We start from the raw sequence: 72089 nt of genomic DNA on the forward strand, positions 1-72089 counted from the left end.
GCGCTCCGACGGCAGCGGCGCGGGACGGCGGGCAGCGGCTGCGCTACGAGAACGTCGGACCCAGCGCTGTTTCCTGCTTATTTAAACGCGCAAGTACGATAAGCCTCGACAAAAGAGAAGGCTCGGGGTGCGGCTGTTACAATCTTGCGTTCTCTCTGACCGGTCTCCAAAAATCTCTCCGCTCCAGCAGCAGAAGTTTTATGATTCAGGGGCACGGTACATATGGTTTAGCATACACACCCCAGTTTTCCATGCAACCTCCCCTGCTAGGATTACTAATACTTGTGGCATGAGCAGTTTGTGCAGCAGCTGTGCAAGGGTTATGCAAGCATTTATGCGCACGGTGGAATAAAGGCACAAAATAAAGGTTCTTTTGAGGCGTTACCCCGCACCTGCCTGGAGAAAAAAAGTAAAGCCATCTGAATTCATCTCGTTGCATTTCACAGGTCAGCATCAGCTATTGCTTTTGTTCGCTTTGAAAACACGGAATAGGTTTATATGCTTTTCATACACAGAGAATTCAAAAAATTAAAATCTGCCTTTAGTGAATACCAACAGCAGAGAGCTAAAACACTCCAGAACACAGAAATACAAGCTAAAAGAACCCCGATAATCTGATGACGCTCCGTGTAGCAAAGAGCACGCACTGCAAGGAAGCATTGCCAGCGGGCAGGATTTCCGAGGCACGGAGCTGCTGCAGTGCTATGCGCGCTCCTCACAACCCAGATCGAGTTGTTCTCAGCGTTCTCAGCTCCCACAGCCCTGAGCCGGGGCTTCTGGGTGCTCAGCGTGCGTTTTTTCCAGGGAAAGAAGTGCCCGAGTTTATGCCAAAAGTCTCAGCTAAATCGAGAGTATGCAGAACAATTTAGCAGCTCAAAATTAACGTCAGTTTTGTTCAGGCAGCTTTGGTAATACATGGATCTAAAAGTGGTCCTGTGTCAAAAAATATTCACCTGATACCTATGCCATAGAAATGTGTTTCTTATAGAAAGTATAACGACATTACTGCTCCCCACTGCATTTACACACACAGGTACCAACACATCAGATACAGCACGGGGCCACATTCAGGCTGAAAATAGCTGTGTGATGAACTAACGTTATGCTACAAACGTTTCAGTGCTGTGAACCCAACACTGTGCTCTCAGGGTAATAACAAAGAAGTACCCCATGGAGCTCTCGTTTTGTGGAGTGCTCCCACGTGCTGTGCTTGAAGGGCCCAGCTTTGCCCACTTCACACAGTGGAGGAATTCAGCATGAGAGCCCGATGTTACAAACCCAAAGACCACAGCTTAGTTACTGCAGCCATCTCCAGAAGCAACAACGCTCTCTCATACCCAAACCTCAGCTTTCAGCTCCACCTCCCCTCCCATCAGCAGCAGTGAGAACCAACATTGAGTTTCCACAATCAGTGCCGTCCATCCCAGCCCCGACCTGCTCAAATTCCTGGATTAGAACGAATACAATGGCTTACCCATAATGCGATTACGTGTGTTGGTGAGTTCATTCCCAGTAATAACGCCGAGGAGATGAATAGAAACTTTTGATAAGGATAATCCAATATAGTGTAATTAAATATGCAAGCTAATTATGCGGTCTTATACAAATAATGATGCTATTATTGTTGTTATATAAATGTTCTGCATGTGCGAAGCCCAGAGGAACAACCCCAAGTTCCCCAAACACGTGTTAGTTCAGTGGGAACACTTGGAAGGAGAATAAAAAAGTTTGCTGTAATTCAGGGCTTGCACTTTGAGACAAATGAGAGAAGATGCAAAATAGAATGGAAAAGAAACGTGGTTAAAGCTGAGGACATCAAAGCGGGAAGGCATGGAGCTCAAAAGCGAGCAAGGAAGAAAAATGCTTTGTGTCTGATGTCTGAAAACAGCCATGAAATGAGTTTGTGAGCAAAGCCTCCACTTCTTACTGCCCATGTGGTAAAACTGCATGCAACTGAATTCCCTAACAGGAGTGCACGGCGTTGGGATCAGCACAAACAAATTCATCACACACATACCTGAATTTTGCACTCTATTTCCTGTTTTCAAATCAGATTCCTTATCCTAAAGAAGTACTTCCAAATGTAGTGAGTTCTACCCCAACAGAAGCAGTGCCAGCAGCAGGGACAAAAGCCAGATAACAGCATACACGTGAAGCTCAGAGAGATCACAGAGTGACTCAGTGGGTAACATGGCTTGCATGGAGCTTCAAGAAACACGGGGAGGTTGTTTTTACAGAAATGAGCCCATGCATCCAGTGCCAGCAAACAGGGATTGCTTCACCATAAGCATTTACTTTTCCATCTCAAAAAGAGAAGGAACGACAGGAGCAGAGAAGAGGAAAAACTGGTTTCTTAATTGATCCAGGAAGGAGGAGGAGGAAGAGGACGATGACACGAAGGTGCCAACATTTCAGCACGCTGTCTGTGGAAGCAGGATGGCGATCACACAGCAGGAAAAAGGAGGGAAGAGAAGGATGTTGTCCACGAGAAAGACAATCCCCTTTGTACCTTCCTTGTCTGAAAGGGATTTGAAATTCAAGCTCAGATCTGAGGGCTGAACCACTGCAGTCTGAGCTGCATCATCCTTCATTGTGTGCAGCGGAATAAATGCTGCTTTGTGTCCCACAGCGAGCTGAAGTCAATTGCTGTGAGCCTCACGTTAAAGAAATGACTCTTTAACAGATCCCCTCTCATCTCACACTCACAGTGGTTTTGTTTTTAAGAATATATGCAAGCAGCACCCTCATTGCAACTATAATGCAGTTCTTTAATGCTCTACCTGGTGCAATAGGAGCACAGAAAACACTGCTAGAAGAGATTACCAACTACCTCTATGAAAGCAGGGGATACAATTTCAGCATTCCCCCCTTTTTAAAGGACATATCCTACATTAAATCAGGAAGTATCCAATCTCAGACAAAACCAGACCACTTAAGCCAACAAAACAAAAAGGAGATAGATTCAAACATTGCAACTTCAAGAAATATGTCAAACCAAGAGGCTTCAAGGTTTGCATTTCTTCCACTGCTATTTCTTCAATGACACAGACTGCTGTGTGTTACCTAAGGTGTTGAGCCACGAGCCAAGCCTTCCAAACAGTATTTTTCTTTTCTTTTTTTCCTTTTCTTCTTTTCCCTTCTTTTCCCTCTGACTGATGCCATTTTAAAATACAACACTGATCTGAGATTCATTGAGTTTGCAAATGTGAGCTAGGGGCAACTCAGGTGTAAGTAATTCAGGCAGCAGGGCCACCTGCTCTCCATTCCACCAGTCCACCCTTACAGACTTCCAGTCTCCCTGACCCTGAGGAACGTGAGTCCCCTGGTCCTGCTGTGTGACAAAAGGCCGACTCTGCCTACAAGGAACAAAAAAGAAAGTGAAATTGAGTTGTGTGTGGCTGATAGAGCAGAGAGGGAGATGCTCAGTCACCTCCCTGCCCTTCCATGACTGGTTTAGGGAAACGCCAGGCATCCCAGCCCAGCCCTGCCACCCTCTCCTTGCCCCCAGCTGTGCATTCCTGCAGCCTCCCTCATTCCAGCACCATCCCTTACGCACTCAGTAGGATCAAGGAGCTGATCCAGCAGAAAATTAACTCAGCAAAAACAAACAAGAAATGGTTTGAGAAAGATTAATGTTGAAAAACAGAACAGGCTTCCTGACCTGCGCACACCGGGAGGGCAGTGAGCCTGCAGCTGGAGGGCTGCGCTGGGTGTCAGCAGCTTGGATTTCAGTTGGTCAAGAAACCACACCCTAGGCAGGAGAGAAATTTAGGCAAATAGCTGCCTGGTTAAGAGCAGGTTGGTACTGCTCCTCAGGAACTATGGGGGAGTTTGATCTTAACTGTGAAACACAAGTGCTAAGAGCTGAAGCTCCCATCAGTGGGGGGTGAGGGGAAGGCACCCACTGGGCTGGCATCTGAGCCCCCCCATAGCACCCTGGGCTTAGCACTGCTCCATACTAAAGACCCTGGCTGCCCTGCTCCGCCTCTGCCCCCCCCCCCCCCCCCCCCCCACGCATTCCTAAACAACTGAGCTGGATTCAATGCTGGTTCCACCACTATTTCAATAGCTCTGTGAGTCATGTCAATGCCATGCCTCAGTTTCCCTGTTATTAAAAGGTGCGCACAGACGCACACAAACACGCTAAACCATTTCGGGTCTTTCCCATGCAGCTCTTAACCAGTCACCTGCCATCTGCATGTGGAATTTAAACATAAAGAGCTAAAAGAAGGGCAGAACTTCCTTTTTCCATAGCAGATGGAGGATCTGGTGCTAGCACTGCTAGTTATTTCTCGTCCAAAAACACCAGCGGAGCAATCTAACAAATTGCAGTGAACCTCTCTCACCCTCTTCTTTCTCCTTTGCCTGAGGAATGAATCTTGATGGCAGCACCAACTTCGTGTGTGCGTCTGGTTCCTGAGGTTACCTGGGGCTGGGCTCGGTGTCCCAGATAAACCTTCTGTCCTGCTTTCCTCTTGCTTTCCAAGCGAGACCTGAGGAAGCAGCAGACTACATGCTGCTCTCTATCGTTACTGAGTAGCGCTACCCAGACTGGCCGGGGCTGGGGCTGCATTACCGTAGATGTTACACAGACTGAGTTAGAAACCCAGTGAAATCAGTGCTTCAAAAAGCAGGCGATGCATTCCCAGAGCGTTGCGCAAAGGTGTGCAGGGGGCGGCGGAACGGGCAGGGGACAGAGCAGGGGAGCGGGGTGGCACGAGGTGCCCGAGCAGGTTGGAAGGCGAAAAGCACGGCCACGATGCCGGGTTGGTGGCTCTGCGACTCTAAGCCCATCGCCCCTGTTGCATGAATGCGTGCGAGCGCAGAAGTGCTGCTTTTGAACTACTTGGGTGCCGCGGGTTTTGCGCCGGCCGGGCACGGCTGCGCGCTGTTAGCGCGCACTGGCGGCGTATCCGCACCTCCAAACTCTGCCTCCGCTCAGACCGCCCGCCCTCCTTCCCTCCCTCCCGGGGCGTCTTCTCCTTCATCACGTCCACGTTAATGCGACCGCCGGGACCGGCCGCCCTCGCCCCGAGCCAGCAGCGCACGTCCTGCCGAGCAACCTGATCGTCAGCCGTTCCCCCTCCCGGCGGCAGCGCGGCTTTGCTCTCCCCAGCGGTTTGCAGCGGGCAGGCGAGAGAGGAGCGCGTTGGGTTCCGCTCCTGCTCCTCCCACCAGAGCCACCCTCCCGCTGCCTCTCCGCGGAGCACGCAGCGCACACGGCTCCGCCGCGCCGTGCGGGATCGGCCGCGGCGCTCGGGCTCCGCTCCCGGACGCAGCGCTCTCGCTCCGCTCCGCTCCCTCCTCCTCTCTCGGCGTCCCATGGGCCGGGGCCGCCGCGCAGCCCCCGCCGGGCCATGAGCGGGCCGCGGCTCCTCCGCGGGGGCCGGCGGCCGGCACCGTGAGCGCGGGGCCGCGCATGCCGGAGGGGCGCGTCCCCCGGCGGGGCAGCCCCGCGCCCCCCGCGCCGCCCCCCAGCCGCCGCCGCCGCCGCCGCCTCGCCGCGATGCCGGCGGGGCGCGGGCAGCCCGCCTCCTGGCTGCTGGTGCTGGGCGCCGCCGCCCCCGCCCTCTGGCTGCGCTGCGTCCTCGCCGACTTCACGCTGGACAACGAGGTGCACTCCAGCTTCATCCACCGGCGGCTGCGCGGCCCCGAGCGCCGCGAGATGCAGCGGGAGATCCTCTCCATCCTCGGCCTGCCGCACCGCCCGCGGCCGCACCTCCACGGCAAGCACAACTCGGCCCCCATGTTCATGCTGGACCTCTACAATGCCATGTCCGTGGAGGAGGGGGCGGCGGGGGCGGCGGCCGAGGAGGGCGAGGGCTTCTCCTACCCTTACAAGCCCATCTTCAGCACCCAGGGGCCGCCGCTGGCCAGCCTGCAGGACAGCAACTTCCTCACCGAGGCCGACATGGTCATGAGCTTCGTCAACTTGGGTGAGTGCCCGGGGTCGGGGCAGGGCCGGGCTGCGGGCAGGTGGCGGGACGGGCGGCGAGGAGGGGCGGGAGCGGTCCTCGGAAGGTGACGGCGTGGTGGCGAGGCCAGAGTGCGTGCCCAGGGCTCCGGCTGCCATCCCAGCGCACGGACGGCCACCCGCACGCCGACACGCCGAGCGCGTTACTGGCTTCTCCCCGGATGGTTCCGTGCCATCCTTCCGAAAGCGGCCCTGCAGGTAGGAGCTGAGCTGCTGGGCTTGGCAGCGTCCAACCTCACTGAGGAGGACACGAAGCCTGCGGGTCACGGTGCTGCAGGACACGGGGCTGCCAGGACGTGGGGCTCCCAGCGCGTTCCCAATGGCTCGGGGGCATCCCACAGTGAACCCGCGCTCACTCCTGCAGCTTTTTCTGTTGACCTCCATTAGTGTCGCCAAGTTGCCTCTCTCCCCAAGCGCATGTGGATGGTTTTATGCAAATGATACGAAGTTGGCATGCTTTGTATGCGGCTCGCTAGGCCTCTCTAATTGGATGCTATGGCCCAATCTGATTTCTATTTGCTTGCTGTAGATTGCACACCCGTTTGGACTGACTTGGCCGGATTTGAGTAAAACGCCATCAGGACGAGCATTCTATTTTCAATATATAATTACAGACCGTGGTTCACTCTGTCCGTTTTTAGACCTCACCACGCACAGCACTGAAACCACCACACGTACAGATTGTGTGTCTGCAAACTCCCAACACAACGCAAGTAGCATTTCCAAAACAAGATCGACTCAAAGTTGGTCCCAACCCAAGAAAAGAGCAGAGCAGTGCACCTCCAGCATGTAATGCGCTGGGGATCGCAGACGCTCCCATCATCCACAAACCTGTTAATGCCTCACTGGGTCTCTGGGCTCAGGGGCAGCACAAGTTAAACCCCCACCCCTCCAATCCCAGAGCCCATAGTATCAGTGTCTGCAAAGCTCAATGGCAAACAATAGTAATTACCCGACACGGTAGCCGTCCCAACACAATTCTTCCATCACATGGGATGCTGTGTGAGACCTCTGATTTGCACTAAGCTGCACCTCCTCATTAAATGCCGTAAGCTCGCAGCAGGACTCTGAGTTACGTTTGGCCTAGGGATGTGCTCTTTGGGAGGGCTGATGCTTTCCATTTACGATTATCGTGTTTGCCTAATCACTGCTAGATACTTAAGCTGATCAGCAATGATACTCTCAAAGCCAAATATTTGAGCAGCCAAAAGTATGAATGGTGGTCAAATATTTGGCTTTAGAGATAAGAGTGATCTCGCAAACATTGTTCTGTGTGGATCTTGGGTCCTACACGACGTAAACACACCCAGAGCACAGAAGACAAAGGATGTGGAAACAACCATAGTGAAATTCACACTTCTGTGAGTTTCAGTGGACTGAAAGCACAGAATTTCAGGGAGGCAGAGCACCTAAGAAGCATGTAAGTACCAATGGGGGACGTGCAGCTCTGCTGGTGCGCAGAGCTACGGCTGCACAGCGCTCCCATCCCGCACCACCGGCATCAGGAGAGGCCTTTCCTGCAGCCCGTGGAGGGGTGAAACAAAAGGAGTTAATATTCGGGTCCCAAATTATTTTGAACACAAACAGTTTGCGATTACAGTGGAACCCCTCCATAAACTGCAAGGTGAAAATGACGATCTGGGCTACATCTAAGTAGGAACTTCCTACAGAGCGGGTTATGCCTGTGTGAGCTGTGCACGCTCAGTACTCCATGTCTCGATGCGATGGCGACAGCGGATAGAGCCATTTCGGCCTGCTGTGTTTTGTACTTGGCTTAGAAATCTGAAAGCGTCCCCCATGCAATGTACTGTCAGACGTGAGAGCACAGGCAAAACCCAAAGGCTTTAAACGAGACAGGTGGGATCATTACCAGCAAGGCACCTCTCTGAGGTTTATCTGCGCTGTTTTGTTCCCTTGTCAACACTGCATGCCAGGACGAGTTTAAAAAGGACATAGATCCGTAATAGCTTTCTTCATCCCTGTGCACACCTTTCATCCCATTATAGTCATCGCTCTTTCATCTTTATAGGACAAAGACAGGCTTGTTTAGGGACGTTTGAATGAATTAGCTCAGCCACTCACATATATAGTAAAATGTGACACCTGCTTTGATATGTCCAGCGTACCATAACATCCAGGGAAAATTAGAAGCTGTTGTAGAACTGGTGCTTTTTGGGAGATTTTCTGCAGTCATCCCTTGGACACCAGAGCTGAATTGCTGGACGCAGGCTGTGCTAAACTGTGTCCTACTTTTGTAGGAGCTCCTCTGCGAGCATTGCGTTTCACAGGTAGGCTTTTATTACTGTGGTAGAGCCATCGCAATGAGGAAATGTCACCGCATAATAAACTTCCACCTCAGTAGTGGAGGAAGTAAAAGCGACTGAAGAAATAGTAATTTTGAATTTAAATAAACAAAACGTGTTATTCCAGGCTTCCAAGTGCTCATCTACAGATACGGGTAGGTTTGTTTGTTTGCTGTATTCATAGTCCCCATCCGTCTATCTGGGCATGCAGCTTCGGAGGAAAACGTGTAAGAAATAAAGATTTACACTGAAAGTTGCCTGGGTTGCATAGTGAAAAAGAAAAAAACCTCAGAGCAAGCACAAATACACACTGATTTCTATGGAGATGCTGTGTGTATTTATCCCAAAGAATTTACACTGGGCATTGGCAGGGAGGAACCCAGCACAGGTGCTCCATCTCAGGGTTATGTTACAGGGAGCTTTGTACTAAGCATGTAATATTCCTGTAAAATCTTGACAATTAATTAGATTTAGATTTATAACCAGTTAATTCACAGGCGACATTTTGTGTTAACTTACACCTGTGCTAAGATGGATGAGGAATGGATTTGTGTCAAGAATGAATTTACGTGTAAATTAAAAGAGAGTTTAGCCACAGTGTCTGACGAAGTTAGTCAGTTAATTGCTGTCTAATTTTATAAAATTTATTACTGCAATTTCATTAGCTGGAATTCCATTTCAGACCCACGTCCAAATGAAGTTTACAAGCGGATCCATTTTAAGCCCTGAAAAAACACAAAACATTTTTCGCATCGGTTTAATTTCCAGTTTATAAACAGCAACTGAAGAGTAAACATCCTCTGCCTCGCATGGACCCTTCTTCTAAAAATAATTGAGCTGTCCTTATGCGAGTGATCCTGGCTTGGTAAACAGACTTGCACAGAACATTTTCTTAAGGAGTCGGCACAAGTGCTGTGCAATTTGTTAATTTGTCTCGTGGTTGATTGTAAAATGAACAACATTGCTTAATCCTGGCAAAAAAATAAGGGGGGGGAGGCAGAATTAGTCATTCTTGGAAGGAGCACATCAAAGTGGCTTTTGTTAATGTAAGTGAAGGAGCTGAAGAGCCCCCAAGTTTCCTTTTATTTCATACCATCTGGCTATCCTTTTTGTTGACAAGTGTTTGGCATGGGGAACCATCTCTCTGCCCTTTAATAACAGGCTTTAACACTGTAGGGTATTAGAAAAAGATTCTATAACAGTTAAAAAATTTCCTTCGGGGAATACTTTATAAAGTGAGCACGGGCTGCAGGCATTTGCAGCTGTAACCTGGCTTGTGTTAAAATTTGGAAGGGGCTGCCTTGCATTCCAGCTCACTACAGGCCTTCGTTGGTGTACAGCCAAAGGTTAATATAGATGTCACACAGTTTTTCTTTGGAGAGCCTCAGATATAAGAGTACGCGTACAGCTGTGTTTTTAGTAACCCTTTCATAATCACTTCTTTTAAACCTCATTTTCCTGCTTATATAAATCAAAGATTTTCAAGGATATTTGACCTGGATTTGAACTTATTTGATCTTCACATATTTCCCACTTGAAACAAAGCAGATTAAATGTTAGCCCCGAATGCCTGCTCGCCATCACATGGCTGTGGCCACGCATGAGGCCGAGCCCTGGGCTTCCTCTCCCCTCCACCCGATGCTGATGCATCTCCTGCCCAAGCAGGTACACCCTGTGGGCAGCGTGGGTGCACACAGCACTGGGTGCCACAGGAGCAGCACGACAGGAGGCCTGCATCACTGGGACAGAGCAGTGCCTGTGCAGCACGCAGCCGGCGGGTCTCTGAGCGCCCAACCGGCTCCAGGGAGAAATTCATCCCTGTAGCAAGGAGAAAGGGGAAAAAGCTGCAGCTATCGATGCCCTTTGCTTGCGTTTCTGTGGACAGGGGAAGCCCCCAGCCCTGACTGTGTCTGAAAGGCAAAGCGCTGCAGCTCGGAAGTGCTCTGAAGGAGACGAGCTGGACGGCTGGAGCTTGTGTGCCGGGAAGAGCAGCTGTGCACAGGCAAAGCATGCAGCACTGCTCCTGAGAGCACCGCATCCCGCCGCCCTCCTGCACGGCGGCTGCAAGAGCCCCTGTGCAGCAGCAGGGCTTTCTGCTGTACATGAGCTTGAAGCGCTCCTTCGGGTTGGAGCGAGGGATGTGCGATGGAACGTCGTACAACAGGTTGGAAACATTAATTAAAAAAGAGATTATAACTATTAAAGCCCAGTCGGGGCTGTTGACAGGCTCCTTTTAAGCAGGACACTGCTATGCTTTAGTTTAATACATTCTGGCAGTGTCACCGGGGTTAAGGCTAATACTGGGATGTGTGGATCCTGTCATGTTATTGTCAGGAGGAATGCAGGGATTAGGTTTAAAAGTGGTGGTGGGTGAGCGGCGCAGCTGTGTACACTTATTATAAAAGATTTAAGTCCCACTGGTAAAATCAATATATTAAATTGCGAGAGCCTCTGTTTTTAATTAGTTTAAATCAAATATGCTGTTAGTGCCATTATGGCTTCAATCCTTGGACCAAGTGAGGAAATGCTAATATTTATATAGAAACTGTTAATTTGTGGTTAAAATGATAACACATTTAGTTTTACACATCTAAATCATCCTAACTTGATGAATACCAGCGAGAAGTTGCAATGATGGATGAAGTCATCTGAGCAAGAGTACAAGTAAGCAAATTTTGACAGCAGGCAGATAAAGGGACTACCAGTAGATGCAGAGCACTGAGAGGTCGGGATGTTTTGCATCCTCTCCATGGTACAGCCATCCTTTCTGAGGCCAGCGTCAAAGAAAAAATAAAATATCCTCTTGAGTCGACTACACGTATAGATATATAAAATAAGCTATCAGATACGTATCTGTTTCTCTCCTAAAGGAAAGGAATTTCTAGAAATGAGGGAGCTTTTAAAATTAGTTTTGGGCTTAAGATTCCCGTTCTATAAATGTTTGAAGTAAACGGGACTACTTGCTAGGCCCGATCATGTGGATAAAGCTTTGCACATGCACGTGTTTGGGAAATGGAAACCCAAGAGAAAATTCTTGGCTAGGACTTCACTGGGTGTAAATGGCCATAATTCTACTGGAGCTGGCCCTGCGGTCCCATTTGTACAACTGTACGTCCAAAGTAATCCCAATAAACTCCCGCTTGATTTACACTAGCACAATTGGGAACAGAATTGGGCCAGAGAAATGCCCCTGTGCTGAAATAATGAGCATGCAGTAGTTTCTGCTTCAAACAGTTCTCTCTCCTAATCTTGACATTGTTTTTGAGGGAGGTTTCCTTTACCACCAATAATCAGAACATGAACGAGCTCCTATTAGTCGCTGCTTATCATTATTAGCCGAATCCGTGTTGTTGAACTACAGCTGAGTTCCCATCTATTGCAACAAAAAGAATTTAACAAATAATGCTTGACAAAAATGTGAAACTGATATTTCTTAATGTAAGACATATTTCACATGGAGAAACTTCAGCGATGAAAGATTCCTGGTATCAAAATATCTGAATCACAGTACAAATAAACAGTGCGTTGTAAAGACTGCGGGGCTGAATTCCGTGCTGGAGGAATTCCATTGAAGGCAGCGGAGTTGTGCCAGGAGATAAACTGCCATCCAGATCCTCTTTGGTGTTTGTGTAAAACCAGAAGGGATTAAGATCTTGTTGGTCAACACTTTTGCTAAGAGAGAGGCGCAGCAAAAAGAACCAGTTCTAGTTCCAGTGTTGCACGTTCGTGTCAACTTCGTGATGAAGCCGGTGAAAATCCTTTAGTGATCCAGACTGAGTGGATTGAATTAATGGCAACTTTGAGACTACGAGTTTTAGTGTAATTGCTTTATTGTTTTGGAACCGAGATGCTTCCAATCCAGTTCCTGTGCAAACATGTTTAACGTGTGTTAATGTGTTTCAAAACCAGACCCTCTCCGCAAAATTCTGCTTCTCATTAATTGACATCAGTAGCATGGTACAGTATTTCAAAGCACTGGCCAAATATAAACTGTGTTTCTAATTTCCTTACTTTCCTGTGTTTGGAATGCCAATGTTAATTTGTTCCCATGCAAGAGTGAGAGCTGCCAACTACAGCTTTATATAAATGGCTTTACAGCGCGGGGCTGCCAGCATTAAATGATACTCAGGAATTTTCATGACACTGTGCATTTAATTCTTCTATGTATGTGTGAGAGGAAGAGAGATGTATGGGATGCTGAACAACTGCACAAACACTGACGATCGAGGCAAACGCATCATTTACCCTTCACTTAGCTGTTACTTCTTGCTCCTTCCCCTTGCAGCTACTTTTTAACAGTCCATCAGATATTACATAGCATTTTCCCCATGCCAGGAAAGAAAACCATTTAGCAGTGAGTTTTGTTGCAATCTTTACAGACAGCTCTCTGCTTCCCTCGCCCCCCCATGTTAGTTACTAAGAGATGAGCAGAGGGGCTTTTGTTTATGTTGATATTCTGATCATTCTGGACTCAGTAGTAAGACTGTGCTCTTACTCAGCATGAGAAAGCACCAAAAGAAAAAGGCTTCTGCAACTGTGGTAGAGGAGGATTCGCTGATTAAAACTGCCAACAGATATTTTTTGTTTTAAAGAATAGGTGTAGCTAGAGAAAATCGCTCGCTCTCTTGAGGACATTCAAGCATCTTCATCGTTCCTTCGGCACCGTGGGGTGTCTTCGTACATGAAACAAACATGAAGTTCCATTTAAAGAAATTAATTTTAAACTGGCGATGACGAAAACAAGGTCTGTTTATGTGTTTCTCCTTTTATTCCTGGAAGAGGTTCAAAATACAAATAGTTCATGTTTCAGCGGATTCCTGTTAATGAGTGCTATGGTTTATCTCTCAGTTTCCCGTTTTATTGGAACAGGTGCAGTGTCTGCCATCTGTGCCAGCGCTGTGCTGTACCAACAAACAAAGTGTTGTTTTGGTTCGCTGGATTTAAAAGCCTCCAGAGAGTAAAGAAATGAAAGAGAAAGAATTTAGAAAGTGCCCAGCGAAGGAAAGGCACTTCAAGTAATGTGCTTTGTCACTCAAGCCTTCCCGTAAATTACCTTAAACTATTTCTAAACTGTCTGAAAAATTGTATCCGTGGAGTATTAAGTTTCTGCCGCGTCTCGGGGTCGCATGCTGTTCTGCCCCTCTTTATCTCACTGCAGGGCTCTTCTCTGGGCAGGTTGAACTGAGTTTTACAGAAGTAAGAATTCTGCTTTTTCTTAAAGAAGTGAAAATTTGCAAAACTGGACCGTTTCTGATTCTGCCTCGTTTAAAAGATACTGCAAATAGTTGAAGCTTAAAGAAGATTATGCTGTAATTAGACAGACAAACTCATAATTATTTAAGGGCTAAAACAACAACAGCAGCCCTTTCAGACTCATTCTGACAGTGTTTATCCAGTGTATCTGGAAAGGCTTACAATTAAAGTGCCTGAAGGGTGGGGATGAGGTTTTTCAGCATGCAGTCAGTACTATCAGGCCCACCTGGCCTGGGAAACTATGCGGGCTTTGTAGTAGAGAAAATCCTTTAACTTAGATCTTCATGGCAAGCTTTTAAAAGCTACCTTCCTTTTAAAAAGAGGAAGAAAAAAAGAGGAGAGGGGGGAGAGAGGGCACTGCTTCCCTCTAAATAATAATTAAGACAAGCACACGCACTGCGCGGCTGTTGATGTGAGGGAATAACATCGTGCTGCTCAGGCCGACAATCTCACAGAGCACCGCGTTGTAGAGTTTTGCCTGCTGTGCCCAATCCCCTTCCCAAGGAGCAAGAAGTTCCCTCCGCCGGGCTGCAGCCTCTCAGCGCTGCTGCTCCCATCCCACCTCCACCAGCAGTGTTGGTCCTGTGCTGCTGGCATGGGGCTGCTGAGCGGTGACCTCAGAGCAGCTGAAGCCATCAGAGGGCTGGCACTGTGCCTTCACCCAGGTTTGGGGGCTGTAAATCAGCTCGAGCTGTGACTCTGTTACGGCCACTGGGCCAAAGCTGCCTCGGCCACCTCGCTTGGTTGGCACCGGCACAGCCGCCTCCATCCTCCCCTTTTTACCAATTGTTATCTCCACAGTAGAGGGGCAGTAAAACATTTAAAAAGAGACCGAAAGAACCCTGGGAGAGCTACTAAAAATGCTCATAAAATAATACAGCATCAGTAGTTGGGAGTCATAATTCAGACAGAGAGACAAGTCTGACTGAGAATAGCCAGGAGCAGGGCTGGTAGCGCTTCACTGCTCCTGTACCTGAAATGGCCACGGGCTGCAACGCGTCCTTCGGCACTCCTAAGGAAAGCCAGTCCAGGTTTATCATGCAAATGGAAGGCAAAGGCTGTAAGTCAGACATTCTGAATCCTCAAATGCTTTTGTATCAATACTCGAGCAGCAGTTTACTTACACCAGCCCAGTACCTGCAACACCATGAATGATGAGAACTAGCTATCCCTACCAGTACCTCCCCTACCAGCAAAGCAGTCTGCTCCTCCCCTGGCTGTCAGGGTTAAAACTCATTGCTTCTTTCCCCCAGAAATATTCGGAACATTTTAATCTGGCTATTTTTATTTGTTCATTACTCTACAGTAATTATAATCCCACTGGGACTTTTTAGATGTTAATAAAGAGCAGTGCACATCACTCCTGCTGAAGCTTGCGTGGCACTATAAACATCATGCTGAGTTTAAGTTCCCCATTCTGACCAGATCCTGAAAAAATCCAGCGATGGTGAAGAGAAAGGAAAGCTTTTTTTGTTTTTTTCTTCCTAACAAAAAGAAATAGGAGAAAAAAAAAAAAAAGGAAGTAACTTTAGCCTCACAATCTGCTAGCTACATAAAGCAGTAAATGTTCAGTTGAGACAGGGAAAAACCAGAACTGCTGGAGATTGGTTGTTTCCTTTTGGAGGAAACAATAAATGTGCCCACTTGTATTTTAACAGCATTACTACCAGGCCCCCTAATTACACAAATATACTTGTAAGAAACTGCAGAAGAGAAGGGCTAAAGAAACAAAATTCCTCACCCCAGCTCTTGCTCTTTGACTCAGAAAGAAGCTTTTGGTAACCAGAAGTCTTTAAATCTCAGTCCAAGTCAGAAGATGAAGATATTTCAGCACTCTGCGTTGAATCATTTGTCTTTGAGACAGGTGAAAAGGAGAAGAGAATTGGACACGTGGTGTAAAACTTCTCTCGCTGGTGTGAACGCCGCTTTGACCTGCGAGTGCAGCAGTTCCTGCAGCTCAGCGGCATGCGTTGTAATTAAATTACAAGAATATCAGAACTCCATATCCCCAGAAATCTCAGACCGTTCCGCTGCGTTAAAATCCAACAGAGGGAATACAGAAGTACATGAAGGAATGCAGAAACATGCTGAAGCAAATCCTGAACATTTCTTTAGAAAGCAGCAACCGTCATTCTGCTCGTTAGTCCTTACAACTGTAAGATGAAAGCTGTTTCACTGAGAATATTACAGTGGGGGAAGCAATTAAAGCAGCGTGTCCAATATTCGGAAAGCTTCTCCTTCCCATATTGGCAGTCCAGGAAGAAGACAGTGGCTGGTGGGCTGGAGGTTGAGCAGAATAAGCTGTGTTGCTCTTCTTGGGAGACACTCAGAAATGCCATAATCTCATCTCAGTGCTATTTTTAACAACTGTACGCACAGGACATGAACTGTGCTCCCTTCATTCATACCAAAGTGATGTGAAGACACGAGCGTGTATTACGACAGCTGATCTTTTATCCCAGAACTGCAATTGCAAAATTGCTTTTGAAGACAAAAAAAAAAAAAAAAAAAAGAAGAAAAGAAAAGAAAAGAAAAGAAAAGAAAAGAAAAGAAAAGAAAAGAAAAGAAAAGAAAAGAAAAGAAAAGAAAAGAAAAGAAAAGAAAAGAAAAGAAAAGAAAAGAAAAGAAAAGAAAAGAAAAGAAAAGAAAAGAAAAGAAAAGAAAAGAAAAGAAAAGAAAAGAAAAGAAAAGAAAAGAAAAGAAAAGAAAAGAAAAGAAAAGAAAAGAAAAGAAAAGAAAAAAGGAAGCCAACAGAAAACAAACAGAAAGTTGTTGTTAGGGGCTGACTCAGGAGCTGGGTGGCCCAGCCCTACCAAGAGGTTCAGTGTCAGGAATCCAGCACTGCAATACGGGAGCTGCTGATGGCACCGGGGCTGTTAGCTTGTGCAGACATTCCTCTTGTATAATACAGGTGGTGGGTGGGAATTCAACTGAAAATAAATCTCTTCGATGATTTTATGCCTGGAGCATTGGCCACCAACATTTGAAGTGTAAAGGGGACACATGCACACACATGCGTGCACTCTGTGCATGCATATACATATGTCTTCTGAGGACATTTCTGAAATAATAGTTTAAACTTGCCATCACTTGAGGACACCAGCATTCTACATCTACCAGCAGAACTACACAGGACTGTAATCAACTTACTGATCTTTGATATTCATGATTCTTAGAGCCTTACACTAAATTAGCAGAGGAATAAGCAGCTGCCTCAGTAAAAATAAATGTGCTGAAAAGCAAAACCTCCCTAGAAAGCAAAAACTTCATACGCGTAACTGAACCCCATCGCAGGCACAGCCATGCAGGGCGATGTGCTGGGCAGGATCCGTGCCCTGCTGGGCGATCACCCTGTCCCTACTTCCTATGTTTAAAAGCCAGGGAAGTGCTGCAGTGCTCCACCTGCCCCGAGCCATGCTGGCAGCACAAGGAAACGTGAAGATCTCAAAGGAAAATGTGAAGTAGGGACGAAGCCCCGCTTTCATAAGGAAGGGCGCTCTGGAGTATCTTCCTAGTCATTATTTTCCAAAATGTTTCCTTCCGCATCTCCAGAATATGTACTTCTGTCCAAGAATCCTGGTTTACCAAGCTGCATTCTATCCCTGGACCTGAAAAATGTGCGATGCGTGTAACAGTACAGGTGCAAGTGAAGAGCTGTGTTCCTGCAGGGTTTCCCCCTCTGGGGCTCACGGACCTCTCCCCTCACTAGTTGTTGCCCCTGCACTCCCCTGGCTGAGAAATGTGCAGGTGTTATTGCATAGGCCAGCTCAGGTCTGGCCCATTGCGGGCTTATGGCACTGCAGGGATTGCATACACTCCCAGTCAGAATTCTGCTGATTACTCCGGAAGGCTAAGATTCTTATCTGACAGTTGAATGTCTGATATCTGCTGGTTATTTTGTAATATCCCACAAGCTACTTTCTCAACAAAGCCAGAATCTGGGATTTCAGCTAAGAAATCCAGCGAGTCGTGTGTTTTCAAACCTGGAAAACTGGTTCTTGGATTATTTCCCCTTATCAGAGTGAACCACAAGAAAGCTGCATTCCCACTGCCTTCCTCCCCGGGAGCCTGTGCAGGTGGAGACCTAAACGTTGAAATCTTTGGGGGGATGCTGGTGTTGTTGTGGCATTGCATTACTAACGAAGGATGGATTAGATCTACGTTATTTAGTTGGGCAGTTGTTCAGTAGATGAAAGGAAGCCTAATGCAAATGAAATCAATAAGCACTCAGGGGCCAATTTGCAGTCACTTCTCCCTTATCACAGCCAGTGCAGAATTGGGCACATTCCTTTGACAAAAACTGAGGCATCTGAAGATTCCATCAGCTGAACTTTTTCTTTCAAGTGTTGCCAGTAGATGCACAACATATACATGTGCTTTCAGAAGACTTTTATTTTGAACTCAAGATGTGAATCTACGGTATTAAGGAAAGCAGAACAATCCTTTATTTAGCTGCACCTGCACCTTAATGCCTAATGAGTTTAGTCTGATGGAATCCAGACCTCAGGAAGGATTATAAATTCTCATTTGATTTCGTTTACTTCTAAAATACCTTAAACCAGCTGTACCAGTCTAGAATCCAGTCCCTCTTTCTGTATCAGTTTTGCAAATGTTGTTGAATCTTTTGCTGTGTTAAGGAACTTTATGTGATATAATAATACGCCAGTAGTAATAAGGAACAGAAGGTGACTTAAAAAAAATAATGTAGTGGAAAGATAATTAGCAGCATAGGGGCAGGAAAAGCACTTGTATATGAGTAAAGTTTTTATGAAGTTCTTTGTGCCATGGAAGCAAAATTTGGGAAAAAACTGAAACTGAGTTAGTGGGCAGTGTCCTCTTGGAGGACAGAGGCAGAGGAGCCTGTCCTGGCACACAGTGGGTATCAGCTGCACGTTCAGCCATTGCTGCCTGCTTTGTACAAACACACCCGAGATGCCTGGGCACTGACCTTCCCAAGATTACTGACTCAAGCTGTTTATGATGAACAGTATCTAATTTACCAAATACATTTGAAACCTTCTTAGTTTGCCCCAGTGCTGTTACTGGAATGCAATACTTGAGCATAACTTGATGCTGTTGCATCTCCACAAGATCAAATCACAGCATCAAAGACTTGCTGTATCTCCTTTTTTTCTTTGCACCTCCTTTGCACATGCCTGCTTGCAGATCGAGGTGCCTGTGCTGCATGCTCCCAGCTTCCTGCAGAGGGGCTCAATCCTTCCCTTGGATGAGGGCAGGGGCAGGCACCCGGGGAAGAGCAGGGCAGCTCACAGCACAGCCAGACGCAATGAGCTGCCTTTCCTTTGCCTTACCTGAAGCTACCTTAAAGCTGGCTTGAAATGTTGCAGCGAAACTTTCTTCCCTCCCACCTAAGCTGAAATGTGGTCCAAGCTGAAGAACTGCTTCCCAGTTGGAATCCTTTAAGAATTACCTTTTTGTTTCAAAATTTGCATTTTAACCCAAACATCCCATTTTCGGTACCCTCATAGTAGTAGTCACTCTCACACTGCCTCTTATCTCCCCTGGCTGAGTGCCCATGATTTCTGAACAGATCTGCTCAGCCACTTCTCTCCCTCTTTGGGCTGGGGGATTTGTTTCCATTTGTTCAATGCTGTGTACAAGCAGACAGAGACAACTGCTGGTTTTTGCATCAGTGACTTTTGAGAGGCCTCCAGGTTACAGGAAGCACCTTGAGCCCCATCTGTCTGCTGGCTGGATGGGGGGATTAGTATTTTTCTCAACGAACTACACTGTCACTAACTTCTCCCAGTCTGTGCTCCGCAGTCTCTCCCCATCGCCCTGTTCTCTTCTCTAGAGCAGGGCTGCCTTTGCCCGTGCTTTGCTGCTACCTCAGCCTCCTGACCCAGGTCTGTGCTTCCTCCCCTTGTCCCCAGAACACCCCTATCTCCTTGACCTTCTGATGCACTGGTGGGATGTGTGACTTGCAGTTTGCACCTAATGCTGGTGCGGCTTCCTGGTGAGGCTGGCCTGGTCAGATACATCACACTGATTTCACAGCACACGAAAGCAATCTTGCCACCCCCTGAATTACAAAGGAAAAGAAAGAAGTGTAGCATTAGTGGTCATTGTGTTGAAAGAAGGAAAAGAAAAATAAATTCCTGCATTTCTGCATAACCCCAGCTGCTTTCATTAGTGTGATATTAGTGAGTCTCTACCATTAGGTTGCATGGCTCCATGCTACACATTGTGGTGCAGACAAGGACAATACAGGAGTAAGACTGTGTTTGGTAGGCAGCAAACTTAGCAGCTGCCCACTCTGGGCAATATGTGATCCTTGCAGGGAGCTGCAGGAGCTCCCAGCTCAGAGCTGCTGTCCCATGCTGTGCCATACAGACAGCAGGCCTGAGCTGTTGGTGGGGCAGGCTGGCACAGTTAAATACCAGCCTCGGTTAACCATGCTTCCAGTGACTGTGTGAGAATTTGGGATGTTTTGAGACAGCCACAATGCTGGGCAGCTGGGAGCACATGGCAAGAGCCAGGTTTTGCAGCATCACTGCAGTTCCCAGCTTGCCTCCCTGGAAAAATGCCATTCCCAAGGTTCTGGGAAAGGGCTTGCTGCTGGATGCACCACTGTGCTGCATCCCCTTTCACAGCAAAGAATGGAAAGAAAGAAGGAGGTTTGAGATTCCTGGAAGGTGAAGGAAGAAGGAGTCTGTCTGCAGGAACAACTTCATTCCCCATTTTTTCCTTTCTCTTTGCATCATTCCTTTTCTCTGTTCCCTTACACACCTGCAGTCCTCCAGAATTACTGTACAGCAGCTGCTGACTGATGGCAGCACTGTCCTACTGTGTTTTGTCTGCTAAGGCTCTGAACAAGGTATTTCTGAAGAAACACAACTCTTATACTTCTCTGCTTATTTTACTTTGCTTTCCCCAGATACACATACAGACAGAGCAAACTCAGCATCAGGATTCACACCACAGTTGGTCTGTTTACTATTAGAAGAGTTGTGTTCTCAGTGCAGTCCCCTGTGTAAATTTTTCACAATACTTTTCATCTAGTCTGGCTTGTGATTTCAGCAGAGAAACCACAGCGTAAATGGGTTCTGATCAGGCTATGCTCAAAAAAGAAAATGAATTACCTGCACATAACCTGCCCAGATATCTCATGGATGCTCTTTAAGAAGAAATAGGTTAACCATCTAGCAATGCCTTAAAGTGCCTACACCAAAATTCCAGCAGTGCAGAAGTGACACACATGCTTCCCTGTCCATCCCCTCCTGGTTGTTATCTTCCCCCTTTGCTATCTACTGTCCCAACGAGCCTTAACTGAAAAGCCCCCTGCACAGTGCAGCAGCACCCACTCATCCCAGGACTCTTGGGAAGTTGGCAGCTTGGCATCACCCTCCCAAGCCCTGCTGAGCAGGCATGATGCTAAAGCTACCACCAGAACATCAGGAAGGGTCCAGGCTTATTCTCATCTCTGCTCTGAGCAGCCCTTGCTGAAGTTCAACTGAGTCAGGAAGAACTTGCTGCTGCTTCGGAGATAATTAAACCCATCCTCCCTCAACCCGCTGTTTGTACACGCACAATGATACCATTGTTCAGAGTCATGCAACACATATGCTGCCATTAAAGTGTTTAATCTTGTAGTACAGTATTCCATTATTTTTTTGGACATCTGTACATGATAGAAAGGGTACGTATTAAGGGATTTGTTGACAAAGAAATGGCTAATGCTGATACATGTGTGGACTGAAAGGATCTTTCCAAGTTGTGTTCGGCAGTAGGGAGTGCTGCTTCCCAGGCCCGAAGCCTGGCACAGATGTGATACGCACTGCTGCTATTACCACTTCTGAATTTATAACAAGGAGTCAGTGTTCAGAAGAATTTTGGAAGCTCCCTGCTGGGTTTGTGGCTAGGTGGTCTTGCTGGCAACACCACCTTCATGCTGAAAGCTGGAAAAATGAAGTGATGGTTAAAGGAAGAATATTAACTCCAGAGGGCTTTTTCCCTCACTCTCAGAGCAAAAATGCTGACCCCGGATTGCTCTGCAGCCGTGAGCCCTAAAGAATTTAGAATCCCCCTGTTCCTAACCTCTGGGGCTGGGGATCAGGATTTACGGAGCCTGGTTTTCATCTCACTTGAAATTAATGCATTCGCTCTGATTGACACCAGGGGATGGGACAGGACTTCGCTCTGCCGCACACTGAAGTTACTGTACGACAAATTATCACCTTCACCTTCCTTCACCCAGGTGTAAAATGGGCACACGGGTGTGAGTGACCAAAATGGCAATGCGCAAGCACAGAGCAGGTGGAGATGAGACTGGCAGGACAGGGCTTTGGCAGCCAGACCCCTGAGAAGTGCGAGTCCACGAGCATAAATGTGAGCTTACTACATAGTAAGTGTATCTCACAGACTTAACCAACGTTTATTTTCCCTTTCATTTCTCCAGAAACCCACTGTAGCTTTTTGATAAGTTGGAGGCTGCAGCTAACCAGTATAAAAAAGCCCCCCAAAACTTCTTACCACTCTTAAAAAATAATAATCCCATCAGTTATGAACAACCCAGGATACTTGGTCTACTCTGTCTGTAGGACTCCCAGATGTTATTCTTTCGCTGCTTCTTCTTCAGGCATTTATTTAACTGCTGCATTAGCTGCATTAATGGTAGCAAGCAAATCTTATAACCGAGAGAATGAAGCACATGAAAACCAATCACAGAATGTCACATTCCCAAACTCTTGCCATTAGAAATTTACTGCAACTGCTGCTGTAGCTCTTGCCATCAAGCACAACGAGAGGGAAGCATGGGCCTTTGCTGTCTGTGGCTTGGCATGGCGTGATTGCCATCTTCATTATGCTCCCTGTTCTCCTGAGCAAAACGTAGGGACTGACCTTGCGCTTCTTGCTCCAGGAGTCCCGCTGGGCCCAGTGGGGTCTTTCAGCTGCAGGGACTCTGGATCCTCCCTCTAATTGCTTTCCTCCTCGAACCTCACCAACATAAGGAGGAAAGGCCCATATTTCATAAGCGACGTGATTTTATCCACCAATTTAGAGACAAAGGAGTGCAATTTATAAAGGGAGCATTTAATCCCTGTTAATTAGGATCCCATCAAGAGCTCTCAAATTTGGCATCCTGACAATTTACAGAGCCGTTTCACAGCGGCTGTGAGGCCGGGCTGCGGGGGCTGCCCTGCTGCCCCATGCCAGCTGGGGATGAGGCCAGCTGAGAGCCTGGCTGGGGCTGCAGAACGTTCCTCATGCCACAGCCCCTTCCCACGGGGACAGCAGGCAAAGCACGGGCAGGAGCCGACCTTCTCTTTGAGGCCATAGCATCTGTAGGGCTGCGGATGTTTGTGGGTCCCAGGGCAGCTGGTTTGTAGGAACATCTGCACAGGTGATGCGAGGAAGTTTCTCAAGGTTTGGGTTAGGACCTCTACGTTACGGAGGGAATTTTTCTAAGGAAATTCAAATAGCGTTTTGCATGATAAATCAAAGCACTCTTTGCTTTTCTGTGAAAACACCAAGGCTAAAGCCCTCAGCCCGCAGCACAAGCCAACCCGCTGCGGTCACCTTGAGGGAAGCGCTGGCTTTCTGCAGCTCTGCAGCTGTCAGAGAAGGAGTTAAAGACTTTCCTATCTGCTGAGCTCACCTCCACAGCCCCTGCAGTCCACGGGGTCAGGCAGCCACAGGGACACTCAGAAAACCTGTTAGACCTCGCTGCTGAAGTGTGGCAGATTGGTTTTGGCATCCAGATCTGCAGCAGGATTCCCAGGCGAGGGCTGATGGCTCTCCTGCGTGGCTGAGGCTGAGGCGAGGGGGTGTTGTCTCTTGGAATCTACTTTCCTCTGACTTATCTTTCAGTCTCAGGAATTCAGGACCTTTAATCTACTTGAGATTAAAGTCCTTTACAAATCCCTTCTGGCCTTTTTGGGGAGTAAAGAAGTTACAGACACCCTGCTACACATTCCTTTTGGTGCTTTTTTTCCCATTGTAAATTAGAAACAAGTAGCATCCCAGCTTCTGTGATCACTACAATAAACGAGACAACTATTCTTGAAGTGCCTTGTATAAAATTCACACAGTATCAGGAGAAAGTGTTAATGGGGAATTTTACATTTTTACTTGTTTAAATATTCAAAATGTATTCCAAGTACATCCTCCATATGTGCCAGGGGGAAGGAGGCATAGAATTACCAAAGCTTTCACAGTTTGGCAGCCTGAGCACAAAATCTATTCGTCTGGTGTTTACTTTGCTTGTGAAAATGAGGTTGTTTTTATACCTTCAGAAAACAAGTATGTAAAAAAACCCAACTTCACTAAGTAGATTGGCAGAAGTAAGGCCTCCTGTGAAACCCACTGAAATTGGTGGAAATTAGTTCTATTGACTCCCCTATGGAGTTGAATTAGCTCTTCTAACTGTTCTGTAACAATTTTTAATACAATAATCCTTGGAAAATTATTGCCAGCATCCACTGGTTTGTATTTGATAAATGGAGTTAATGACTGACGTCGTGCTACCGTGCTTGGTATAGAGGCCAAAAACTTTTATCATTTCTTTGGTATGTGTGGACAGAAATAACAGCTAGCGCAGGCTGTCTCATCATAGCCATCGCTGTCATGTTTCATGCCTTGACCGCCACCAGTCCAGTTACAAAGCCTGTGGTCCAGGCAGTGTTTACAAAATTAGCTCAGACCAGCTTTTCACTCAGCATTTACAAAGAAGCTGAGAAAGCTGGAGCTGCCATTCCCAGTCTTAACATAATTTGCTGCGAAAATGACAAACATGGGATCAGCTCAAGTTGCCCAGCTGTCTGCTAATGTATCGTATGCTTTAGAAGTTTGGGTGCCCTGGGGTGTTGCACCAGGATCACAAGATTTTCTGTCCAACATTACTTTTTCTGGTAGTATTTTCTATTATGTTACCATAAGTTCTAGATGTCAGCCATTACAATTTTTCATCTCCATATCTTTAAGTTTTGCATCTGAAGAAAGTACATGTGAAAACAAGTCCCATTTTATCTTCATCCTTTCAATATTTTTTTACTTGATACTTGGCTACTTTACACCTGTACATGTATCCATCATGTTTTAAACATCCTCACTGCTGCACAACTATGCTACTCTGCCTCCTCTTGCTGCACTGCAATGCCAGAACAGAGTTGGTTAGGAGAAACAAAAGACTTCCAAGAGATCAGAGCCCTGTCTGTGTCAGTAGATGGCTGCAATCTGCACAGCACTCAGATCGCGGACAGATAGCCGAGGCCAGGCTTTCAGAGATGTTGAGCTTACTTGCATATTTGCAAGAGAGGTGTGGCAGATGTACTGATAACCAGGAACCTCAGGTATGTGCTCGTTTTGTTCACATCACCTTAATTGCCTTACACTTTTTGGTGTCTTATTTTTTCACAAATTTGTCATCTGTCTCCACACTACAGCTCTCAAGCTCCAACATCTCGGCCTTTTCCAAAGAACTGTGTCAAAGGGAGAGCCCACTGATCCCCATCTCACGCAGCTACAGCTAACTGCCACACTCACCATGCCACTCTTGACCCAAGAGGTATTTTGCACTGGCAGGTTTTGAGCTTTGTGTTAAATTAGGTCATAAATTTGTCCATAGTGGTTATGTGCCTCCAGAATAGGAGTCCACCTCTAGAAGTGAGGAGAAGTAGCATTTTGATGGGCATTAAATGTGAAACCTTTTGGATTATTTTGTTAGAGGATCAGATCCACTGTTTTCCCACAGCTAAGGCACACTGTTCCACAGCAGAATTATTTTTCAAGGCTGTTCTTCCTTTTCATATTTTATGATCTTTGACTGCACGTCCAGAGCCTTGGCTTCCTCCCCAAGCAGCTGCCCTGCCAAGGCATTTGAGCTGTGGCAGTTTCTGAGCTGGAGTTTCCAATGTTTGAAATCAGTAGCTGGGCTAAAACCATTCACCAAAAGCCTTTGGGTGGTAGTGATGTGTAAAAGCCCAGGACAAACATGAGTTCAAGTTCTTTGGGCAGGAGGGCCATTAGCTGTAACCACCAAGCAATCAAGTTGTGTGATGGCTTTTAAAGGAGCAGTTAACACACAAGGGCTGACCAACATGAACTCCATCAGGGACGACCAAAAGCTTCTCCTTATGGTGGGTTGTGTCAATAAAGATCACAGATTTTATAGACCTAACAGAGAAACTTCAGCCATATCCAAAGAGATGTAGCAATTGTCCTCATTGTTTCGCGGAACTTTTGAATACCATTCCCCTCTTTAAACGCCCCTCAACCCAATTCAGACTCCTCAGGTAATTAATTGGTTGCAGAGTTGTCAAAGGTCTGACAGACACCCATCAAATCCAGGAAATTCGGGCTTCTTGAGCACTCCCCTGTTACCTCATGCTGTTGTACTTAAGGTATTACTGGGGACTACAAAAAGTGCACCACCATATATACTGTACCATATGTTCACAAATAACAAAGCACAGCAGCATGAATTAAGGATAGGATTTCAGTCCTCGTAATGAAGAGTCTTGCTTTTATGAGTTCAAGTCAGACCCCTAACATTATTTTAACATAGATTTTGCTGTTTAATTATGTAATAAGATTTACTGCAGTCATCTAACAGATGTTGATTCAGGGTCAGTGTTTCTCATAAATTAGTTCTGAAAGGATTTGTTACTTCTGGGTCAGCAGATAGGTCCAGAGTGCAGAGAAAAAGAGGAAAAACAATAAACACTGAGCTGAAGGGTTTCTTGGGATTCTTTCTTCAGTTACATATCCACATATTTTCATGATCTTAATGACTATGGCCACAGGAATGTTTGCTTTAACACTAAAGATGGCTCAGCCCAAAACCCTATAACCAAACATCTGCAAAGCATGGGAAAGTTCAAACTTTGGGGCTTTTTATTTTATGACCCTGGCCATTAATTTCTCATGCTAATATGACACATTTTTTTCTGGGGCTGTGACTGGAATCACTGGGAACTCAGCAGCACCCAAAGAAGTTCTGTCTCGATGCATCTGTTGTCAGACTTTGTGTGATGCGTAGCTAAAGATTAATGCTGGCCGATGTGTTTGCCATCACACATGTGTGCTGAAAATTCAGCCTTCCCATGCCTTTGGAAGCAAATCTTGCTATACATGCTACAGCTGACCTGCCTATAATCCACCCTGCTGGTGATGTTATCCATAATGTAATTAAAAACACACAACATTATAGTTGTTCTTCTATAGTTGTGGTTAAAGGAGATATTCCATATTAAAATATTTTTCCACTCCTCTGTAATTTAGGTGCAAACAAATTCCTCTGAGACTGAAATCATACTTGTTGTATCTTTTTCTGCTGCAAATATTTTGGAGGAAAGGGATTGAGGCATATTTAATAGTGTTGCTTGCACTTACGGGGCAGCTTTAGCCTGCCAAGCGTTTTACAAATGCTGGTGACTCCTCACAGTTCTCACACTTCAGGGTAGGAGAGAGCAAGTGATCTTCCTGAGGCTGCACTACATGTTAGAGCTGTAGGCACAACAATAACTTCGTTCATTCATTCAGTGCAAGCGAAGGCTGCCCAAACTATAAAACCTTTTGCTGAACTTAATCGCCTCTGTCTTGGAAAGTTTAGGGGTTTCATACCTAAAATACTCCTCTAAGATGAATTCCAGCTATTAGCAAGAGCACTGAAGTATTTCCCTGAGCAGCAATCATACAGTGGCAAACGACGAGCCCTGGCCTCCTCGCAGCGATGATGTGCGAGAGGAGGAAGCGCCCGCGGCCAACTGCTGTGCGTCGGCCAGCAGAGCAGTGCTGACCCTGCTGGGGTCCCGTGGGCCCCCCAGTCTGTCCCTGCTGCTGGGGGGGCCCTCGCCTGTGCTTCGGTACTCATAGATGTCTGTACTGCAAGTGCTGTACATTTAAATAGCAATTTTCAGACTTGGGCTGAAACTCCTCTTTTTCAGGAGTAATTCCATTTAAGTCAGTGGATTTACACAATGGATTTACTGCTGCCAGAAGAGAATCAGGCCTGTAGAAAGACACGCATTCTTTGCCAAGAAAATCTCAGAGCTAACTACTTGAATTGTGCAGTCGAGCTGCAGGGAGGTCAAGTGGACAGACAACAGGACCAGGACACACGGGAAGCCCCTGGTTCAAGCCTCAGCTCTTAGAACGATGCACGGTGTGACCTCTGGCGAGTCCGTCCGTCCCCTCATACCTCTGTTTTTCCCCGTTCTCCTTTGTTTGACTTGTCTATTTAATTTGGAGTTTGTCCGACGAAGGGTGCTGCGCTTTGTGTGTTTGGAGGGGGCACTGACACCTCTCCTCCCCTCGCTGGGGACAGCCCTGGAATTCTGTTTCTCACTGACCCTCTGCCCCAACAGCCACAAGCAGTGGTACGGCCCCATCGGGGCGGCGGGTCGATCTGTCGCTCGGGGGCCTTAAAATGAAATCTTCATCCCTTGGAGTGGGACTGAGTGTCTGCAATGAGTTCAGCTGGCACCAAATGTGGGTCACCGGCATGAAAAACCTCGCAGACTGGGATCTGCACACTTGTGTACATGGCTATGGGTTTATGTGTGTGTTTTCCTCAGGAGGCAGTCAGGCTGAGGACCAGCCCTCCCAAAAAGCCCCACCTGTGCCCTTCGCCTCTTCCTACAGCAGCTTGGTTGTTATCAGTGGCAAATGTCCAGAGTCACTTGTTAAGCACTGCCAAAATCATTAAAACACAACAGTCACCTGTAGCAGGCAGTTGTAAAACTGTTTCAAAGACGCTCCATCAAACATCTTTATACTTACAGTAGCCTAGATAAAGTCTTGTGTTTCCTAGGTGCTTTAACAAACCAAAGGACAGAATGAGATGCTGCAATCTGATATTCTTGCCCTTTTCTGTTGTGGCAACTCACAAGCGTGCTTGATGGTGAGGGGAAAGGGAACAAAGCAGGTGGCTAATGGGCTGTTTTTCTGTTTCAGTGGAGCATGACAGAGAGTTTCACCATCAGCGCTGCCACTACCGAGAGTTCAGGTTTGATCTCTCCAGAATCCCAGAGGGGGAAGCAGTGACGGCTGCCGAGTTCAGGATATACAAGGATTACATCCGCGAACGCTTCGATAATGAAACGTTCCAGATTAGCGTCTACCAGGTCCTCCAGGAGCACCCAGGAAGGTGAGTGACCCGCAGGGAAATCCCACTAAAGCACAGGTGCAGCAGGTTCCTTCTAAGGGTTATGGCCAATAATGCTAGATAAATTGGTGCCATCAGCAAAAGAGGTTCAGGCATGAGGGCTGTGAGGTGAAATCTCAGTGCCAACGTCAGCATGGTGCTGCTGTGTGTACTCAACCCAAGGGCACAGGGTGAAGGTGCCCCAGGGCAGGAGGAGACCATGGGTGCGAAGTATTTCAAGCTTTCTGGGAGACCTGCCCTGTTCCTCTTGCTGCTTATGGATCTCAAAGTGGTAAAACCACATCTGAATGCTTCCTTTCTAATTGTAGCTTAATTGCTAACCTTTATTACTGAAGGCGTTTGAGAACCCTAATTAACAGAGACAGGTGACACCGTGTTCTTTATATTGACTGATCGTTTTGTGTGTGCAAAACTACAAGATGAGCTATTAAATCCATTCCAAGCAATTATTAATGTATGCCAAGCTCCCTGATAAATCCTCCGGGGAACCTGAATAAGAACATGTGTTTAATTTCCTCATCTGTTTTTAGTTCCAATTAATCAGCAATCTCAAACCATTTATCAAAAGCACTTAGTTTCACTGGCACGTATTTCTTCTAAATACATATCCTACCAAAAGTGAGGTTACATTTATTTACATGAAAAGTATTCACAGTCACGTGTTAGAAGTTATTCTTTAGGACCACTAAATATGAGGTAATAATGCTACAGCCCTAATTTAGGTTTATGAAGAGAGAAACACAAGGGATTTAAAAAGGGGAAAGTCCAAAATGGTAAGAAACAATAGTGCAATCAGGATTCTGGCTTCATAGTTTTATAAGAGGTAATAAAAATGGAAGAAAAAAAAAAAAACAGTTTTGCATTTTTGATCCATTAAAATACGACAGGAGACCTTATCAACATTTTTGAACGCTGAGACATTCAACAGACTTTGTTGTGTAAGTGCTTAAACACTGGTGCGTGGGTCCAAACTCCTGGCTCTTCAGTATTTCTAATGACATTTACTTGCAGGGTTTTGAGGACTGTGATAGTATTAATCCATTTTTATTGAACAATGATAAGCTATACATTTTAACTAGGGTTTCTAAAAGGAGATGGCAACACGCCACAAGCTGCATGGGACCTCTTAGATTCCTCTTACCACTAACATTTACGTGTAAACTCCATCTTTGGCCCCTATGGAGACAGAAGCCTCCTTTTGCTGTATTTCTTAGGTAGGTCATGAAGGTAAAAGCCTGTGGGGATAAATTTTGCTCTTGGGAAGAGCAGAAGGAAATGTGCCGGCAGGCGCGCAGTGTGCCAGGTATGGGGAGAATGCCAAAATGTCCTTCCTCATCAAGATGATGCCAGGGAAGTTCTCCTTCATATCCTGATTAGTGAGGTGCTCACTGGGAAATTTGCTGACAGAACTGAGTGTCATCTTAATTTTAAGATGAAAGACCCACACGTTTGTTGAAAGTGTCCACGGAGAGGTCTGTGATGTCCCTTCTGGGGATGGCTATGTGGATACAGCTGCTTGGAGCAGCAAGTGTTCCTGTGAGCTGCCTCCTCCACAAGTTCTTATTCCTAAAGGAAAAAATGCTTGCAAAGGGCAGGCATCTACATGAACCGCCGGGTGGAAGAGGTGAGGAATCTTGCTAATTATACAGATGTTCCAGCTACAAGATTAGATGCAATTTTACTGCATCACGTTCACCACAGGAACATCTTTTTAAACGAGTGTTCATGCATATTCACCCTTTGCATACATTTTGGCACAGACAATGTGGAGTTTTGAGCAGTTTGTGCTGAAAAAATATTCCTATTGGTTTGGATTGACCAAAGGTAAAAATATTGTCACTAGCATTTGTAAAAATATTTGCTCTTTTTCTGCATTTTTCCACTGACATTTTCCAACCAGCTCTGTCACAGACCAGTCATCCAAGTGAGTGTGTCATTGGGCAAGTGGAGAAAGAAAACAAACTCTCTCCAGTGTTGATCAAAAAACACCCATTCGCTTTGATGCTTTCTTGGCTGTTTGTCTCATCCTGAGCAGGCTGGAAAGTCAGCCCCATCCCAAGTTGTTAGCAACAGGAACAAAACAAAGCCAAACTCTTCCCCCCGCCCCCAGGCAAGAAAGCCTTTGCTCGCATTTTGCTCTGTTGATTCCCTTCCCTACAGCATGGCAGGTATATTGGCCAACAAAACAATAAATGGTTTTCCCTCTCCCCGTGCTCTTAGGGTGATAAAATGGCAGTGGCATCTCCCAGCAGATTACTTGAATTGCCTTTCAAGATCTGAAAACCTAGAATTTCTCCAAGCCTGTGCTCTCCCACAGAGTGCTCTGCATTCATTGCTCCCCCTGCAGCACACAGCAAAGGCTGGGATAGCTTCTAGGGCCCAAAGCAGTGCTGCATTTAGCTGGAAAGACAAAGTTGTGGCTGACTAGGGATCTTTTACTTGAGGATGAAGAGACCACTGGATGTGCTGAAGGCTTGGATTTCAGTTAAACCTCAGATTAGCCTCCAGTTTTGAGGGTGTGCCGGTGTGCCCTCAGTTCAAACAAACCATAAGTACCAGCAACTCAACAATTAGTTACTTTCTTTACAAGTTCAGGCAGGCTGACAGGTATCTAAGCAGCAACGACTCTGTCTGCAGTTTACTGCGGGTGAAAATACAGCTATAGGTCTTTACAGCTTGATGGCTGCACCCACAGCAGGCTGTTCCTGAAATTCTCTACGCAGTGATACTGACACTTGCACACAGGATGGAAGCTCTCGCTCTGTGGAGCACTGCTCCACCCTCTGTAGCAGGCTGCAGGCCCCTCAGGACTTTGAGATGAATGATCTCTGTCAGTACGAAGCTATAAACACAGGTGTTTATAGGCAACCAGACTAAATGACCAAATCTTTCTGGTCTTTCCAAATCTATGAATTCATTGCAAGGCAAACCTTTCAAACTATCAACATCTCCTGTGTAAAAAAGCAGGTATAGCATTCTGCAGGCACACAGCAGCAGTTATTCACTGTAAGCAAACAAGTACCTTCATGAGCAAAACGTTCCAAATATAATAAACACTGAGAAAACAGTCGATATTTTGACTAAGTAACAAGTCCCAAAGCTTTTGTGTGCACAACTTCTGTTTGGCCTTCATGGTTCACTCACCCAAAAGCTTGGGAAAGAGTTTCGTAAAGCCAGCATCTGGGCTGAAGAAGGTGCTGAGCAGCAGGACATGAGGTCCTGCTTGGGGTCACCAACCTTGCTAGTGGGAACTAAAGGCACCAGGAAGCTCCCATCAACTTCAAGAGCTCAAACTTGCTCATCTGTCTGCACCTTCCAAAGCTGACAGACCTTACTACGCTTTCATCTTCAATTTCAGCGAACCCAGCACTTGCACTGTGGGGTAAATCCCAACCCCTTTGAAGTGGATGGGAGTTTTGTTACTGGAAAGAATAAAGCCAGGTACTTGACCAGCCTTTAGTAATCCTAACATAGTTGTTACACGTTCGCTTTGTGGCCATTGTGGATTTCACAGGCTTCAAAGGCAGAGAACGATTTGAATGCTCATGTTACCAGCCCTACAGAAAATAAGATCTTGCATGATGCATTCCCAGGTTTGACTTGCAGCTGAAATGCTTTAGTTTGTATTTCAAACTGAGCCACTTCTACACCTAGATCAAACCTGAGCCCCTCTCCAGAGTCCTTTGTGGGGGTCTGTTTGTTTGTGGGGATCTGTTCCCACGTTATGGTTGAAACATGTAATTTTTGTAACTAAGATGGGCTTTGGTCCTCACAACAGGAGAGATAGATGTGCCTTCTTTTTGGAGCTTCATAAAATACCAGTTCAAGGAATTGTGCAGTGAAGAAAGATACAGTCTAACATAGCATCCCAGCACCAGGACGACACCTGCAGGTACTCTGACAGCATCTAGAAAGGTACTAACAGTAGTTCTGATCTTTCTGTGTGTGTGATGTCTGCACATAGGTCAGTAACCGTCCTCATCACGTTATGCTTTTGGACACAGCAGCAAGGAAACTCCAGCATGGAAACCTCGTGGCTTTCCAAGGATCGAGCTGCATTTAGTTGTCTCATTCAGACCATTCCTAAAAGCCACTGCAGCCTGCAAAACCCCTGACGAGTCCTGAACTCACTGAGCAAGCACAGTTCTTCACAGGCACTTGAGTAGCTGCAGGAGGCATTCTGCATCCTCCCTTGGGCTCTTCCTCAGCTAAGCAATGCACTAATGAACAGTGACTCAGTACAGCAGAAACATCTGTATATGAAGAGTCAGAGATGCGTACATAACCTCATTTCTCTCAGCACTGTTTGTACAAGGGGCTTCATAAAGGCTCCATACCAAAGTCTCCCAATGCCACTTTTAATCAGCGTTTGAAACCCAGATCTCCTTCTCAAACACTATCCAGAAAAGGCAGAACAGCCGTGGGGACATGTGAGACAGAATTAAGAATGTGTTGAAATGTTTAAATGAATTTTATTTCTCCCAAGATTCAACAAAATGTTCACAAACCTGTCTTACCAGCATCACAGCCCTCCGAAACCACCTCCAGCACTCTGTGCTCCCTGCTGGGTCCATGCCTTCACCTGGGGAAGCAACAGGCTGCTCTGCTGGCAGCCGCTCCTCTGGGAGCATGAGAGGGCTTTTACCAGGGGGGAATGCAAGGGAAGGAAGGGCTGGGGACGCTGGGGCAGTGTGGGAGGAGGGCTGCACGGGGTTTGTGTTGTCATGTGCCAGGGAGAGGCCCAGTGAGATCCTGGGGCCCTCTCAGAGTAGGAAAGTCTGAAAAATATTTTCCTAAGCTTGTCTTTGGACAGCTGCAGCCAACTTTAAGCAATGACACCAAGCAAACTGGAATCTGGATACTGCAGTTTTTTAATCCAAACAGATGTCTGCCAACCCCAGACCTCCTCTCCCCTTCCTGGGGTGCCCTTTTTGCCTTCTCCTGCCTCCACTGCTCAAACCTGGACATGAATGGCCCACAGCTCCCATGCCAGCTTTGCCCTTGGGCTACCTTCCAGTTAATTTGCCAGCTTGCACCACGCCACTGACCTAAGGAACTCCTCTAGGGTTATAATACCAGTCAAGAGGATAGGATTGCGCTCCTGTGGCTTATACGCTCAGTCAGTAAGACATTCAACATATCTGTGCCTCCAGCATTGCCCACTTAAAAACTGAGGAGGACTGACCCATATTTGTAAAGCAACTTGAAGTCCATTGCAAGGTGTCACAGCACGGCTATTGTTTCAAACGCTGCTCAGTCTAGCAGGTTGGGATCAGAGCTGAGCAGCAGCTGGACAGCCTGAGTGCACTCCTCGTGTTGTCAGACACCGACAGGGGACTGCAGGACCTGCTGGCTGGCTGCTGCCATCAAGGCTTTCAGCCTACAGGGAGGGCAGCACATCACAGCAATCAGCTCGCTTCGGGTTGTGATGAAAGTTGCCCAGAGCCAGCTTCTCTTCTGCTGCCTGCGCTTTTTCCTATTTATTTTTATCCCATTTGGAAGTGCTTATTAGTGTCAACCAGCAGCTAGAAATAACAGAGCTGAAAAAGAGGATGGGGAAAGGTGAGTGGAGAAAACAGAAGAAAGGCAATATATTCCTTATTACAGTATAAACAAAAATCGCCAAGTTTGATCTGCTGTTCTCTCTTGGGACAGTAGAATTGCCAACTTCTAATTTTGTGGGGTCTCTCCCATTGGTTTCTGTTCTTCCTCGTACCCCAGCCCGAGGTCTTGTGGTCAGAAGGACAGAAGGATGTTGCGCTTTTGATTTTGGGATACATTTCTTCTACAAACTAACAACTACTACAAACTTTATGGCTACAAACTAACATGTATCTGAGAAGCTGAAAACATACTCCAGCAAAGGGCAAAGATGGCTGTCAATCCTTTCTGTTATCTTTGAATTAGTGGGGTTGCCACACAGCTACTCTCTGGCTCTTCCCTTTCAGGGTGCTTTTACTTGCCTTTTCTTTGTTTCACCTACCCTTACTGCTATGAATTGCACTTCCTCCTGTCCTTTCCTTATCCCACTCCTGCTCACACAGCCCTGTAGCAGCTTCAGCCCTTCCACATCCGTAACTCCAGCTGCTTTCCAGTCTCAGGCGTGTTCTCCCCTGCCTGCCTGTCTTTGCAATACTTGTTATTCAACCTTCAGTCCAGAAACACTGAGTTAGCAAAGGACATTTTGTAGACCACACAGCAATTATGTGACCCGCGGATAAACTTTGGGCTGTGCTTTCTAGTGGGAGGTGTGTCTCCTTTCTAGTGTCCAGCACACCAGAACTACTGAAGCAATCAGCAGACAAGTGCCAACCTCCTGTCCTCAGCCCTGGCTGCATCGACAGCCCGATACTGTTTGGCCTGCCTAAGCTGAAAGCCCTGAGTTTTATCATCTCTAGTAGCTTTGACACTCCCACTGATGTAAGCACTTTGAACGCTGAACCATTTTGATGTGGTCTCAACAAAACATACTTGTGGTCTGGATGCAGACTTCACCATTTATGTAACTCTAATCTGGACATTAACATTTCCATGTCCCAGCTTAATTTTCTGTGAAATGGGGATCGTGTTCCTTTTTGTATCTCTTGGCCTGATAGAAGGCTCAGTGAAGTTTCCCACATGCTCTGAATGTCTCAGATTAAGGGATTGAACAGAGGTACAAGGAACCAAAGCGCATCTCTGCCTCCCGGTTGTAAAGCCATTATTGATCCTGCTCCACGATCGTGCACACCGTTGCTAGGTCAGGTACCAGTGGGTAAGATGTGCACTGGAAACCTTCTCTTTGCACTTAGATCTTTATCTCAAATCAAACACCACAACCAGTCGCATCAGACTTAACTAGCACTAACTTGTACAACTCATTAATCAGGAGCCCTCAGAACAAATTTTAAGACTGAGTAGAATAACATTTCTTTGCTGTGCTGCATACAGTTACCCAACACTGATGTCTAAAGGGATTGTTGTCTATTAGCTAGTGATTCAACACTGTTCAGCCACAAGTCTTTAGGAAGCAGGGCCTTTCACTTAAAGGGAGGTTGCTCTTTTGAGCAAAACAGGAGGTTTCTTTTCATTGGAACCTGAGGAGTGTCAGATGCTCTGCTTGCAAGGCCAGGCAGCTTTGTCATCCCAGTCCTGGCCGCTGCTGATAGGCCAGAGTTGACAGTGCAAATCCAAGGGTGCTTGAACTTCTTCAGGGAGCATCTGACACAAGGACTTTTTGGGTCCAAACGTTCCAAGTGTGCGTGGGAAGGACATTTCTCCTTAGTGGATCCCTTTGATCTCTCTCACTTTGGGCTTCCCCTACAGGCCTATTGTTTGCACATTGCTGTAACTACAGGAAAACAAATGCATTATACAATTTCCCAGCCTGACTCACCCTGGTACTTGATGCCTCATGTTGTCTGGTTACCCTGATTGCATCATGTCAGCATGGGAGGCTTAAAGGCTGTTTTTTTCTGAGTAATAACACTGAAGTTGAGCAGAAGTTAACAAAAATGTATATACATCATTATTGCTATTATCTTCAACCTGCAAACTACAAGGGAGAAAAGCCAAGCAAGCCAAGTCCCTATTAACTAACCCTTGTGTGAATCATGAGTTCCAGTCAGGGGCCATGCTTAAATGATGCAGTATGTGAATATAAAAGTCCTTCATTTCTGGAAACTTGGACTCAGCCATCGGAATGGCCCAATCTGTACTACTCCCTCATCTCCAGCTCCTCTGGGATGCGTTCTGCTCAGCGTGTTGTAAACAGGGAAGGGCGGGAGGTGTCCGCGCGGCTGTGTCATGCACTGCGGGAACGCAGCCATTGCTTCAGGGTGGGGATGGAACCCTGGGAAATCTGCACGCCCCCCAGGTCTGAGCTCAAGCATCATGCATTCCTGTAACTACCACAGGCGCAGAGGGAGGGGGGTATCTGCGATGCCTGTTTTTGGCTGCCCTAGGTGTGCCCAGCGGAGCTGACAGCTCCAGAGAGCAAATCCCACACCTGGGCTGATCCTCTCCATCCCCACAGGCCCTTCCTAAGCCCTGGCTGCACAAACATCTGCTGAAGTGCTCCGTGTAGGAACCCGTGTACTGGCAAGAAAACATAAAGTTCAATTCTCACGTAGGGTTTCTTCCACAAACCAAAACTTTGCTGAAAAGGAAGCACGGCACAGAAGTGCTGGGCAAAGGGAGGCACCGCAGTCATTACCTCCTTCCCACACCCCCAGAACATCTCCTGCAAGGATGAGACCTTCTTCTTTGTTCTGCACTGAGCTGACCCAGAAAGCCACTGCAGTCCCCAGGCTGTCACATTCAGCACGGGCAGATGCAACACACGCAGCTGTGCTGTAGGCAGAGGCTAACAGTGTCATGCACCGGTGAGGAAACAACACAATCCTCCCTTTACACGTTTGGTGCTGTGCTCACATGCTCTGTGGAACTCATTTCTGTAGTTTAGTTCCATGAGAGCCAGCCCAGAGCCAGAGGTGGTGACATCTATGAGCTCACAGAGGAAAGCCATCATCCCTCACACACCCTCACCCACAAAGGTTGAGAGGAGAAGTAGGTAGTAAGAATGCTGCAGTAATACTCTGTTTCTGTTTTGAGTCAGTTGTGTGGGGCAAAAGCTTCTAATTTCTCTGTATCTCCCAGGGAAAATAATTACTAAAATCTGAAAGGCAAAAGCCTCTATGCTGACAGCTCTTCTCTGATTCACTTTTGATCACTTAATAGAACAAGAGCCACTGAGAAAACTAAGTTAAATAAACATGTATTTGCACTGACAGTGCAATAGTGGCAAAATTAGTAAGGCCTTCTTCTAGCTCCGAGGACATGAGTAAAGGGTTTTCCAAGGATGTATTTTCATTCAAAAGGATGTAATTACACTGAAACCAGTTATCACCTTAGTGCACCACTGCCCTCGCAGGACTTGCCTAGGCACTTCCACCCTGTTTCTTCTTGTAAAGTCCTTTGGGAAAAGGAACCACACCGCCATCCAATTCTGTTACTATTTTCAACAAGTTTTATCTCTTTCTTAGCTTCTGGTAAGAGAAGATTCTTTCCTTTGCACAACCTGTTGTTTGTTTGGTTTTTTTTTTCCCCTCAAATTTTCATTTTACAGAAATTTGCCAGGAAATGTTTTGTAAATCCAGGATGATTTCACCCTTCTTAAATGCATGAAATCCTTTCTATTACTGATCTGGTTTCAGTTCCACAACCTGAAAAATCCAGCAGTGGTCTTCTAAAATTTTGAAGAACAAATTGAAAGGAAATTGCCGCCCAATGTAATGCAAACCTGTGACTGTGCAGAGGGTTATTGCCTCAATCAATTATCTGCAACCTCAGATGAACAAGTTTAAAAAACCATTACATATGTTAATATATGCACGACAGTGTTCCAGCTGGCTTGCACTAGTGCTACAATTATGCATAAAAGTCAGGAAATGATGTGTGGAAAGGATAATGAGCAGCATTGTCTGCCCAATTACTAGGTTTGCATATGCAAACAGTAATTTTGCAAATCTGTGCCTGGCAAGCATTTTTTCCAAAGTCGCATCAGCAGCTCTGAGGTTAACTGCAGCAGCAAAGTAACCCCAAACCACCTCAACTCTGCTTCAACCCATCCTCCCTTTTTTGAAGAGGAGAAAAGCACTTCATACGAAGGTGATTAGGCAGGAAAGCACGCCAGCCCAGCTCCAGAATAACCTGTCTGCTCCTGAAAGCCAACCAAGCGTGTTGCGTAAAGCACGTATGGGAACGTACTCAGAGGTCCCAGCGAAAAGTCCAACTCACTGGGAGTTACACTTCTTGTTTCAGGGATTCTGATTTGTTCCTGCTCGACTCCCGAACGATCTGGGCTGCAGAAGAGGGGTGGCTGGTGTTTGACATCACTGCGACCAGTAATCACTGGGTGGTGAATCCACAGCACAACCTTGGCCTGCAGCTATCTGTGGAAAGCATAGATGGTGAGTTTCAAACTAAGTCGGTGAATATCTGCTTGGGGTATATGGTCCCAGACAGGAGAAGACTTAAGCACTCAGTATTCTGTCCTTTGAACAGGATCTCATGAGAATATTTCTCCTTAAGATTTTCCCTATTTGCTCAAGATGCGAAAAAGACACATTTCAAGTTTAGGGTGTACTCCAATGCCTTAGCAGATTAGTAATCTGTGTGCAGTCATGTCAGTATTACCGCGTTTGGGATGTGCACACAGCTATGTGTACACTGCTGGCAACTGCACAGCAGAACAACAACTGCATTTCTCCAGGTACAGTTGTGATGATTGAGAATGGATGGGAAGAGCTGGCTCTCAACTATTTTCAGAAGGGTTACACAAAGATTCAAATTCCACTTGATTTAAAAGCTATCATAACTCTTAAAACTGAAAGAGTAAGGAGGACTGAGCCAAGACAAATTCAACCCTGTTTTCAGTCACCTGTCTTTGCTTATAATTTCCAGTTTGCCTCCTAAAGGAAATAGGATTACAGATGTGCCCGGAGTGATGGCACATTCATTCAATTCAGGTTCACACAGAGGAAAATCATACAGATCCAGCCTAGAGCCCATAGGAAAGCAGTAGCTGGAGGTATGCTTAGTATCTCTAAACTCCATAGGTACTACAGTATCACTCTCATGCTCTTCTGCTCAGAACACCTTACTGCTGCTGTGCCCAGCCCTGGTCTGGTGTTCTCACAGTGCAGGTCAGTCTTTTTTTCATTACTGAGGAGAAACCCAGGTAATTGTTTGCTTATAGGCTACAGATTTCACTTGTGACTTTCTGGGGTCCCACATACGAGGAACAACACACACAGCCATGGGATGTGCTGAGCTGGGGCAGTCAGAAGCAAACCCTTAAAAGCATAAATCAAATTTATCAGAGCGAGTCTTCAAAACCAGAAAACCTGGGTTCCAATGATTTGTGCATTCTCATCTGTTACATCACTCAAAGCAAACCAGGAATCTGGTTTCTCTTTACACTCCTGAAAAATCCAGCTGTGTTTACAAACGTGTTTGAAATAATGTAAAAAATAAGTTGCTGCTTTCTCAGAATAGATTAACAAAATACTTTAATCAGCCTGTCACCGTGGTTAGGAAAGCCAACTGCAGCATTCAGAAAGTAAATACAGAGATACAGAGCCTGACTGTCTCTTGCTGTTTGTAATCGAGTCCCCTGGCAGCTTACTTCTGCTCTCACATTTCTCCACCATGCATGTGAATTTTTCTTTCTATTTTGAATGGCAAGGACATGTCCTTCCTTGCTCCCCAAGTTTTGTTTTGGATTTAGACCAACTGCAAGAGAGCTGCTTTTACACCTGGATTTCATATGAAAATCATCTGCTGAAAGCACAGCAGGGCTTTGCTGGAACGCTGTATGCTTGGGCAACTCCCAAAGCTTTAAGTGAAAGACCTTTCCTTTGTATCTGTCCCTAAATATAGAGATCTCCAACCATGAAACCAGTACAGCTTCCATAATAAAAAAAAATTAAGTCATCATGAGTATTGTCCAGGTGAGATTACAGATAAGAAATTCAGTAACTCATCATTTCTTTATAATCTTGCCACATGGGTATCAACATGTATAACTGATGTGGAATCACAGGGTAGAATTTTACTCGTAGAAAATGGGGATCAGCTCAAGCAGCAAGCAAGAAAAATATTGGAGTGACTCAGCAGCCTGCAGAGCTCTCAGCCCTGCTCCAATCTGCCTCGCTTGGCACCAGCAGTTACCACCTTGGGTTTGCTTAAGCTGCTGCTTGAGATCCCTTATTTGACAGTACTAAAAAGCAGCTTCATAAAAGCAAGTAATGCTTTGCCCTCTGGTTCAAGAGCACAGCTTTAGCTCTTTTTGTAGACATTGATCATTGCTTACGGGGGATTTACATACGTGCCCTCAGGTTTAACTTCACTACCTGGTTCTAACACTTCTATACACCCAAATACTGGATTTTTCCACTCCTTTTTAATAAAACGAATTCCCATTATTATTAATAATAATAGAAAGGAATACACTCTCATACAGAGCCTCTTTTCCCTTTAGAAAACATTGGGACTGTACTGGTCTTGAACACATTGGTGTTAAATAAGGAATTAATTGCTCAGATGCAACTTATTGCATTAATGAAAACCCGTTGAACTTAAATTTCTGTGTGAAGTCCACTCGCATCTCTGCACACCACCGACTTAATCTCCAGGTACACCATAAAGGTGAAATAATTTACCCTGGAAAAACTGCAGCCACAGAGGTACCTGGTAGATGAAACAACTTGGGGAAACAAAAAGGCTTCTTTGAAGGGGAAAGAGATTTGCCTGGGACAGTATTCATGGAGTTCCTTCAGCTGAGTTTGCTTTCAGGAAGTAAGGCTTGGATCTGGCAAAGCCCAAGGATGAGAACTCCCTATCTATTCAGCATTGGGTGCTTGCTTAAGCACTTTGTGCACTCAGCCTTGTTTATTTCAAACACAAACCAGGCACATTTCCAGATAGGAGCTTAGGCTGAAAGCTGATGTGTGTCTACACAAAAGTCTTCATACGTAACTTTCTGCTACTTCAACCTGACCTGTCCTGGTGCCCTGCCCAGGAAACTGTTCACAGGGACCCTGGATGCCCTCACCTACCATAAACCTCTCTTTTGTAAACAATTAATTCTACAGCAAAACCACTTAATGAGCTTTTGGCAAAAATAAAACTAATTTCAGAAGTGCGGGATGAAAGAAGCACACGTGGTGATGAATGGCTTTGGACCAAGGTTACTGCTTACCTTAGTGCTGAGATACAGCAATAAGCAAAACGCCTCTGAACATCTCAACTATTTGTTTCTCTCAGCTGCAGTATATCTGGAACTCTGACAGTATTTCATACAAGGCATTTTTATTTTAAGTTAATAACCTTCCAGTGGGCATTTAGTGCTCCTATGGGCTGAGTTTTATGGTTCCTTTTATAGGATCACTTCAAATTATAGGTTGGTGAACTTAATGAAACCCCTGTAAAGAATGTAGGAAAAGTTAATGCTGAGCGGATTTAGGGTAAAATAATTATACGTAGGAGTATTTTATGTAACTTTTACATGCAGATATAAAATGAAGTTAGCTGTGCTAAGCTGCTCTCCTCAGAAGTAGCTTTGCCCATTAAGTTCAGGCCCTCGGTGTACTGATGCATATGGATGCACCTAGGATCCACCCTTCTGGACCAGACAGCAGCTCTCCCTCCTGCTGTACTTACAATGTCTGCCGAAAATGGAAAGTTAACACAATCCTGCTCAATGCTGTGTTGTTGTTAAGGGCAAAGCATCAACCCCAAGCTGGCAGGGCTCATTGGGAGGCACGGCCCACAGAACAAGCAGCCCTTCACGGTCGCCTTCTTCAAAGCCACCGAGGTTCATCTCCGCAGCATCCGCTCCACAGGAGGGAAGCAGAGGAGCCAGAATCGATCCAAAACACCAAAGAACCAGGAAGCTTTCCGGGTGTCAAACATTGCAGGTACAGGGAGGTTTGCTGGGCCTGTTTTGCTGGGTGTGGGATAGTGCTGTGCTGGACTGGGCACTACGTGGGAACTATTCCTCCCATGCTCGGTGTTGGCTGTTATCTCTTTGGTTTCCTGCTAGTTTTTGGTTGCTGGTCTGAAACCACTTGGTTTCAGGGATTAGGGGTTATTCAAACAAAACAAACAAACAAAAAACAATACTATTTTTCTTTGAAACAGTGTAGAAATGAGGGATATCCTAACCCAACTTGAAAAAGAAAAGCCATCTACACAGAAGCTCTCACACGGAGTAAATTCTTATTTGGAGATGTAAGATAAGGACTTTAAAAGAAGTAACACGAGTGCTACAATAATGTATTTCAGAGGATCCAAATTGAAATACTGTAGCTTTTCAAAAGGCTGCAATTTTAAATGCAGCCACCCAAAGGCTTAATGATCCCAAATGAGGAAAACCCATTCTTTGCTCAGGATAACTGCAGCTATTCTGGGGGGAGCTGCACTTCCCTAATATGGAAGAAAACTGTCAGGCATTTAAAATAGAAACGCGGTTTAATTATGAGATACCTCAGCACAACGGGCCCTCAGTGACCTTCCCAGCAGGACCCAGAGCACAGGGCTAGCTCCACTGAGGGCAGCACTGCATTCCAGCTCTATTTCTGTGAGCACGTCACCAGACAAAGACCTTGCAAGAGGTGGAAGGAGCAGGACAACCTCGGGTACAAGACATGATTTGCCTTTCCTGGAGGTTGTCTGGCGCAACCCGCAAGGCTGTGGAACAACTCTTCCCTCTCGGTTGTGTTGCAGCTCCCTACTTTCAATCAGGTCATTCCTGCCCTAGGACTAATGATGTTTTTCTGCAGCTCTGGAGACAGGTGTGGCTTCTCTGACCTGCCCACATGTATGCATTTCTGTACCTTACACCCCAAATCTTGGAGTCTCTTAAAATGCTTTTCCATATCTTGCATTTCTGAGCTCAGAGTTTTGCAGTTCCCCAGGCAATTGCTGCTTTGCAGTTAAAGTGTGCACGTTTATTAACTGATACATCAATTGCTTTTTAAAGGATGGATGAGGGATAAAATAATTCCTTTCTTCTGTGAGCGGGTCAGAAAAGCCCCTGCAAAGCAGTGTCTGCTTGCAGCCTGAGGCCCCTGTGTTGATTTTGTTTCCAACAAGAGTTGGTACTTCTCCTAGGTCTGTAGCTCACGCTTTGTTCTTTGGGTTTGCCATAAAGCATCATCATTCACTCTGACTGCAGCTGCACTGGACAGAACAGGTTTCACATTATGTCCTAGCTCTGCTTTGTAAGCCTGAAGGTGCAGCTATTCTGCTCAGACAGCTTGAAGCATAGGAAATAATTAAAGGTTGCTTTTCTCCTATCAGTCCTTTCACAAGTTCTTTTCCTACAGTAGGCAATAACCAAAGAGATCTGGTTTGTGCCAACATGAGGTCAGAGAAAACTCAGGGGGCAAAAAAGCATTTTCCCAGGCTGCCTTTGGCCAGAAGTGCAATTTATATTTTACAATTACAGCACAAGAGATTGAAACTGGTTTAAAAAAAAAAACAACAACCAAACAAAAAGAGCATCAGCAAGCACAACAGCTGAGCAGAGCAACTCCTGTTGTGTGGTGTTGGGCAGCCCAGCCTAACAGCCCCTGTCCCCTACAGAGAACAGCAGCAGCGACCAGCGCCAGGCCTGCAAGAAGCACGAGCTCTACGTCAGCTTCAGGGACCTGGGCTGGCAGGTAAGGGCTGCACACGACTGGTGCCTCTGCAAATGGTGCTTCAGGGTGCTAGAGAGATCAAGCTAATGAATGGATTTTTTAAAATTATTATTATTTATCCTTGGGGGAAAAAAAACAAAACTACATGCCGCATTTAGTCTGCTGGAAAAGCGCAGTTAGGATATCCAAATATTTGGTGTGAAACTGGCCAGAACTCAGCATGCTTGAGTCCTTGTGAGATACTGAGGGCCCTGTATTTCCCTCTGGCAGCACTGGGAGCACATCCTCCAGCAATTCTTTCAGACTTGGCTAAAGTATTTTCATTTCTGTCAGCGATGGGTGGGCAACCGGGAGGACACTGCCACATGGATCATAAAACTGACCCTGAGCTTCAGTGACTCCATGGACACGTCTGCAAGGTGGGACAGGACCCTGCAGGAAGGGCAGCTGCTTTAGAGGTGTATTAGACAGCAGCAGGAGGGCCAGCATGTCTGATTTTTTATTTTGCAAGCAACTGTAATTGTATGCAGACATAGGAATTGATAGATTTATGTGCCATTCTACTTTGTATTTCTCTGCACAATATTGCTGTCTTTCTCCACAATCTAATGTCTTCAATTAATCAAGGACTGGATCATCGCTCCAGAGGGCTATGCTGCGTATTACTGTGAAGGAGAATGTGCTTTCCCATTGAACTCATACATGAATGCTACAAATCATGCCATTGTGCAGACACTGGTAGGTGTACATACCTTGTAGTAGAGTTATTTCTAATAGGTGCTGCTCAGAAATAAGTTCATATCCCCCAAAGTCTCTATGCTAACGAGAGAAGGAAGGTCTGCATTAGCTCACTGAGATGCCTGCAGCATCTGGCTAAACATGTCTAGCCAAGTGGCCTGAATTAATAGTTGGCGAGGAATTACCCTGTCTTTGCTGCAAGCATTGACACGCTCTCTCTAGCTTAAAGGGGCCCTATGATAGACATCTTAATGGTTGTATAGCCTCGCTGCATGGGGAGGGAAGAGCAGGATGTGAGACCCACTACCAGCATCTCCTGAAAAAAACAACCCAGCACAGCATGCTGCCTCCAAAAGCAGATTTGGGGACAGGCTGAGGAAGGGGTCAGCAAAACCCGAAATTACACAGCCCAGCTGCTCTGTGGGTGTATTTATTTTATGCAATTGTGCAAAGATGTCTAGATAGGAGTCCTGAGCCAGCGCATCCACATGGCACAGTGCCTGTGCTTTGAGGGACCACTGGGGACCCCAGCTGCTTCACCAAAGCCAATGCTTTGGTGCACTGGCACCACAGTAGCTCAAGTGGCCAAGGGACACACCAGCCCCTGGTGCCTGGCTGCACGGCATCCCCAGTTGACATGGGGACACCCTCCTGACACAGCCATGTCCCCTGAACGCATCTGTGGAGCATGAGGAGGCTCCCTCCTCTTCTTCATCTGTGTCCTATGCCTATGCACATCTAAGGACAGCGCTGCAAAAAGCACTAGGGAAGCTAGAAGCATCCACATATCCAAGACAAGAAGCTTTGCATATTCTCCTCCTGGAGGACTGTTTACTTTCCTCCCTCTCTTGGAGGCCCTGCAGCAGCAGCCAGGGACCCGCAGCCCTTGGTGCCAGCTGGTACTGGGCCCCCCGCACAGCGCCTGTGGGACTGCTCCCAAAACCTCACCCGCACGTCCTGCAGAGTTTATTGGAACTGGTACACTTCTGCAGAACACTGGCTGCTCTGACAGATGGGAATTTTCTAATGAAAACCTGCTTCACTGAAAGATTTCCAACTAGATCTGACTTGGGTGCGTGCGTCAGCCTCCATACATGCAGGGGACATCTCGAGACATTTGTACACAAAGCCAGGTGTTCAAAACATGTCTGTGTGTGCTTATGGGGGAGAGAGGGCTGCCTGGGAAACAAAAACATGAGGGAGGAGAAGGGAAATGGAAACCTTAACATGCTTCTGCTTTAATTCCTCAGGTTCACTTTATAAACCCAGAGACTGTGCCGAAACCTTGCTGCGCTCCCACCCAACTCAATGCTATCTCTGTGCTCTATTTTGATGACAGCTCCAACGTTATCTTAAAAAAGTACAGAAACATGGTGGTACGAGCATGTGGCTGTCATTAGATTTGTAGGAAAGAGTAAGATTATTCGTAAAGAGAGTTTTGTATGGATGTTGGGGGAGGGGGAAAGGTTAGCACTGCAGCAACGAGCTCAAAAATCCCAGTTTTTAGGACTGGGCTTCTGAAAGTTCAGACAATGGAGCAGTTTCTGGATCTAAGTGGCATTTGAACACATTTTGTTTTAGTTTATTACAGACAATGAGCTTGTAAACTGAAACAAGCCAGAGAAACCATTTAAAATCAAATCTGCCTACAAAATTGGCTCCTACAACACATACTTCTGCAAACGAGTCTTTCAGAAGATTGCAAATTCACCAATGTTGATTGTGAATTAAAAATTAATAATTATCCAAAGTGAGAATGTGCTGTGACTATTGAGCATGTGTAGTTCCTGTAACACAGTTTGCAATAAAATAAGTGAACAAAATATACCTGGAGTGAACAGGTATTTTGTTAGAGAATTATTACTTCCATCCCTCTGTTTGCTTCAGTTTCATAAGCAGAAGCAATTTTAATTGGATGCAAGTTCCAGTTTTAAATCGCAGGAGCAGAAGCTATGTCTGAATTGAATTGAATGGAGTTCAAAAGGATAAACCACTCTCAGGAAAAGAAAATCATAATAGGCAAGCAAGAGAACTGAAGAAAGTAACTCCAAAGAACAAGACTTTTAGGGTATACTTTTTTTTACTCAAGGGAAAAGAAATTCCCTGTAGCAACCAGAAAGAATTTATGTGTTACGAATTTGAAACAGGAAAGCAGCAAAACATTAAGAAACAATTTGGGATTAAACCCAATGCTTAGCTGAGGTACCCCAATCAGCTATATGGAGTTATGAAAGACAGCTGAAGATCCTCCTCCTGTTTGGATAATATCCATTGGCTTCAATGACAGAACAAATTCCAACACCTTTTCAAAGACGTGGAGTCAGAAGGTGCTGTGAGCAGAGACAAACTGCCAGCACCACCCTGGCACTGCAGGGGACCTTGCTTTCCAGGGTCAGTGATTACAATACAAGACACTGCTCTACTACTGCTCTCATCTCCGAACACAACAAACAAGCAAAAAACCAAACAAACAAAAAAACCCCACAACAAACCAACACTTTCAGGAGCCACATCAACGAGCTGGAAGCAGAGACAAGAAACCACCCCTTTTCTTTCTTTTTAAAGCACAGGTTACACAAACATCACATCTATGTAATTGAAACTCGATTGAAGTCGCTGTGATAAGAACACAGAGTAGCAGTAACCGATCGCGGGCTGACTCAAAACTTGGGCATACATCACAGTTACAAAAGCGGGACTGGCTGAAGTTTTACACTAGAAAAAAAAAGTTCTGTCCAAATAAACACCAGGTCCTCAGCAAACCCAGCTCTAAATCCTCAAGCTTCTAAAGTCTGGACCTCCAACAGATGGGTCCAGAATATCAGTAAGTGCCTGGACTCGGTTCTCAGCACGCTGAGGAGATGCGATACTGCGGCAGGGAAACTCAGCCTCAGGTCCCTCCTTAGAGAACGGAGAGAAAGAAGATAACAGAATGCAACCACGAGAATTTGGAAATCAGTCCCTGCTCCTCTTCTTTTAGTCACGGACCAAATCCAGACCAGATGGCTCGTTTAAAAAAGCAAACAAACAAGTAAAGGAAGAAAAAGATTACTCTGTGAAATCAATTGGAAACTTGTTTCTGACGGTCTAATTCTAATTGCATTTAAGTCAATTGGTGTTTTCCCAACAAAGCAGGATTAGGCTTATGGGAACGTGGAAGTCTCTCCACGATATTGGTAGGCTTTGGGTCTCCAGATGTGCCCCACTTCCAAACCAGGCAACTCAAACGTGTGCAGGAACGGCCCACCCGCAGCACACACAGCACACAGCCGCAGAGAACTTCCACCTGCAGCAAGGTGAGGCTGACCGAGCTGTTACCCACAGCCACGACAACTGCTGAAGCCAAACGTGCCTCCCTGGAGCCTGCAGAGAAGACCAGCCACAGCAGTCATGTCAAAACTGCCCTCAGGGCATTTCTTAGAGAGAGGTATTGAAATCTTACAGGTCAGAAGAATCTTTGGACGTTGTATGTGTATGTACACCAGTGTTTCTGTAAGCTTCCTGAAGGAAGGTAAGGTGCTACCTAGAAGTTATGAGCTAATCAGATCTGAACTTCCACTATTTAGTAGTCAAGGGTTAGTTTTTCCTGCAACTGTTTCTGTGTTGGTGGTCACAGCATTGGTGTATTGCATTTTTTTTTTTTAACTTGGACTGCAATATCTTGCTGTATAGGATTCATATATTAAATATTATGTGGGGATTGTTTGTTTGTTTTTTCCACATAATAGGATTCCTGTTGCTAGGCTTAACATCAGTTTCACTGTTTGTACATTTTTATGTAAATAGTTGTCACAAAGCAGAAGAATTATTTATTTCCATCTCTGAATTCCTTTTCAATCACATCCAGGAAAAATGATTCTCAGTTCCTAAGCACATTTGTTTCCTTATTTAAGAAGATATTTATTAACAGTTGGCAAAAATGCATACACATTTCTGGTTCTTCTCATAGAGCAGTTGTCAGAAGCCTTTTGTACAAACTAGTAAAATAAATCATTGCAACTTTACAAAAGATATCCCAACAACATCGTGTATCTGTGTGGTTCTTCTCCCTATATTCAAAAAACCTTTTTGGCTGGGCAGTATTTCACCTTGAGCATCTGTTTCCATGTAGCTCAATCTCTGTGTATTGGCAAAATCAGCACGTCACTGTTTGGTGCAGCTCCTTTTGCCCAACTACAACAGAGGAAAGAATATGAAAAAAAAAATATGAATATGTTTTGCAGAGTGCATTGCAAAGATCTATGATTGAATTATAGTGCAGCTGTCAGCAGCTGTTTCAAAGAAGCGGGGGGTAAATTAGTTCTGTTTACTGCTAACATAGTTCAGAGATTTAGTCATCCCAATAAAATTATAGAGGCACAAGGAAGGAAAAAAGAAACTCCAAAGGAACATCAGCCAAGAAGCTGACATTTTCTAATTTAGATTGTTTTAGCATATTTCGGAGATGCTGCTGGCAGGAGGTTTCCTACTGTGGATACCACACTGCATTGCTATGGAGGCAGCTGAAAAAAGTAACGGTCTGAATTCCTGTATTAACTAAACTTTATATCTTTGTGGCATAACAGTAATTTTTGGGTTCTTGTTTACTCTGAACTGTGAGCAGAGTTGTGCCAGTTCACATAAATGCATTTTGCTGATCCAGAAGCTTAAACTGTCAGCTTTCTGGAGTTAAACTATCACCTTTCACAAGCAATTATACACTCATAAGTTTGCAGGATGTTCTGATGTAAAGTCCAGCCAAGTGTGAGAGGAAAGACCTTTCTTGACCTAACTGATGTCTACCCAGGCTTTGTAAGTCTTGATCAGTCTTCTAAGAGAACCTTCCAGTACTTCTCAGTGCGGACCAAATTCTCCACACCCATTTAAGCCAGATGTGGTTCTAGCAAAGGGATGAAAGAAGTAAGACATCATCATGCCTTACAGCGCCAGCCTCACTATATAGCAGCCAACAGAAGCTTCACCACCAACTTCAACACATCCAGCCTTATATCACGAAATACCAGTTGGTTTCCAGCTTTGCCACAAACACTCACAATTTGCTGGAGAGGCTTCATAGCAGCTCTCCCAGACCAGGAGCCAAAACTCCATTCCCAAGTTCACTGCAGCCTCTGTCAGTCCACAGCGCTGCTGCAGCTTTGTCTCTTCATCTACTGTTTTGGAAGAGGAACTCTTGATGCGGATGCATACGCTGCCATAAACAGGCAGGGCCGTAAAACTTGAGTGAACCAGCTTCAGAACTGCTGGATTTATCTGAGTAATGACATTTTAAAGCACGTTTATAACATTTTATAGATCAGATATTCTAACCTGATTTCAAAGCCAAACTTCAAGGATGTTCTGTTTGCTTAATTGAGCTGTTTTAGATCTGTTTCAATTCTGACAATAGGATCCTTTGGTCCTTATGCAGGAAGCTGCCTCTGTTGCTGCCAAGGTTCATCTAATATGAGATAATGATTTAAGTGAGTAAATTTGTGTAAATTTAAGATTTGTGATTCCTATAGAAGCGTCAGCTGTAGATCCTAAAAATCAGATGGAGAGCAGGGCTAGAACAAGCAAAGTGGCAGTGCCAAGGGCTGTGGGACTTCCTCTGCAGCTCTATTCACCCCTTTCAGCTCTGCCTACAATGGGAACAGATGCTTCTGGATGAACTAAAACCAAAGACTCATCCTTGGAGTTCAGAGTTTGCATCCTCTGCATGTTTCCATCCAGATACCCTGCCTGCTGGCTTCCATAGCTGCCACAAGCACATTATTCACTGTATTCAGCTGTTCCTTCAGAGAAAAATACTGCCCAATTAAGTTAAAAGGAGCCTGTTTGAAGTTTTTATTTATCAGGTAATGATTGACAAGAGCTTGAGGCAAAAACTAAGAGCACTTTATACTACAATCATTCATTACCCAAGCACTTAAGCAACACAAATGAGTTATTAAGGCCACTTTGAGTTACTCTGTTCTAAATAAAATTATTGATTCCCTTTTGTTCAATGCAGCAAAATTTGTATTCCCAAACCAGCAGCAAAGAAAGATCAGAAGTTTTTGATAACGCAATGGTTTGTTCCCCAGTATGCACATTACTGTCTCCCCAGGGGCTTCTGACCAGGCACTAAGAGAGGACTGAGTTTAATGCTTTGAGACTTATTTTGATACTGTGAGGTTTCTAATTAATTCCATCACTTAGTCTTTTGACTTAGGTTTTACATTCATCTGCTTTATTTTTTTTCTCCCCCTTCCATCAGAGGAAAGTACTGGGGGAGCAAGGGGAGAACAGGGGACTATGGTTTCAGTCCCATTACGCCTTAGAAAGGTAGCTTCATGCTTGGCTAATTGTCCAGACTTTTCGTGGGCACGGTTAAGCATTTAACCATTTGCAGGATAAAGTTCTATACAGAGCTGCTTGAGTTAGCCTCACCCTCAAAGAATTGGTTTTGCTTGTCTGCAGTAAAACCCAATCCCAAGCCAGTCAGCAATAATTTGGGGAACAGAGCATTTCTGTCTGGAGCTGAGGGGTAAGTGGCTTTATTCACTGCAACTCCACATAATTAGAAACATGCACTTACCCTTTCTGAACTGGAAGCTGAAGGCACTCTGCAGTTAACAGTTCTGTGCTGCTGCTAACTTGGGCCTAATGATCTTATTTTAGGCAGCTCTTAAGACAAGGCAGGGGATCCCAGGCCCCCGGCATATCTGTCATGCTTTAGTGTGTCAGCACCTGGAACTCAGGCCGAGGACTTCAGGCTGATGCTAAACTTCCAAAGCAGCATATACACCATTGGGTTGCACTGCAGTCGCAGGAGCCTTTTATCCCCTCATCTCTACCACATGAGCTCTGCACAGCAGTGGGCAGTGGCCCTGGCAGTGGCCAGACACCAGCAGTGACACCAGCAGGGTGACCTCTGCCTTGGCTGATGAATGAAAAGGCTGCTGGATTTATTCCTCTGCTATTCGTCACTGCTGTGTCAGGTGCTTCATGTAAAAATACATGGAAGCAGAGAGATGCAGTGTCTGGATTCTGTTAGGAAGGGTCAGAGCTCAAAGATATCACTTCTCAGGTCCCAAACAATGTAAGCCATTTTGTTTTGTGCTTGTCAGAAGCTGTAGACGAAAGCAGGCAGGTCGCAGGCTCTCCATCTGTCTCACTTGTGTGGAAGCACTGCTCAGCCTCAGAAAAGATGCTTGAGAGCAAACTCCTCATTTTAGAAACCAGTTTTACTGCATACTGTGCACACAGGGAGGAAGCACAAATCAGCACACTCCTCTGACCCCAAACAGAGTAGCATAAAGTTTTGCTTCTGATTCAATATTAATTTCCCAGTGACCTTCTGCAAACACTGACCAATATTTGGATCCTGAATCTGAAATTGTTCACTAAAAAATCCAGTGAACTGCATTGTTCTTCCTTAACAGAGAATGACCAGGCTTGACTGCAGTTTTAAGATGTGGAGATAATTACTCCAAGGCCTTATTTTTTTTTACAAAACCTCAGGGCTGGAATTCTAAGCAGACAGTAACTGGAGGTACTGCACAGCTCCTCACTGTGCAGCTGTACAACCACATGTTGAAATCCATCTCTTAAGGTTTCTCTTGCAAACCTGGCTAGCAATTTTGAGGGAGAAGTAACTCAACATTCACGAAAGCTGTGCCTCCATTCACTTGAGTAAATTTTAACCAAGCAATTTTTATCCTAACTGCAAGGCAGAAATTCCATACATCCTTTCTCTTTTTTAAATAAAAAAAAACTGGAGTCATACACAAATGATCCCAAGTTCAGTCCATCAGTTGTTTTGGTTTCACATGACTACTGAGAAATCAACTGTAAAAGCTAGTGCAATAATATACACACATACCATGCACAGAACGTGAACTATAAATATTGGCAGGGAGTCTGGTTTAAGAAGCTGCAGTTAATGTTGTGTCAGAGCAGCCCTTGGAACCCCTATTTCCAGAGATTTATACTGCAGGGGGTAGGGAGGGAATAAATCCGATTTTGCTGGAGCATTGCCTGCAACTTCTCAACCATAAAGCCTTTATTTATGGCTGTTACACAGCATGAAGGATTCAATTTGTCCTTTGTTATGAATTTCAGTGGATCATAACTGTTTATTTCCAAATTTTTATTTTAAAGTTGGCATCTTTGGTTTGCAGGAAGACAAAGCTCTTCATAGCTCACTCCAGTGGAGATGTGCTCAGACCACACTCATCAGAGATCATATAGCATGATCCCAAAGTCCAGCAATATCTACCGGGACCAGAGGCAAGCGAACAGTACTAATGGGCATTTGTGAGGTCAGCATGGGGATGAAGGCTGGGCTCCAGACTGAAGTACACTCACCAAAACCTCCACCATACTTGTCGGCAGTCTGTATCACTTAGTCACAATCTCACAACTATTTCAGCCTTTAATCAGGTACGGCAGACAGTTCCCTCCAAAAGCTGGAAGAACTGTTATGATGCTTCCAGCATCACAGCAATAAGTGGGAAGTAAAACCAATCCAAGGCACAAATGGCATCAGCCCTTCCCAGTTTTATGTTTCCTGCTTATAGTGGCAGCTGAGAGCAAGATGTTCAATAGGAATCATTGCAACCAGGGTGAGCTGTGTGACTTCAGCAACACTTAGCAGCCCAATCCCTCCGCAGTAGCAATATGTAGTCACAATTACAATCCTATTAATTAGCACTTGCAAAGCACCATCTTCAAAGCCTTTTTATTGGCATTAATTTCAAAGGAAGAAGATTGTAATTTGCATTCATCTATTTCATGTTTCTCATCTGGCTCAAGAATAAGCCTTGAGAAACCTGTTGTGTGTGTAAGACACAGTAGTCCAAAGTTAAAAGAAAAGGAGATCTCCTTCTTGGGAGATGGGTGAGACTAACAGCAAATTAAGACTGTCACTCCCATCTGGAGAACATAATAATTGTCCTACAGTCTTTGAGGAAGCAGATCTGGTTTTCTGCTGCAGCACCTCTCAGACAGCAAATGAACAAAACATCCCTGCCAACACCGCAGGATACTGGAGTTGCTTTTGCTTCACTTCCAGACCATGTGTTGGACATGCTCTGATGTCTTCTCTGGTGCATCCCCCATCCCTTTAGGAAAATGGGTAAAGACAGGGAAATATCAACACAGATTCACCTACTTCCTCTTGAAATATCCTCATCAGCTGGAAAGCTGACCAGACCATGAGGATTGTAACCACTGATGTCAGTCTCTAGCTGTCAAACAGAATTGGTACTCCGTGGCTCCCTACAAACATAAGGTCAGTGCCACACTTTTAACAAGTAAGCAACAGTTAACCTTCCAAAACACCACTCTTCCTGCATACACTGGGACAAGTGTAAAACCTTTACTGTAAACTGCCTATAAATGGTGTAAGCCACATAATTCCACAAACAGATATGGGATGCTGATGTTCCTACAGCAGAACAACTTGCTAGACAGACATAAGCATATATCTGGTTGCAGAATGGTGCTCTTTAATAGAGGGCAACTGTTCCTGTCCTTACAAGGCTCTGTGGCTGACAGTGAGGAAGGTTTGATTTGTTGGATGAACAGGTTGATTGCTCAGTCATGCAGCCTTTTTTAGCACCTGCAGATGAGCTCACTTCCACCCTTCTGATGTTTATTTGTCCAGAATTATGTCAAGCCACCTTCCTGATCTGCCAGAGATTTTCCATCTCTTAACCTGCTTTAGTTCTCAAGACTGCTGTGTTTCAGATACCATTACAGACACATCCATGTGTTCACGTTGGGATTTTTTAAAACGTGTACATTTAAGAGAAGTAAAGTAGCTGTTAGCCTGACTTCTGTCTTAAGAACTAGAGAGTTGAATCTCTATCTAGGTTTTGAAAAGTATTTCACACCATCTACAGTATTTTCAAGCAAAGCGTGGTGAGTATCAGATGGGAGGAAAAAAGGGAATAAGCAAACTTTCCTGTTGCCAGATTAGAGATTTCTGTAGATCAAATGGAGCATGTGTGCTGGTCTAACTTACCCTGCACTACAAGAGCATGGAAAGGTGGAACATACCCAGCTTCTCTGTCGTGTTTCCAAAGCATCTTCCACAATGCTTCTCTGCATGCCACCCATAAATACCACAGACAAGCAACTCAGCCCTCCTGCTGCCACCTGGACTTTGGCAGGGCTGTTGGATACTCCCTGCCTCTGGAATCAGATGACAACAATATGTCATTTGATTTAGCTTTGGCTTTCAGATCCCTGGGAAATGGCAGAAACAACCCTACACATCGGTTACCTACAAGATAAATGTTTATATCTGAAACTGTTTATATACCAATTCGAAACACAGCTAGATTTCAGTGAGATTTTATTGCTTCACAGGAAACACACTACTTCCCATATACATTATAGACAAACATCCTGGACATGACATGCTGAGTATTAAACAGTTCTTTTCTGCAATCTGCAATGCATTATGTGATCACAGAATATCAGTAAGGCTGCTCTTGCTATTCCTGCTGCTTAAGGCATCAAAATAATGATTCTTGGCATTTTATCCTTGGTAAGACACCAGTGATCTCAAGACCTCATTCTAGACTCAGTATCCCCAGTTGTGAAAAATATATGGGTAACTGGACAAAGGCATGGCAAATCTTTCCACCACCGTTCCCTGCCTGTTGGAGGGAGGGTAGGGTTGAACAACTTGCCACAAATCACACAGATTTGCAGAAGAGTATTCTGAGGGTCGAGAACTGGGTAAGCTTCCACACTACAGTATTTTTCATAAAAATGTACGATCAACATCTGCTTCTCCCATCCTCCTCTAAATATGAGGATCTTCTGGAGGAAAAATAACAGTTACTCAATCAGCATTCAAAAATACTGCTCTGTTTAGGAAGATTATGGAGAGATTTTCTGCACAGTGATGACTGACAGACACCGGGCCCTATGCTTCAAGTCTTCATTGCGGGTGCCTACCTTAATTGCTGCTTCCCATTTGCTTTGGCCTCTTCTCAAAGCAAGCAGCACATATAATTGCACATCAAGGGAGATGACTGCCTCTGATCTGTCTGACCAGGTTCTCCCAGCAGTAATTTAGATGTGTCTCCTTCAGCAGCAAATGAGAGCAGCTTTACGATTCAGACATTTCCAGAAGCAGAAAGATTTTTGCTGTTCAGTAGATGTTGTCATATTTGGCTGACAAAGTTGTTTATTGTGTTGTGAATTGTAGGCCAAAATGAAGCTCATCTGCTTCCTGAAGTTGTTGCCACTCATTGAAGCCATCCCTACCAGAAAGCTGCTGTTTCTTAAGTGTTAGCTTGTGAGGACAGACATGATCAGGGGGCTGCACATCCCACAAGTCCCAGGGCTGCATACCACAGCACCAAACCTATAGGTTTCTCACCGTGTCTTGGGCTCTTCCACCTCTATCCAGCATGCCTAGCTCAGGAGAAGTCCAGCATCTGCAGAACTACCCAACAGTTTAAGGAATCTTTGTTAGTGTGAGCACCCAAAGCAGCCTGGTGATACAGCCAGCCTGTGCCAACAACTGCCTGCTATGTTCCCCTCTCTGTCCCTTTCCTTTTCTTCCCCGTTTATTTGACTGCATTAAAACGTAACAGTAGAACGTTTGTGGTGATGGGACTGGAATTTCTCAGTCAAGCTTACTTTAACACATTTAGAATACTAGATACTGACTGAGCTATACATAGATAGGGTTGCATTACAGAAAAAAAGCCCTCTACTTCTGCAAGCCACAACGCCACGAGGATAGATTATCTGAATTACTGTCATTACCAAAATTACTAGCTAACAAAGAAACTTCCAAGCAGAACGCATTGCTCTAGCAGTTTGACTATAGGAACCACTATAATTACACAAAGTATTTTAAATCATGCCAGTACAAACAAGATCTGGAGATGGAAAAAACCGTGCTAGTCATTGCATCTGGAAATGATGGTTGGCATGGAAATGCATGGAACTGGTTACTCACACCAAGCAGCGGGTGCAGTGAAGTCATGTCCACCACCGCTCCCTACTACCTTTGACAACAGGCAAAGGTTATTTCCACAGTCTCACCCACACTTCTGGCAGCCTCTTAAAGCAAGTCCTGATTCTTGCAGGCCAGGCTAGCATTGCTGCTGGGGGGAATACCAGCTCACAACATCCCCATGTGCCAAGGAAGGCGCAACAAAGGCCACAGGGCCATAGCAGCTCCAAGCATTACACAGGCATCCCTCTCTCTGTTGGAGAGCCCCTACAGAAAGGGCCCAACTCACCCTCAAAACTACAAGGTTCCTGGTGAGGACCAGTTCTCAGACTCATTGTGACTCACACTCAGCAGGGCTCATCCACATAAAATATTTGTTTTTTTTTTTTTTTAAAACCACCTCTACAAGCTTTCAGGAGAATGTAGAGCTTTATCCTTATCCCTACTGAAAGGGCATATATCTGTCACATGTCAGTGACCTTTGCAAAGCCAGCGTCGCCAAAAATGCTTACCTTGAGCAAGTGCTGCCATTACCTCACAAGACCAAAGAAACATTTGAGTTTAATCACACAAAAAGAAGCATTTCAGTGAATCTACTTGGAGTAAGAAGCTTTAAGAACTTCTTACTTGAAACTTACTTTTAAGAGAACAGTTTGCAATTAAGGCTTTTCCATTAAAAAGAAAACCAACAAAATACCTTTGCATCAACCTCCAGATTTAGCATTGAGCTTCCTTTGCTTCCATCTGTTAGCACACTCCCCAGGTTTAAACAGGCAAGAATAGCATTTCCTCCCACTTTCCCTAAAACGTAATAGTTGTGGGTATATAGCAGAGGGGGAAGATGCAGGAATTTGTCCACTTACACTACAGCTAACATGCTGCAGCCCTGACACACAAGCAGATTGTTCCCTTCCCCAACACTGCAGGTGCACGCACCAACCTTTGTGGGCTGCACGCTCCCATTGAGCAATGTCTTGAGCACTAATCTCCAAACACCATCAGTCTGGAGAGTGGCTGTCCTTATCTATCCCAGAGCAGCTGTTGTGGACTCCCGTCTGCAGATCAAAGGGAAGTTATTCCCATAAAACAGCATTACTCAGAAAGCTGGAATCAGCTTGCTGTGGGATAAAGCTTGGCACATCCCACCCAGGGTTGAGGAGCAAGGCAGCACTATTACTCCTGCTAGAACTGCAGGCTGAGCTCTGCTGTTCCTGAGACCAGGGCTGATAAGCCCTCAAAGGCAGAATGTAAACTCCCAGCTCCTACTCTTGGCTTACATGTCCCTGTTTTAAGTGATGAACTTAATCCCCATGAGGATAAAGGAACACCCATTCTTTCCTTAAGGATATGCTCACGCTCCACTGAGCAAATTCAGAAGTTTAGGACTCTATTGCCTGCTGAGTGGGAATTTTGCAGAAATATCTTCTGCCCTGTGCTCATTGTCAGCAGCAAGCAGAGCAGAAAGGCGAGCAGCAGCATAAGGCACAAAACACACTGCTAACAGAGGGATCCTACCAGCCACAGCAAGGCAGCTACCTAGCTTGCTGTACACAGCTAGTCCCAATTCCCTGACGTGACTAAGAAGGCAAAGTCAGAACAAGTCAAGCACTTGAACAGTAGTTAAAATATTATTTATAATCAGGCAAAGAACATCACACAAAAACTCCTCTCAGAGGTTTCACACAGTGTTTTAAGCCACAGCCTGTTCTATGCTCAGCTCCAACACCCTAATCACCTCACTGTGCCCAGCCCCATCCCCAGGCTGGCTAAGATGGAGGCAGGCAGGGCAGTCTACTGGCTATGCCCTGCATGACAACGCTGCTCCCACAGGCCCTGCTTTTGGCTGCTCAGCCTCACTGCTCTGCTTAGCACTCATTCCAAACAAACGCATTGCATTGTTTAAGACTACAAAAGATAAAGCTTACCTCTCCAGTGTCAAATTTCAGGGCTCTTGACTTCCATCTCCCAGACTCTTCCCCAGAGAAGCAGGTCACAACAGTAGGTAACACCAGCACTCCATCCCTCCAGTGACAGCAGGCTCACAGCTTCTGGCTGCCACCAGAACACTGCAAGCACAAAGCCTGCACCTCAGCAGAAGGAGCCTGGCCTCCCCCAGCCAGACCTCTACAACTGAGCTCCCACCTCAATACAGCTTCTCAGCTCAAAATCTTCACACTGTAACCCAGTCCTCTTTGAGGTCCTCTGATTATCACTTCCTTTGGTGATCCTTTACCCTTCAGGTTTTCTCAATCAGAAGGTATTGTTTACTTTCCCCCAGCTGGCACAGCTGAAGTGCAGAGCCCGTACCTGCCTTCCTAGAGGCTCCAGCCTCACTAACAGAACTCACTAACGAAGCCATTACCTGTTTGCTCAGTGCACTCTGAGGCGTTCACCTTTACCTCACTGCACTGTGCCATTACACAGCCTATTGCAGACTCCTGTCCACCACTTACAGCCACCCACCTGCCTGGCCCCCAGCTGAGGAACTTCCCGCCAGCACCACCATGGGGATGCAGGCAACCCCTGACCTGCCCTCCTCTCCCTGTGGGCTCATTGGGCTCACAGCCCAGCCTGTCACCACAGGAGGGGTGGGAGGGCAGGAAGAAGTCTGAATGGGGCTTGGGCTGTTTGCAGATGGCAGGTGGGCAGAAATAGCAAGGAGAGCTGCAACAGCAATGGGGGAAGAAGCAGCTGATGGATGCAGAAGTGCCTAGGTTTAGGTTTGCACCCGCCTGTGCATGGACAAGAACAACACTAACATCCTGATGAGCTGTGCTCACCTGCATGCACACGTCTGCAAGGCAGAGCTCTTGGCCCTTCTTGGGTTCGTTTCCAACGTGTGCTTCAGTAGTGCTATACAGTCATTCTCCTTTTATAATGTGTAAGGCAGCCAAGGTGATTCTAATGAAATCACCAGGTGTACAGAAGGGAGGTGCTTCACAGTCCATGACTGCACCGCTCCCAGGTCCACCCTCTCTCAGCCCGCCTGCTCAGCTGAGGCCCCGTGTCTGCAGAGGGCCTGCCATGTGTGCGTGGGATGTGCATGGCCTCACGTGCCCAAGGCCAACACTGGGAAGTCTGATGGAGCCACAGAAACCCTCACCTCACACGTTATTTGAAAAAGCAATTGGAGGTTGTGCTATCTTTCCCCAAGTCCTCTATCAGCCTTCCAAGCGCTTCCGCATCCTCCTCTAAAACCAGAGCTTGTATATTAGCATTGCTTTAATGTGGTCTTTGTTATTTTTGCATCTGGGTTCCACATTTAGGAATTCAGTACAGGATAGTGACAGTGGTCTGAAGCACATAACCAGTTATTTACAAATTCCTCTATTTTCTGCATATAGATTTCCCTCATTTAAAGCTTAGCTTCCTGTGCTCCAGCCAGGCTGTGCTTCAACAGCGAATTGATGAGTGGAAGGACTGTGCTAAAGCACACAAAGACTTAATGTAGCCTTTACTATATCTTATGTGATTAACACTTTGGAGTATTTCAGACTACTATAGACTGTGTTCCTATACTGATGTTGGCTCATAATGTCAGAGGTGGATGTTGGCAGCGTGGCAGTAAGGGTTGAACCTTTCTGCCAGTGTCCCATTGCATGTTGTTGCTGTGTGACAGCTGGCAGCAGTGGGGCAGACTGACAGATTGGTGCCTGACATGGAAGTGCACATGGAGCAAAAGTGTGTCAATGAACTCCTGCATGCAGAAAAAATAGTAGCTTTTGGCAGCCATTGACACTTGGAGACCAAAGAGTGGATATGAACACCACGAGGTGGTGGGTGGTGTGTTTCAGCTGTGGCAACAGTGATGTGACAGACAAGCCACGTTCCAGATGGAACTGGTATGACAATATGGGCTGCAAAGCAGTCAAAGCCCTGCCACCGTACATAAGGGCACACTTTATGCCCAAAGATTCGGCAAGGAATAAGCACACCAGTGAGCAGATGAGCACCAAGAGGCTGTAGGATTTGCCTGATCCAGCTGCCTGGAGCAGGGACTGGACTGCTTGGGATGAGTCACTTCCAAAGAAACAACAAATGGGAAACATAGCAGGTCAGAAATTGAAAGTATTTGGCCACCATCCACCTGCCATCCACAGGCAATTAAGTTGCTTTCTCTCTGCTACTTTGTTCAGTGGAAAACTTCAGATTGCTGTGCTGTGTCACATCTCGGCCTGGCGGACAGATCTGCCAGCTGAGGGTTTTATGGTCCCTGACGGGAGAAGAAGGGAGTGAGCTGATTCCATGGCTACGGGGAAATAATTACGAGTTTTTGTTGAGCAAGATTTGGAAAACAAACAAAAAAAAAACAACGGAAATTGCTGAGTGTCTTAATTGAAACAAATGATAATTGTTCAGATTTTATCAATAACTGTCTTTTTCTCCACTGAAAAAACCTCTTCTAAATTTCAAAAATCTACGAAAAATGATGTTGTACACCTAAAACACAGATATCAAGCATGGGGAGGAGTGAGGTTTAAACTTTTGTTGAATTCTGGAGGAAAGGTGTGTGAAGGATCTTTAAAGCATACTTATCTTTTAAAATGTAGCTGCCATTTTTCAACTTGTCCTCCATAAAAATAATAATAAAACAATACTAATCTGATATTCCCCAGAGCTGAGTTTCAGCACAGGGCTAACATCAGATGCACAAATACAGGGAGGTGTGCTGCTTGCAGGAGGGAGCACGGAGCGGCGGCTCGACAGCAGCTGTTGATGGGAAAGGCTGAAACAGCAGCTATTTTAAATGCTAATCAGTGTTAAAACAAAGCTCCTGTTCAGCTGACTTTGGGGATGGAGGAAGATTTTGGCTCATTCCTTAACTGCTTAATGGATTCATTCAATCATGGAAAATAGTGGGTCTGCATGGGTCAGCGAGTTAGGAAATAGGGGTGTCCCTGCTGTCTGCAGGCAGCGAGGCGATTGCAGCAGAGCTGTAACTGATGGAGCTGTAGCATCTGAAGCAGTGCTCAGAAGGGCTGAGCATCCGGCAAAGTTAAGAACAAAGAGGTATAAAGAGACCGTGGAGTGCTGCTGAGAGATCTGAGAATCCAGTGGGACTTCCCTGTCGCTCCTTTTTGTGGTTGCACGGCAGTGATATGGGACAGCCCTAAATCATCCTCACGGTTCCATACTGCCCCGTGCTTGTTCCTGAGTTCACATTTCTCAAAGCAAGTTGATGCTGCTTTGAAAGCTCCTCTTGTTTTCTCTAATTCAATCCGGAAAACATTCATATTAAGACCAACAGATACCGCCCACACGCAAATCAGAAAAATTAAAGGGCATTGCAAAAGGGACTGTTTCCAGTGGTCAGATTAGCTGCAGACGGAAGCAATTCAAGTCGCATTAAAACTAACAGGCTGTAGATGTCCAGAGGCATTGTCTCACAGTGCAACACTTCTCCGTGGCTCTTCAGAGATATTTCTTGGGATTTTTTCAATCGCTCTTCTGCTGGAAATACACGCTGCGTTACACATCTTGCCGTGTCACAGGAGAACGGACTAACAGTTTATCAGCAGCCTATGGCAACGTCTCAGTGGAGAAAGTCAAAGATATTTCTTAATGCCATTTCTTATTAGCTATCGTTACTGCGTAAATGTTGTGAGTCCCAGAGAGCAGGAGGTCTGCTGTTAATCATTACAAACCTTGGTTTCTCCCTGCTTAGCAGTTAAACCTTCGGAATCATTTCATTTCTTTAAAGCACATAGAAAATAGGCTTTTCCCCGAGCCTTGGGTGTTCTAGTGAACAGTACCACGAACTTAGTTCTCAACCAGCTTTCTTAAGCTAGTTAGTCAGATCTTCTATTTAAAGATAAGTTCCGTCCCATCCTTCTGCAATCTGGTTATGATTACTGGTTACTGCCACCCGCAGACTGATAAACTTATAACAGCTGCATTGCAGGAAATCACCTCCAATTCAACCCTGATGTTGTATGGATGTCTTTAGTTAGCTTAAATAGGCTTTTAACATTCATTTTTTTGTGTGCAAAACACCTATCATTAATTTTGACTCGAGAGATCAAACAGTTAACAATGTGTTGATCCTAGCTTACTTCCAAGTGATGTATTGTATCATTTCTGAGAGTTATGAGGGGTTGATATTTTCTTTTACTAATGCATCAAAGTCGATAAGTGAATGGGGCAAACCCGCGTCCTGGGAAAGGAAGCTATTAACAGCTCTGCTCGGAAGGTTCTGAGGGCCACATTGCGTCATAGCCCTCGAGTTTATTGAATGTTAACTCTTTTTTTTTTTCCTTAACCAAAGGAAATGAGTTTCCATAATCCTCTGCTTTGAGCTGCATCCTCAGTGGGGTAATGAAAAATGACCTATGCCATTTGATAGCACACTACTTTGCACACAATAGATCTTCACAAGAGCAAGCGCAACGCAGCTCCGGCTTTTGCTTTTACTTCTTGTTGAAATGCACAATGAATTTATTTATTGCTGATCTACAAGGCACTGGAACAGGACGGGGGGATTGCCCAAGTATAACTTGGCATGGTAAGAAAGCAGAGCCAGAGAAAATGACCAACGTTCAGACCTGGGAGAACAAAACGTTGTTATTAGGAGGATCTTGAAATGGTGGGTTCATGCACACACAGCGAGCAAGGCAAATTGGTTCCAAGTACAAGGCATCTGCTTCCTTGAAAACTTTTTTTTTGGCAGAATTTGTATGCGAGTTGGGCATGTTGAGTGATTTATGGGGCCATTAAACATACACTAAATCAATCTCTATTAGGAAAAAAAAAGTGCCATGTACTTAAAAAAGGCCCTCGAGCTAGATTTCTGAACCCAAGGTCTGATGTTGCAAGGCAAATGGTCATTGGTAATTTGGGAGATGTAACATGAACTCAGTCAGTCAATTTGGATATGATAGCTCTTAATGTTCCATGAATCCAGCAAAATGTGTATCCAATTAACTACTACTAAAGGACCTTATTTATAAAATAATACTTTTGCGGTCAGGTTGCACTTTTTCCATTCATTTCTGTACACAGTTCAGGTTGCAGATTTCGTGTGCGTGATTAATAAAGACAAACATCAGTTTTGTGCTGGCTGCTATTGGCACTGCACCGGGGCTGGGCAGCAGGGCTGTGAGAAGTCTGTTTTGTCCCCACTATCATGATTTTAGGCTGAGAACTGAGATAGTGCAGGGTCTTTTGCTGGAACGAGGCAGCGAGAATCCAAGCACAAGATTGCCTTTCACAGAGGGAACTTTCAAAGGGAAAGACACAAGAGCTGGAAACACTGAACTGTCAAAAACCTCAGCTGTTTCCTTGGAGCTGTTTTGGAGCTAAAAAATGAGTAGGTGATACAACTATATCCTTCAGTCCATAGGAAAACTTCTTCCTTTGAGAACATATCCAAGTACACAAAATGCACGCATCCCAAGTAGTTCTTTTTTTTTTTTTTTTTCCTATAAAATTTCATTTCAAGCCCTTGCAGTGGGCAGGCATTCACAAACTCAGGCAAAAGGAGGTTTTATGAACTCCTCAATGAATTGCCTAGGCAAACAAGCGGAACATTCAAACGGAAACAGGCCAAAAGCATTTTGTGAATAGAGCATTAAGATATTTTCTTTTGACACGGTTAGGGATGGAAAATCTGGAGCAAAGCCCTGCAGCTCGTCACAGAGAATTCTCACATGTGTATGTGTGCATTCACACGGAGAAGTGTATGAGAGTGACATGTAAATTCTCTGACACAGTAAAAGATGAGATGGCAGAAACTGAGGGCTGTGCTGCAAATCCGACAGTGTTTCTCACCCAACTTCAGCTTTTCATTTCCAGCTTTTCTCCAGTCCTGTTTTCACTTTTGTCATTTCTTCATTTCAAACCAAAAACACAGAGTGAAATGTCTGAGTTTTAAAAGTGCAAAAACAACTTGTGTGGTTAAAAACGAAGAAAAGGAAAAAGAGAGATGGTAACAGAATCTGCCACGGACATGAGTGGAAATGTGAGTGGGTACCGTTGACTTGCACGAGACTCAGGCCTCTCCACAAGAAGCCCTCAAGCCCCAGCACAGCACCCTGGAGCACTGGGATGATGTAGGGGAAATGTCTGCAGCACAGAATTCATTTTGTGTGGAACAGAGGCACTAGAGAGGTAAGCTCTGGATCCCATGTACGTCTGTAGGATTCTATAGTGGTGACAATATAACGAGCAAACCTAAAGCAAGTGATTATTTTGGCAGCACAATTTAACCACAAGTGAAACAAGAAGACACTAGACTTTTCCTTAGCACAAGGAGTGCTTCTGTGCATTAGTAAATTGCAGGAATGTGCAAGGGTGTGCTCCTAAAACTGAGACTGAGATTTGTGCAGGAGCAGAGAGTGATGGAAGCAGAAACGGGGAAACTAAAGGGGCAAAACTTGAGGTTGAGAGGTCTTAAGGAAATCTAGAAAAAACACCAAATCTGTAGGCACTTCCTAGAGCTGCATTAATTATAGAACCATGAAGGTTGGAAAAGATCAGTAAGACCATTGAGTTCAACTGTCAGCCCATCATTAATAGTCAGGTTTATTTAGATCTTCTCAAAAAATGTAAACTGCTGTCTCAGGATGCCAATCCCGATAGCTCAACGATATGCAGCCTCTGCCCTCTATGAGGGCCAAATCTACAACCACAGGGTCTCTTTGCACCCAAACATTCCTGCAGCAGTAGTTCTGGCATGAAATATCACAGGACTCTCACTAAGCCACAGTTTCTTTCCTGTCCTGTCTGCACAGCTGGTGGAATATCCAAACTTGCACATACTCCATGGCTTTTCTTTTGCTTCTCATCTGCTTATTAAATAACAAGCCCCCCAAAAAACATTTTTTTTTTTCATACCAAGTGGATAACCAAAATAAACAAAGAAGCAACCGCCTTCTTTTTACCTCTGTGAACCCTCCAGGCAGCTTGGAGGTAGAATGCCCTTTCTAATTTCATTGACAGCACTGTTGATATATAGGGTAATTTTATCTTAACAACCTGTAACAAAGGATAAGACAGTAGTCATCTTACATTCCAGACAGTAGGAGATGTTTACTCATTCTCCCTGCAGACTCTCTCATCATTCATCTAGACTTTATTAGGACGCCAGGAAATGGGAAACCTATAATTTAAGAAATGTATCACACAGGGAAACTTCTGTTTGGTAAATAAAAGGTAGCTGAGGATATGAGGTTCATTTGCTTTTTAAAAAATGTTCTCACCAGTTTTCCCATCCCTTCCCAAAATTCTTGTCTTGAATTGAACTTTTTACAGGGTGTGACACTGAGAAAAACCATCACTGGACACCTCAGGAAAGACCAGGAGATGTGCTCCTGACCCCAGTGCTGGGCACACAACTCTGCTCTGGGATCCTTCTCCTGCCAGTCTGCAGACTGTGCTTGCAGCAGTGCTCAGCAGGCTGCTGGGCATGAATGTGTGTCTTCTGGCAGAGATTTTCCGGGGTCTTTATCTTCAGAATTATTGCGTCGTCCAGGATAGCAACATGCTCTGAGCAACATCCTTTCTTTGGGCCAAGAGGAGGGAAAGGCAGAAGAAAGCACATTTTTTGTGGCAAATATTCTTATGGGCTTTTGCTTCCTTAGCAAGTTTCACATGAACTTTTATTCCTGTTTATGCAGCTTGACATGAATGCCTGGCTTTGATTTGAGGACAAACTGCCCCATAAACTCATGAATGTCTGAATTTAACCTTCACCTTCCCCCCCCCTAACCTTCACTCTTGCTTTTCCCTTCATAATCGCTGACATTCTCACAGCTAAATTTAATGAAATACGTGCTACTGAGAGTGAACTTGATTATGAGGACAGACTGAGGCAGAGAGGGATGATGTGTTGATCCTGGTCAACGCAGGGAGAAAACGGCTTCTGAAAATCAGGTGTTAAGAGTGAATTTCTGCTGCTTAAAAGCACACTGCTCAGTGGTCAGAAAATCATTACAAAATGAGTGGCTCCTCCCTCAAACAAGGTAAAACCCAAATTTCATCAAAACCAAGTGCTTTAAGTGCCACAGTGCATGGATCACAGTGCCCATCAGCCCACCAACCCATGCAGACTGCAGTTGTTTCAAGAGATTCTCAGCATCTCTCTAGGCACAGCATGCTCATCCCGAAAGGAAGCAGCCACCAATTTTGGATACCAATCAAAGGAACATTTGTGCTTTAAGTTGTGCTTCAGACTCCCTACCCTCCAGTTGTCAGCCAGGAGCATGCCTTTCTCTGGCATACTTCCGACAGCTGCCACTGCAGTTGTGTGGGCTGCACAGACTTCACTTATGCTCAGATTTGGCCGTGTGGTTTTGAAGCTTCTCACCCTACGGCGATCTCCCAAAGCGTGTGGTCTTTGTCATCTTCCAAGTAGCCATTAAAATGAGAGTTGAAGTCAAGGTCACGTTGCACCACAAATCTTTGAAGAGCTTCTTTGCGTGCTATGTAAAGCAAACCCAAGAGACCACTGCTATACTTACTAGGTCCAATCCATCTTTGCTGTGAACTCCACCTAATCCAGTAGAGTCACTGGAGGTTGAATGTGGCCACCTCCATGATTATTAAAGGGCAGCCAAAGACCTCTCTTGTTTAATATATCTGATCATAGCTGTTGAACTGTTAGGCACAGAAGAAGAGACACTGTGTGTTTTTCTCTTTGCATTTATAGACAAGGTCCACTTGGATACGGACTGCGTCGTTGGCAGCCTGCTGGAGGCATTAAAGGATGGAGGTAATTTATCTTGCATATTTGTCCCTGAAAGGAAATTTAGTTTTTAAATGCAATCACAGTGAGGTAGGAAGAGAGGGAGGAGGAAATCAAGAGGATAAAAGCCATAACTTTAATGACAGGAAAAAGAAAAATTGCAAGCTCAAACTAAAGCAACTTCCAAACTCAAATAGATGTCACCATGGTGACAAAGCCTCAGACTTCACAAAGTTTTTTCCTCTTCCTATTTGTGGTGAGCTCTGGCACCCTATTAAGTACATCCAAAGCCTGCAAAAGAATCACTGGAGGCATCGGATATAGCAGAAGATTTCCTCATAACAACACTCATTACATATGGAGAAAAAAAACACATCTCAAGTTGCCTTCCTGCCTCCAAACACTAAATACATGCATTTTGGAGCTAGAACTGTAGAAGCTTACTGTAAAAGGGGATGGATGATTTCTAGCAGAAGAATTCCAGCAGGGAAGCCTGCAATAAGTACATTAGGTTAATAATCCTCAGAATCCCATTTGCCCCAAGGTCTGTGAATTCAAATTTGGTCGCTTAGACATGAATCTGTAACTGGTTGTTGATTTATTGCCATTCTGTGATGAATTGGAGCATAAACAGCCTCTCTTTAAGCAGTATTAGTGGTCACTGCATTGTAAAAATGGCAGCTGTTAATGTAAATTACACTTGCTGACGTGATAGCACAGTGCTTGTCCATCCGGCCCTTATCGGAGCGATGCTCTCTTCTGCATTTCCTCCACTGTTTGGCTGCTCTCCAGTCTGAGAAGTTTAACAACAGGAGCATTTTCATCCCCTCACTGCAAATAGCAGCAAACAAAATCAGCCTTTTGCTATCTGACCGGAAAGATCTCTTTAGAAGTATATGATGCAACATGAACCTGAGAATTGTAGCGGGTTCTTCAGTGAAACATAACCAGGTGTGGGCCTCGGTGTTGACCAGATATGCCTCACGCAGCATTTGCCAGCTACAAAAATGTCACAGGCCTGAATATTTCAGGATTTACTGCTGCAGAAACTCTCCAGTGTCACCTTTCTCCCCTTATATGGCTCAGCCATAATCTTAAATTCGGTTGAAAACAAAGAGCTGCCTGTAGACAGCTAATCCCAAAGACAGAGCTTTGTGTGAAACTTGGAGGGAAGAAAAGAAAAAGAAAGCAATCACTGAGAGGAACTGGCAGGAAACATAAATATTTTTGGCTAATTTTCCCTAGTATTCTCCAGCCCCGGTTAAGGGCCGAATTAAACATCTCCTCCTTTGTCCTGGCCCGTTCCACTCCACGTATTCATCAAGGCAGATAATTCAGCAGACCAGAGAAATTGCAAACATGAAGTGTGGCGGCGAGCCCTGCTTTCACTGCTGACATGGATGGATTACCTGCCTTGGCAGCAGAGACATCCAGGTTGGATACTGCTCAGGTAATGCTCATAATCACACAGCAAAGCCAGCATGTAACCCAAGTCACTTCAGGAGTGCCTGCTGTACCTGGCAATGTGCTGGGTCTGCATTTATCCCAACAGTCCCAACTGTGCCAGATATCCCTGCACAACGCTCAGCGCTGCAGACTTACCAGCTGTGCTGACCTTCACTTACTCAGGCTCAGATCCAACTCTTTTTCAGACTGATGCACCTGAAGGTGTGGGTCTCTGCTCTGCCCTTCACTGGGTGCAGACTGGAGCACCTGCTGCAACCCAGCTGTGTCTTTGCTGAATGGAGAGCTGCCCTCAGCTGAGTTCTGCCCCACGCACTGGGGGCAGGAGGCACAGGGTTCACTTCAACCTTAATCTCTCGACCCATGTCTGCACATCACAAAGTAACAAAAGAAATGCACTGGGGATACTGAGAGTATCCCTAAACAGAAACCACACTGCCCACGTGAAGTCAGAGGCCTTCATTTCAATTTGGGAAACACATCAAACAAGGAGTATCTCCATAAAGGAGTGCAGTGCATTCCTCCTGGCTGCATGGCGCTGCCTCACAGCACTGCTGCCCACCCACTCCAGGAAACTTAAATGTTGAAGGTGCAGAAAACAAGTCAAAACAGATGGAAGTCAGATACATACATGGACAACACTTGTATCTCCTATCACATTACTACAACTTGCATACATACGGACAGAATGAATCTTACAGATTTTCCCATTGGTTTTCAATCAGTTAGTAATTACCCACATTATGGATGCTGAGAGGAGAGCACTTGGGCCTCTCAGGGTATAGATGAGCTCTATATGTGCACAGGCTGCAGAGATGCTTCCCAACAAGGCAAGGATCCCATGTTTGCCAAGCACTCAATAGTCCCAGTCTCCTGGATCCCATAGAATCTTATGGACCTGCTCTGGGACAACTCCAGTCCCCCAGTGATAGTTAGGAGTCAATTTCCCAACCACTACCCAGGACAGCTTGTGAAACCAAAGAAGAGGGACGACCAAGGTTTTATTGGGAGCCTTTCTACTCACTGCAAACTGCAGGACGTTTGTTTACAGTCTGTGCCTCTTTGATATACAACACATGCTGCTGTGTGGGTACTTACCTGCTAAAACTGTTTTGCTTTGTCCTGTTCCTTACTTGGCTGCATATGGTTTGTGTCTGCGTACACTTTGCTAATCTCTTGTGGCGTTTCTTAAGTAGCCAAACTGTTTTGAACGATATTATTTTTTGATAGTGTTCCTCGTTGGTACCTTGCAATGAAAAGTACCCAAATTACAAGACAAAAATAGACTCCCTGCCTTACAATCAGTTCACTCAGTGTGGAAGAATTAAGAATACTAATATACAACACACCGGTCTCTGCAGTCACTAGACTTGAATAAAGCACTTCCAAATGTTCTAGTGAGAAGAGAATAAATACCAAGTGTGTTCTTACAATATTTATGTCAATATATCAAATCAATAAGCAAGCCCAAGATTAAAATCTCTGTAGCAGAACCTGCAGATTGTGTGCTATTCAGTCAATACCCTTAAAGCCTTATTCACAATCACAGCAGCACACCTCAGCACCCTTCAGAGGGTGGAGATCAGTAGCCCTGTGCTGAGGGAATCCCTGCTCTTTCAGAGTACCTTTAGCATCCCTGGTGGGAGCACCCTTACCTCCATACAAGCACCAGCACACACCTTCAGGCACCTCATATACATCTCTGAACAGGAAGGATTTGTGAGGACCAGAGATGATTTCTAGCACCATGGTACAGCGTTTCAGGGCTGAGCAGCTCAGAGCAAGGTTGCTTCTGATGGGGACCAGATCATGCTAATTAAACCTTCATAAAGCCCTGCCCTCAGCTGTAAAGCCTGCTGCTGTAGGTTAATGCAGGAAGAGGGGAGGACTTTGCCAAACTGCTGGGGCAGTCGCTTCAGAATTCCTGGAGGAGAACCAAGCAATGCTGTTATTTGTTATTACCAAGAGAACTGTAAGCAGGTCCTGAAGGGCTGAGCAGGACAGGAGGACCAAACTCCTCACACAGCTCCCACTGCTGCTCCTCCTTACATCATTGTGTTACAGAAGCAGGAAGAAATGTTTCAATCTCACGTTGTTGTGATCACCACACCTCCCCTGTGGTGCAAATCTTAAGATCGTTTGAACTTTCAAAACCACAGGTGCCTTTTCTCATTGCTGGAGCTAAACCTAATATCAGAGGCAGCACTTCTGGAGCATCAGAACGAATGTTTCACTCTTTGGTGATGAGGAATCATTTATCAAACGTCTTAACAAATTGAATTAAGCCGAACGGTTCTTACTTCGTGAAGACGTGAAGTGGAATGACCTCACCCTGCTGACAAAGTGAGGTTGCAAGAGTTTGGGTTATTTGTGCTTGCTGCACAGAAATGCTGCCTGACAGCACCCTGAGCTCAGTGGGACTCGTTCCACAGGGGTCTGTCCTGCCAGCCTCTGTGTCTCTCTGGCCACCAAGTGCAACTTGTCACAGAGAGGGGCCAGCAGGTACCTCAGCTCCTCTGCCACAGCAAGAAGCATTCCCGTCCATAAAGGACGAACCCGACACCCTGCTCCCTCCCGGGGAAAGCCTGGTCAGAAGCAGAGAAGCCGCAGAGCTTCCCCTCCAAGCCCACCGCCAGCAATGCTCCAGGCGCTCCCATCGCGGTCACCTCCCGCTGCTCTGGACGCGATTCGCGCTCCCGCAGCCGCTGGGACGGCGCTGCTGACCTCTGCCGGCAGCAGAGCGGGGAACCGCTGCCCCTGACAGCGCCAGGGCAGCACCGCAGGCGGCTCCTCTACAAGATTTTTGCATCCACCCCACTTTAGCAACCCGAGGCAACTTCTGTGACGCTTCTGTGCTGTGAACAACACCGCTTTATCTCTCTTTCTAACCTTTGCCATCCAACTGATGCAATATCTGACATCTGACGCCCTCAGGGCAGAACTCATTGCGCCTTCCAGCACCTAAAGGGAGCTTATAAGCAGGAGAGGGAGCGACTTTTTACATGATGGGACAAGGGGGAATGGCTTTAAACTGAAAGAGGGGAGGTTTAGGTTAGATGTGAGGGCGGTGAGGCACTGCCCAGAGCTGTGATGCCCCAACCCTGCGCGTGCCCGAGGCTGTGGATGGATACCGGGCAGCCTGAGCTCGGGGGGCAGCCAGACTTCGGCGGGAGGGGAGAGAGGAGCATCAAATCCCTTCCGACCCAACCACGCTATGATTCCGTGATCCTATGAAATCATTTTCAAGCGGTTCTTTCATTACTGGAGTGAAATAGGTTGTGCGTTTCGTTCACAAGCTGTAGGGGGCGAGATGGAAATGGGGAAAGGGCCGAGAAGGGGAACCGCAGCTCGTCCCGCAGCGGCGGGCAGGGGGAGCTCACGCTGCGCTCATCGCGGCCCTCCGCTCCGTCTGCAGCTGCA

General features: G+C 45.6%; 1 protein-coding gene across 1 annotated transcript; it reads left to right on the forward strand.

Moving 5' to 3' along the window:
• Nucleotides 1–5419: 5419 nt before the first annotated feature.
• Nucleotides 5420–45980, forward strand: BMP7 (bone morphogenetic protein 7; the record flags this gene model as incomplete). Its single annotated transcript, XM_079543437.1, has 7 exons — nucleotides 5420–5936; nucleotides 28447–28639; nucleotides 38459–38607; nucleotides 41920–42117; nucleotides 43787–43863; nucleotides 44470–44580; nucleotides 45831–45980. The coding sequence occupies 7 exons, from the start codon at nucleotides 5420–5422 to the stop codon at nucleotides 45978–45980; spliced, it is 1395 nt and encodes a 464-aa protein (XP_079399563.1).
• Nucleotides 45981–72089: the final 26109 nt, after the last annotated feature.

The sequence above is a fragment of the Tetrao urogallus genome (assembly GCF_951394365.1).
Source record: "Tetrao urogallus genome assembly, chromosome: 16".
In the NCBI taxonomy this organism is placed as follows: Eukaryota; Metazoa; Chordata; class Aves; order Galliformes; family Phasianidae; genus Tetrao; species Tetrao urogallus.